The following is a 72,089-nucleotide window of genomic DNA, read 5'->3' as shown; positions in this document are numbered from 1 at the left end:
TTTCTAGAATGTACAGTCCATTTGCTGGGCTGGGTGAACAAATAATTTCGCGTCAATGCGGCCCATTTATATTTTCTAAGAAATCCCAGCCCATTTGCATTTCCTTCAAATACACAAATTAGCTGGGCTCGTTATATATATAATGTTATGTTAGAAGGATCAATTAATATCAAAAAATAAACCGGAGAGGCACATTTTTTATATACATAATTAAAAAATTAGCGAGTTATTGCTCAAAATAAAAATGAGCACGTTATTATTACATTGGTCCTTAAAATCTTTGCAAGCTTTTGTACGCAATCACCAGGATTTTCCTTGCCTGTGAGTCAAAAACAACCAGGATTTTCCTTGCCAACTTCTGTTAAACATTTACTTTTATAAGTTAATAACACGTGGGATGTTTTTATAATGTATATATAAGTCTCTATAAAATATACGATAATAGTAATAATATAAATATATAATGTGGTTAAAAAATACATTGGGCTGCCGATCTTTAAGAAAAAGCCCATAGGCCGGTATGGACCTCAAAAAATAAGTTGAAACCACTGTCACCGTATGTCGTGGGCTACGCATGTTAAAATACAAAACCTAGGCCTAGCTGATACTTGTTCGCCCTCTAGAAAAAAATGATATCAGATCCCCGAGCGAACTGGATTAAAGAGGGGGCCGGCGGCACGACTGAAGAAGCACATCAGGAGCGATTTTTTTTCTTCAGTGGATGGCTCTCGCTGGCGTTTTTTTACTTGCCTCTGCACCATACAACTTGTATTTTTAGCCTCCCAGTCCGTGGTGGACCAGCAGCCCATTTGCTGGGCGGGCCAACCTACAGAAACCAACACTCGATTTTTCATCAAGCCCCAAAATAACGCAGTACTATGTTTGTTTTGAGGCCGAAAACATTACGGCATGGGTTGAGCGGGGGAGGGGGCAAGACAGAGCAAAAAGATTAAAAAGAGCTGATGCGCCGTTGTTACCCTAACAAAGCAGGTGCAATTCTTCTCGGGAAGAAGGTGTGCCATTGACACCCGCAAGTCACATACCTCACAGTAGGCATACTAACAAGTTCACACACAAGTACAACAGAAAAGGTAAGCATTCGTATCAAACTCAGGTTCACAGGGCACGTTCATATTTATAGCCAACATTCACTATCAACAACTCAAAAGATTCATATATACACAAGTACAGTATGTCTATGGATCCAAATGATTGATAGATCACACAACAATATTCATAGAAAATTCACAAAAAGATTGAGATATACACATGTTCAGTATGTTTATGCATCCAAATGATTGAGATCACAGCCAATATGATCCATGGACGAACTTTAATTACCTAGGGTACAGACTGGTAAATGGTGTTCAGTCGGAGGTACTTCTTGCTAAAATTAATGCTTGTACGAGTAAACTTTCGAGTACTTAAGAGGCAGCACAAACAATCTGAACTTTGCTTGTAGGTTTATCCTCAAATAGTGGCCTCGTGCCGAGGGAGGTTTGAGCAACTTGGCCACTACTTTCATCCAACTAGTTTACTGGCTCATCTTGGTCCTATAGCTCGCCAAAATTCTACATTGCAGACGAGAAAGGAGGCGGTTGAGAAAATGAACCACCCAAATTTTTTGTGCAGTTCAACTAAAATGGAGCATCCCTGGCGTGCAGACTGATGAAGTGCCAGATGAATATACGCGTCAACCAACTTGTCTGGAAGCTTTAGACTCCATGCCATACAGATCGCTACCATATCTGCCAATAACCAAAAGGCACAAGTTGGGACCAAAGACTAGACTGCGTTTTTCTAGGCTATGTGCCAAGCAATATTTTTGGCATTCACTCTCCTAATACTTCAAGTTTGACAACTGGGTGACGCCCATTGATACTCGAATGAATATAGGCACTTCTTCTTGTCAACATCGATGCTTGTCTGAGTGAACTTTAGAGTACATAGCAGCAGCGTAAGTACCTGTCCATCTGATCTTTTTGTGCAGTTCTACTGAAATCACCCAATGTAATGATTTGCCTGTGAGTTCAGGCTCCAAGTTACTCCTTTATGAAATCGGCAAACAGTAGCACAATACCAAATTACCAATACATATGACAAGCACAATAATCAGGATAAAGACCAGTACCAACCTGTGTGAGGTAGCATATCAATTACTATTTCCTTTGACTGGAAGCCAAGATAAGCCAAGTGACTGACAGCAAAGGAAGAATGCAAGCCCAGATTAGCGACTGACAGGAAAGGAAGGAAGCTGTCGAGGCAATGAAACACCCAAAGTTTTTGTGCAGTTCCACCAAAATCGAGCATCCCTGTTGGCACATATATTGAGAGAGTGAGATTACTGTAATAGTGGGACTAGTTGATGAAACATACACTAACATATAGAAGCACCCTCATTATCTTAATGGGTAAAGTTAGCAACATAGTAGTCTTGCTTAAAGAGAGGTATTTCTTTATTTAATCAGTGTCAATTAGCTCAACACTCAAAGCATTGCCATGTATCATAGGTTGCAAAACTTTAACGTGCAAAGATAACGGAGTTTCTCATGACAGTAGCACGATACAAATAGAGATGACAGCAAACTAATATGGATGAAGGCCTTAGGCCGGTACAAACCTGAGGAAAAAAAGCTTATTCATGTAGTCCCATAAGAGATGATAAAGCACTCACTGGAATCACTCAATAGTGTATATTTTTGTGCACTTCAAATGTATGGTTGAAATCACTCTTGTTTACCATTGCTGAGATTATATCGAAAGATTATCAAGAACTTCCAGCAGAGTTAAAGCACTGGGTGGGATACAGTTCATTTTATTGTCTTGTGTAGTTCCACTAAAATCTATGATTGGCACAACATAATCCATGTTTGCACAAGTAGGAACAAGGTGAAACCTTCATTAGCTTGGTGAGAAAGGATAGAAAGACATTAGCATATTACTCTAACAGTAGCATCAAATTCATGATGGACAATACGCAAAACATTGCCTCATTAAACCAATGGCAATAAATTGACATGCAAAACAATAGCACTATTATGTCATGACACTAATAATATTCCCTCCCTACTCCACCACATGATTCACCTCCATAGACAAACATACACACGTACATGATTCAGCATAAGGTGCTACTAAAGATTTGTTTAACTCCGACAGGAAAATTAGGCAGCAATAAATTAGTGATACTTAAGTACTCCTAATTAATTAAGTGACCTTGCAGGAGAGACAGCGGAAGTGGAAGGGCTCCCTAGAGGATCGTCTCACATGTAAGGTAGACATTGCCGGAGCCCTTGAATGGCCTCGGCTGAGGCCTCTGGCTTCAGCAAGATCACCTTGGCACTGTTTATTCTTCTTCTTCTTCCTCTTCATCCTCTGTTTCTCTTTCTCCTCACCAGTTGGTGAAACCAAGTACATGATTGGCCTTCTATTTCTGAATTGGTTTTGTCAGTGAGGGAGTACAAGTGTACTAATAAACAATAGCATTATTTTCTCATGGGAGTCGCAAAATAGAGATGAACACATGCATTAAATATCATTCTTACCTAAAGGAAGGTTATGGCACCAATATGGATGATGAGGATTGGAACACATATCTCCCTTTGTGCAGTTCCACCGAAATGAATCAACTATTCCATTCTGACATTCTAGTTAAACAGCACAAAAGTCACTTCTTTTAACAAGTGTTTTGTGCAGTGCACCAAAAGGTCACAACAGCAACCTGGTGAAATGGATATCCTTGTTTGCACAAAAAGCTACAATGAAACAGTCAAAGTCTCAAACAATTTGAAGCAAAAACATTTGGCTAAACTTGTCATGGCTTATAACAGTGCATGGCTTCATTTTACCAGGGGCATTAGATTAAGAACAGCTAAATATTTGGTATAAGGGCATGGGACAGTGGGTGCACCAGTAGTCCAGCACCATGTATCTAAACAGGGGCATAAAGTGGTGATTCAAAGTTTGTTGCCCCGAGAAACAAACATCCAAGAAACATATCTGGGTTGGTCCCATTTTTGTTCACTCTAGCCACCTACTCCTATGTGTGGATAGCAAATCTAGTCCTGGTCATACCATTGTGTGCAGCGTTACCCCGATATTTCCCTTTTCAACCAAGAGACCAGTTGGATGACCAGTCTGTACTACTTTCACCCCCTTTCCTTCCTGTTTGTACCAAGTCCGGTGTACATACTAAATTCCCCCACCCCCACTTTATTTCTTGTTTGAACCAAGTACAAGATTCGACTCCATGAAGTAGCTTTACCTCTAACAATAGACAAAAATAGGTGACGTTGGACCATCCGATAGAGAGGGGCTGAGAGGTAGAAACTGATGCACATGCAGCGACGTAGTGAGCTAGGGAAGTAGAGCTAAGGCGGTTTCAAAGGAAGATATACCTGAAGGTCATCGGGATGTGGATAGGTGGGAGGCGGGAGGCCGGATCCGCCCACACTAGGGCAACGATGAAGGGATCGGAGGACCTCCCGCGCCAGCGCTCGGCCAGAGATAACGGTGCGGCCGGCAGTGGGTCTCCTCCCTCGCTGTCGACGATGGCCTAAACACTGCCCCTCCTCCCCTTCACCGGCGGAGGGGGATACGTCCGGATCTGTAACCAGCGGTGAGGATAGAAAGGCAATGTTTTTGAAGGGAGAAAGACAGTGTTACCACCCCTATCTTGTTTAGATTTGGAGAGGATGAGAGTGTGTGAATAGAGCAACCCTAGCCAACAAGCGTGGAGGCTCTGACCTATATATATACGTAGTGGGGTAGTTTTCCTTTTTCACTCCATCAAAACAATCGTTTAAAATTGTGTACTACGTGCCAGGTCTCCGTATTTTTTAGTTGTTGATTGTTTTTTGAGATAGCTACCCGCTTGTTCCAAGTGGTGTTACGGTGTGCCAGGTCGCACTTTGTATCGTTCAAGTCTGGTACAAGTCCCTCCATTAAATGAACAACCACCCCCTCGTAAAAATTGTGAACAAGCCCACGACTAAAATTATCGGAAACGTGGGTTGCCCCAACATGCATTATTATTTATATTTTCTACTCCCTCCGTTCCTAAATATAAGTCTTTTTTATTAGCCACACCTAAGACAAGAATTTTTTTATTAGCAGTGAACCCCACATGTCATAGACACAAAAAGTGTGGCAAGATTCCCTTAGGTAAGCCAAAGTGTGTCTAACAATTTGAGCAACTCAAGTGTGGCAAGTGTGGGAAAAATAATGTGGCAACATAAGACAAACATAGTCACAATCCAAACAGCCCCGTAATTTTTTGTGACATGCATGAAAATTTGGTTAGTTAAATTTATAGTCAAAATTTGGCAAGGTGCATCAAATCAACACATGCAAGTATCAAAAGGTAAGTCACGGCATGCATGCATGCATTGTACTCCCTCCGTTTCCAAATATAAGTCTTTTAGAGATTGCAACAAGTGACTACATACGAAGCAAAATATGTCTACATACATCTGTATGTTGTAGTCCATTTGAAATGTGTAAAAAGACTTATATCAAGTGCAGTGCTTTGATGTGTCGCGTCAACTCATACAAGACCGAGAAGTTTGATTACTACAACGCCCTCTCCCTCACGGACTGAGCTCCGGTGCCTTAACTGCACCTGCCTTTGGCTGCATGACAGGTGGGCCAACCACCTGTTGGTCCCACCTGTCATAGACGCAAAGGCAGGAGCAGTAAGTCAATGAATCTGCGTCCCTCCCTCGCGCATGAGCGTGGTGGCTGGCAGGACTAGTAGGAGCTTTCGCTACACGCTATCCCTCCTGCACGAGGTGGACGGACATGCAGTAGTGGATTCGATACTATAGAAGTAGGAGTAACGTCATTCTTCGTCTTCTCGAAGAGCCGAAGAGCCGAAGGGCCAAGCATAACCCAAACGTGGCAGTTGCGAACGCTCGCGTGGTGCGGTGCCTTGGAGCACGCATATAGCCAGGCTCTTGCATGAGACAAAGTTGCTATTTGAGCCCACTATTGTAGTACTAGTACTTGCTAGTATAGCCCTGTAAACCGGAAAGGAGTATTTGCCTTTCTAGAGATTTCAACAAGTGAATAGACTACACCGCATGCAGTACTCTCTCCCTTCCGGTTTATAGGGCTCAAATCTCATTAACCAAGGCATTTTGCGATTGGAGCAATGTATCTCGTACTTTACAAAACTACCCTAATTAAACTCATGCATTAATTACGTAGTTCTCTTGTTTTCCTCTCCGCCTTGGTCGCGGTGCACAATAATGAGCACTCCTATATGACTAGCCGCTCTATCTACATGCGGGACATCAAAGCATCCGGGCCCGCATGCCATCCACCAAATCACAGCGAGGTGCTACAGTCGAAACTCACCGGTCACCCCGGTGTGGCCCTCACAACCCGTCATATCACAAAACCCACACCTTTACCAGCAGTGGTAAAGTGGCCTCGAAGTTGGACTGGACGAAGCAACCATCATTTCACTGGAACGCTCGTTGAAGCCCTTTCTCCCCTTTCTTGAAGAAAACCTCACTCCAGGCTACTCACTTCTGCCATTTTTCTTCTGTACCGACGAAGGAAAGGTGGGCGAATCAGTGATGCTGCTATATTTTCATTCCAAGAATCTTCTTTTTGCGAAGCACCGACCGATTCTCACAGCCTATTCTTTTCCCGTTTTCATTGCGATTGTGGTTTCCTTTCGATTGCTTTTTGTTTGTCAGTTCATTGATGGATCCTGGAGCACTAGGCAAAGAGTTGCCGGCGGACAACCCACTGGAGACAGCGATCTCCAGGAAGCGAGCACCGACCAACGAGTTGACCATGTTGGCGGGCCAACCCATGGAGACGAAGAACTCCAAGAAACAAGCACTGGCCAAAGAGTTGACGACGTTGGCGGACGAACTCCTCAAAGAAAGTTGGAAGAACAGCAAGGGCCCCACCGTGCCTACCCCAGAAACTCTGATGGCCACCTATGCGAGGCTCAAGGCCGAGTTTGAGGAGATAGTCGCCGTTGAGAAGCAGTATTCCCCTGGCAAGGTGATGGCCCCCATCGAGGACGAGGAGATGGCCCCCGGAGGGATGGGATCCCCCGGTGAGCTGCACAAGGTAAAAAATAATGGCTTATTACCATAGTTGTGGTTTTTGATTATTTGCAATGTGCTTGCTAATATGTTAGGGTTGTGCAGGTGCCGGTGGACGTCCTTGATGATTCCGATGTCGCGGCCCGTCCTGTGGACAACGCCCCAGAGATCGTTTTCGATGTCGCGGTCCGTCCTGTTGGCATCGCCCCGGAGATCGATTCCGATGCCGCTGTCCATCCTGTGGACATCGCCCCAGAGATCGATTCCGATGTCGCGGTTAGTCCTGTGGACATCGCCCCAGAGATCGATTCCCATGCCGCTGTCCGTGTTGTGGTCATTGCCCGAGAGATCGATGACAAGAAATAGTTGGTCGCGCTAATCCTTCAGGGTAGTTTGCATTGCCCTGTGTTTAATTACCAGAATGATGCGTGTTATCAAACCATCTTAGGGCTAGTGCACTGTCTTGTGTGGGCGGTACTTGCTACTTTTGTTTGATAGTGAATTATGCGAACCATCTCCGAGTTATGGAAACAGATGTATCCTCACCAGCTTTTGATGTAATATATGGCATGCTTAGATGTAAGTTTGAACTGTTTATCATATCAGCAGGGCTTGTTTGAAGATTCTTGGTGTTAGTAGGCTAGCTACTGTGCGAGCTATAGTACTTGCAAAACACTCACCAAAGAGAAACGTTGGGGCCGATGAGCTCGTGGTACGCTTATACTTATCCGTCGTCGATCGGCCAATAGCCCAAGCTCCTAAAATTGTAGGCTTAGTCGACACGGATACATTCAGGCCTCATTTGGTTCATAGGGTAGGAAAATCGTAGCAAAAGTACAGAGACGTACAATAGAAAAATCATAGCAATACAGAGACGTACTCCCTCCATTCCAAAATAGATGACCTATAGGCGGGCTAGTTTGGCCTAGTGTGTTTTTTTAGGATGGCCTAGTGGGTTTCAGTGATATGACGTGGTACAGTGCCGCCCAAGAGTTCCCTTCTCGACCCACTTTTGGGTGTTTGGTAGAGTGTATGGAGGGTGCATGAGTCCACACTAGTTTAGCACAAATACACTAGAAGCATGCATGAACAGAGCATGCATGAAGAGGGGTGTTGAGTTGAGCATGCATGAAGAGGGAACAACTATGCTGAGACGAGAACGCAACCAAACACACCCTATATGCCACGCATGTTCATACCATTTGTGCCTTTCTACTTCACTTACTCCGGACTCCCCCATGGCCCACCTCACATTATCACCAGATATTTCTTGGAGTCCGTGCGCGGTGGGCGGGCGATCTCTTCTCCCTCCCCCATCTCTCTCTTCTCAGCTGACGCCCGCCGAGCGATTAGATTTCGGCTATCGACGGTTTATTCAATTGCAGTCCCACATGTTAGTGAAAATGCGAGACAACGCGTGTCCCCTCTGGTGAGCGGCGTGCGAGCTGGACTGTCGGGGGTGCGATGCGTACAAGTCGTAAGTGTGCCGCCTTTTCCTTTTGAACTTGCAAAGCGTAACATTTTCGTGCGATCAATCATAGAAATCCAGAACAAAATGACGAGGGCGGTGCTTTCTCGCGTGTTAGGCGGGCTAGTTTGAGTGATATGACGTGCTACAGTGCCGTCCACTTGCTCCATTTTTATGTAAGCAAGAGTCTACACTCTTACGTGGGAGGAGTGCGAAACACGGCGGATCTGATTTTGATCGAGGGAAATCTGTTCCCTGCGAAATAATGGAGCACTGTTAGCGATTACAGTATGATACTTAGGGCATCTCCAGCGCTGGCCCTCAAATTTACACCGGCATCTGTCCGAGGACACTGATGGATGCCATCCAATGCTGCTCGCATACCTTTCGACAACTATATGAACTAACCGGACGAAATTCGTGCAAACAAAGCAAATTTCAAATTAAACGGATGAAATTCATTAATTTTCGAAAACTTTTCCTATAAACTGGACGAAATTCATTACATATTTCGCATAAACCATACTAAAACCTACTGTAAACCTAATCTAAACGATCACCGGCGCCCGACCACCATGTCCGGCCATGAACCTGAGAAAGCCGGCTATTGCCTTTGCCTCCTCCTCATCTGCCTCGATAACCTCCTCCTCCGGAGCACAAGGTTCTGAAGATTTCCGCCTCCATGTCGCCATCAAGCGGCTAATCGGCCGCCGATGTTTATCCTACCAAGCTTGGTGTCGACTGAGTGGAGGAGCGGTGGCCTTCCTGGGAACACAGCGGCGGCGACCTACCATGTACTACTCTTCCTCGCTGCCAGCTGCGCCCGCACACGTGCGCCGGCTTCGTGGTCGTGGCAGCGGAGGGCGGCCGGGGGGAGCCGGCGATCTCCTTCGTCTTCTCCTGTGACAGTACGTCCAAGAGAGCTTTGGAGCGCGCCCGGAGCGGGGCCGCCGATGTCCTTCGTCTGCTCCTGTGAGAGTACGTCCAAGAGAGCTTTGGAGCGCCAGGAGGCCATGGTTGGAGTGGTGCCGACAGAAGGAACGGACCAGGGGAGAATGAGTGTAGGTCTTTGGCTATGGCTGGGAGCTGGGGCTCAAGTTAATATAGCGGGCGAATGGCAATGAGTCGCGGCAGACGGATGGACGGCTGGCGCCGGAGTAGGTTCGTCGGCAGCTGCGTGTCATTAATGTGGGCAGCGTACGGAAGGATACCCATGGTGTTGTTAATGCGGAACAGTCGCTTGCACCGGGATGCCGCGCGGGTGGCGCTCTCTCGGCCGTCGCGCTGCTACAATGCTGGCGCTAGTGAGAGGTCGCGTCGGGCGTGAATGCGGACGCTGCTTCAGTGACTTAACTGCAGGTGCGTTGTATCACTGACATGTGGGCCCAACGGGCATCTGGCCCGCATGTCAGTGACACACCACCTGCAGTTAAGGCCGGTGAATGCGGCATTGACGTTCTGGAGAGACGGTGACCGTTTCAGGTGGGAAGCGCACGCTAGCAATGGAAGGGGTTTCGGTAGGCCAGGGCGGTCAGACGCTGGCGTGGTGATAAAATGTGAACTCATGGATGGCGAGCCTTTGAAGTGTATGCGGCATGTATTGACAACCAGGCGTACATGCAGCCGCTCTTGTCGCCGGCTAGCCTTCGACGACCACCAGAGCTGTCACCAAGCGTCATTCATGCCACCGCGCCACACACTAACCGGTAAGGAAGCGATGGCATCCCGCCGCGCCGAGTTCCTCGCCGCCCACGACCGCACACAGAATGGTAGGGAAGCGGTGGCATCCCGGCGTGCCGAGTTCATCGCCGCTCGCGACCTCACACCTATGTGGGCGGAATTTGAAGCTGCCAAGGTCGAATGGGCGGTAGAGCAAGAGGCGGCCAAAGCGCACAGAGGGAGCAAAAAAGTCAGAAAGCACTCAAGAAAAGAGAGGCCCGCCGCCGCAAGAAAGAAGAGGACGCACGCGCTGCTGCGGAGAGGTCGGTGGAGATCCAAGCACGGTGGGGTGTCGCCGACAAAGCCGGGAAGGAGAACGACGGCGTCTGGCCAGCATGTGAGAAGTAGTAGTATACTAGTAGTAGTTAGTGTGTGTGTCTGTGTCGCCCGTACGTTTGTTTAATTAATTACGAGCATGTACCAGTACTACTAGTTACTACTGTAGTTTTAGAGCAAATTACCAGTACATTAGCCTAGACTCAATGGAAAATTCCTATCCTATGCATCAAATGGCATCTCTTTCTCTATAGGAATTGAGATGCATGTCATCTCACTTCCTATGATTTTCATATTCCTATAAAATTCCTATCCTATGAACCAAAGGAGGCCTCTGCTGGAGTAACTACTGTAGCTAGCAGTACTGCTGGTACAATAGTTTTCTTCAAGAAGAGGAATTCAACGAAGTCATGATGGTTCCTTCGTCCGAGCAACTTCATAGTGGGTAAGGTTGGGCCTGTGATTTGACGGCTCATTAGTAATTACTGCGGCGCGACGACCGGGGTGACTCTCCCTTGGAGTTCTGCGGGCATGGCAAGTGGACCAGGATGGTCGACGTCCCACATGTCGGCGAGCGGAAGTATTCTTTCCGATATCGAGGAGCAAGGAAACCGCGTGGTATAGTATCACTGGTGATTTATATTTATTTTTTATTTCTGATGAATGCTAGCGTTTCAACTCTTACGACGAAGGAGTGCCAAACACACGGCACGTGCTGGATGTCCCACACGTCAGCGAAAGGAGTGGGACATGAACAGCGTGGTAGAGCGTCTCCACTTCTGGGTCGGAGACCACACGTAGTAGTACTACTGTACTAGTGGTATGAACGATACAAAGTGCGACCCGGAGAGAAAGACACGTCTAGTTGGAAGGTCTCGGGGCATACACGTAAACAAATATAAAACCTAATATGTGCCTCCAATTAATATAGTAGTAGTAGAGTACTTAGTCACGTACTCCATAACATCACCGGGCATTGCACGTACAACATTTAGTGGTAGTAAGAGACAAATGCCTATATGCCACGCATGTTCATACTATTTGTGCCTTTCTACTTCACTTACTGCGCTACATTACACAGGTTCGCACGTCCACTCCTGGGTACATGTCCGTCTCGTAGTTCCAGTCCCACGTGTTCTTCATATAGATGGAACGATCCTTGCATGACACGTGCACCTTGATGCTAGATGTCTCGCGTGTTGGCAAAAGGATGAACAAAGCTCACGTAAAAAAATAGAGTGGAAGAACATAGATTCCCGACGACCGAGAAGGAGCAAGGAACCTCGTGGTGGAGCGTCTGCACTCATAATATTTTATATTATTCAGCGATATAAAATCAACCAATCATCTCCACAGTGGACTGGAAGAGTACGAAACACGGCAGCCCAGTGTAGTTACATCATACTAGTACATGGCTAACCCACGCTATCACCATATTTCTTGGCTTCCGTGCGACACCTATCTCTAGTAATCCAGCAGCCCGTATCGCTTCTCCCTCCTCGTCTCTCTCAAAGTGCGGCGGGCTGGCGTTTTTGCCGTCTATTGAGGTCGGTTAACTCATCACATGTTAGCGACATGCCAAGAGCATTCTAAAAAAATTCCTTTCACGTTCCGTTTTCAAAAAGAAAAAAATCCTTTCACGTACGAATTTGACTGTATGCTTTGAGCAACTTGCATGTCCTATACTGCTCCTGTTTGGATACTCTAACTTAGCTAGAGGTTAGACTAACTCATGACTAACCCTGAACTAACTGTAGCCAAAGAGGTGTTTGGGTGACAGGGTTAGATTGACAATAAATGCACTTGATGGAGAGAGAAAAGTGATTTTTCAGTGGTCCCAATGAGAACTATCTCCAGTTAGCACCTCTTGGGTGGGATAGTTTTTTTGGTGGGTTCGGTGCAACTTGCTCCAATTTAAACCCTCATGCTTGGATACTTTAGGGCTATTTGAGCCCCAACTAGCTCAAACTAACTCTAACCCATGGATCCAAACAGGGCCTATGGCCAGCCTCGACGCGGAGCAGTCGCGTGCACCGGGAAGCGGCGCTCTCTCGGCCGTCGCGCCGCTTCAAAGCCGGCGCCAGTGAGAGGTCGCCTCCGCTCTGGCCGGGCATTAATGCGGCACTGACGCTCCAGGGCGACGCTGACCGTTTCACGCGGGAAGCGCGCGCTGGCAAGGGAGTATAGGTTTTGAACCGTTTCAGGTGTAGTACTGGTAGTTTGCAAAACTACTCAATTATTGCACTCAGTTTCCTAAGAAATTGTGGTAAAAAACGTTACTCCACAGCCCGCTTCCCTTCTCCTTCCTCTTCCACCGCCCGCGCACGTCCGCGGGAAGCGACCGGTCAACCCTTATATAGGAGTGCTAGCACAAAAAGATGCATGCATGACCACTAAAATTTCCAGATTAAAGCGCCGCTCCGGCGGGAGTATGGCGTATGTTGTTACCTTCGGCCGGGCCATGGCTACCGGGCGACGGCGACCAGAGAAGAGGCGGCGGGAGGGGAATGAATGCAGCTACTGTTTGGGTTCGCCGTCCGGCTTAAATAAATGCGCAGCATCACGTGTACCCGCGGGTGCACAAATTGTAACATACGTGTCTGCTTAAGTGGGCGTCACGTAACTGGTGTGTGTGTGTGTGTGAGATTCTGAGAGACAGAGTGCGTGTGTGCGACTCTACTCTTCGGACATGTACTCAACCTTTTGCATCGGGATATAAGTATAATGGTATTTACTTTAGCTAGTGATTTACGTGGCCATGTTAACGTGGTTGTGTAAAAAAATGTCACTTCCTGCTCGTGATTTGCGTTATATAATTACAAGCAAGATGCTCGTGCATTGCACGGAACATCAATATGCATTTTTTTACAAAACACCTGTTGTGATTTACCCATGCAGGAGTAATCCCATGTGTAAAAACTAATGATATTTCGAGAATTTTATCGGAAAACTGGTATCTCGAGAATGTCATCGAAAAAATGAAAGATGAGAGATAAGGTGAGGAGGAGTGGAGCGTGGTGGTGACTGGTGGTCGGAATGGGCGGAGGCATGGGGATGGACGGCGCCGGCAGGCGGCAGCGGCCACCATGCTAGATTGTTCCAGAGACTTTCTTTTTTAATTGCTCAGCAATGAGGTTGTGGGAGATAAGGATGTGGAGAGAGGTGCGGGTATCTTTTGTAAAATTATCATAGTTTGCTTTCTATCCGTCAGATATAGATCAGACGGTCTATATTACAAGATGGCAGGCACACCATCATCGCCCAACTCGGTTTTTATAAGGGTACAGATGATAAGTTTGCTAAATACTAAATAAAGTGGAATTTGTCCATGTTATACAAGTAAATTAAGGTGATTGTTTATCATACGGGTAAGGTTGGATGAAGGGTGGTAGGAACAAATGCTCCGCCTACAGCATGTGTGTGTGCGATGGAGTGTTTGGTGTGTGTGTGTGTTTGTGTGTGTGTGTGTGTGGGTGTGTGTGTGTGAGAGAGAGAGATGGAGTCTTTGTGTGTGTGGTGTGTGATGGGTTTAGTGTGTGTGTGTGTGTTTGGTGTGTGTGGGTGGTGAGGGGTGCGTGCGTGCGTGTGTGTGGTGTTTGTGTGGTGTGGGTGGTGTGTGTGTCGCGGGGTCCTCGATGGCAGATGTAATTTAAGTGTGCATGGCTTCGTCATAGAGAGGTGATGTGTATGGCAGAGGCCACCAACGATGGGGTGCGAGAGAGAAAATGCCCGTAGAGAGGGAAGAGAAGGTGTGTGCGCGTGAGAGGAGTCGACATCGAGAGAACGTGTTTGTTCGAGAGACACCGAGGAAGACTACTATATATCGATGGTGCATGTAGGCGGGAATTAAACGAAGGGATGGTCTTATTGGTTTCGGGGATATAGGGGAAGAGTGAGAGGGGGGTAGCTAGAAGGAGATTGTTAAGTGTGAGTGTGTGTTTTACCCATCCAGGCGGAAGTTATGTGCACACAAGAAGAGAACGATTCGATGTGGCGTTAGGGTTGAGGGTAATTAACTACGTATGGAGACATAGAGACCTTGAACGTGCATGTGTGAGAGGTATACATGTATACGTGGGATGTGTGTGTGTGCGCGCGCATGATCGAGATAAAAGAAAGAAGACATAAGTCATAAGATCAACGACATGGGAGAGACGGATCGGTATGACAATATGCATGCATGTGAGAATGCAGGGAAGAAGGCCCGACAATTGAGCATGTGTTTTTGTCTTTAAGAGATAGTGGCGTGGGCTGGAGCATGCATCTATGGCGAGCAGAGGGAGTGAGGCACAACGATTGTGCAAAAGAGATCAACCTATAAATGAAAGAAGGTTGATGGAGAAACAGATAAATAGAAAGATAAAGATGCTAGCTAGTGTGCGTTAGAGATAGGAGTCGAGTGGATCAGAAGGCTGAGTTATGTGTGTGGGTGTGAGAGAGATGAAGACAGGGTGCATGTGACTCACATACAAACAAATATCGGAGAGAAATGAGATCCCGAGAGACGGAGTTTTGTGTCTGCGAGAGAGAAAGATATTTCACAACGAGAGTGATAGCTAGAGAGACATATGAGGGAACGCAAGATATCTCTAGGGAGAGAGAGTGTGTGTGAGCGACATACAAGAGAACAGTGGAGAAATATGAGACCCTGGGAGACAGAGTTTGTGTTTGTGTGTGAGAAAGAGATATTTAAGAGGAAGAGTCGTAGGTTCTCATACCTAAGGAGCGAAAGACATCTCTGTATGAGGGGTGTGCGAGTGGCACACAGGGGAATAGTAGAGAGAAATGAGACCCCGGGAGACAAAGTTTTGTGTTTGTGTGAGAGAAAGAGATTCCACATGGAGAATCATAGTTAGAGACACATAGCAGGGAGCGAGATATACTTAGAGAGAGATAGAGTGATGAAGGTCGAGGGAGAGAGTACCGTCAGTGTGTTACGAAGATAAAAGATCATTGTCGACATACAGGTAGCACGAGAGATACCCGAGAGACGATGAACGCGTATAGGTCTAGAGAGATAGTCCTATATAAGCATGAGTGATAGTTATATGAGACGAATATCTGGATTAAATGGGATTCAAATATTTAAACTGGAGATCACGACATCGATAATATCATAACGCAAATTGGTGTATCAAACATGCATATTCATTTGAATTTGGGGACACGTGTAATGTTATATAGTTTATCAATATTGGTGATCCATAGATTCTTTAATTAGAAACAATGCATGGTTTATATGCAATTAATGTCTAAACGGGATTACACTATATGTTGCGTGTGTGAAACACATTATACATGTTTGAGAAGTAAAAAAACCCGCATGAAACACACATTAATTGGAGACAGTTAGCGAGGAATGCATACATTGGATTTCAACATAAAGTGGTTTCAAATATTTGAAAATCCAAATTGATGGATACAACCTTATGAATCTGAGATCATGCCATTTGTAAACCATATTTATGTATAAAGGGTGTTGTGCTTTTGAAAGTATATATAAAAATGATGTATATAGAATTTTATTCCAATCGAAAATGGATCCCGCCCGAAAAAAATAGAATACAAACGGGATTCGAATTGAGTTGGCACGGTAAACGTGCACTCTGCAAAATTTGAACGAAGCGGGGAAAGTCGCAGTAACCGCCCGAAACCAAAATCTGCGAGATGGAAATTACTACTGCCTATCCCTGCCACGCAAAGCCTATCTGCTCGATTTCTATAGGTTTCGATAGGGGTAGGTTTGTAATTTCACTCAAACGTGACATAACCGCCTCTCACCCGGATTCATACACGGTGGGCGCCAAAACACAGTGTGTCCTCGGCCGAAATCGACTCCCTCCCCGATTCATACACGGTGGGCGCCAAAAACAAACTCTCGTCGGCAAATATTCGGTGTATGCGAGATTACCGTCCTATCCCCAACCGACTAATATTGCTGTGATGTAGGAAATTTGAAACGGGGGCTAAGTTTGTAAATTTCCTCGCATTTGAGACAAGCGCGCCCTGAAGACATGGTTCCCCCCTTCCTCTCTACCTCCATTTCCCCATTCGTACTCCGTGGGCGCCAAAACACCCTCTCCACCCCAGCCTCCTCCGTCCGCCACCCCATCCACCGCCGTCCTCCTCCACCATGCCGGAGCTGATACCCCGACGCCGCCGTCCATTACAAGAGATCGACCTCTCTCATCCACGGCTTCGGACCGGGATCCTTGCATCCCGTCCTCTCGCTTCATCCCCGCCGTCGTCCACCTTGCCGGCGCCGCTCCTACGACCGTCTCGTCCACCGCGCCCCGCCGCCACCGTCTACCCTCCTAGATCTGCTTCCACGCCGCCGACAGCCATCGCTACCGCAGCACCGTCAAATTCTCAGCAGATGCATACACGGCGCCGCACCAGAGGCGGTACTCTTTCGTATCTGCTCAACTTATTTATCGCAGCAAGAAAATAGATCGCCACTGCTTTACTCTGATTTCTTGTCCATCACTTACTTGCTAGTTGAAAGCAAACATTGGTTGCGAAGTTGCCTTTGTCCGGTTTGCACCTTCAGATCCGCCATGGCACGCTCAACACTATACTCCCAATGCTTATGGTTTTCCCCTTTTATATTCCACACTAGTTAAATCACAGTAGACTAAATTTCAAAATTGGGTCAGTCGATTTTTCAGAGCTCGCCGGAGTTCGCCGGTGCGAACGAAGGGGCTCGGGTGGGGACGGTGGTTGTGGGGGGCGGTGGTGGGGCCTCGCCGAACGAAGAAAACTCGACGCGGGTGGGGGCGGGGTGGGGGTGGGGTGGCGGAGGAACACAGGCGGTGGGGGCCGGTGGTCCGGCCGGCGGCCCGTGCGGTGTTCTGTATGGGAAGAATCAGAGACGAGGAAGAAGAAGGGTTAGGAGACGTAGGATCTTCATCCAACCGCCTGAAATGGTCGACTGACCCAAATGACAAAAGTCACGCGACTTGCATGCAGACATGCCTTTATATTCAGTACCATCATCGTACCTGCTTAGCACTGCTCCTGAATCCATCAAGCTAAACAACGTGCCACTCATAATTCCAAACTTGTTGCTCAAGTACGAATCTGATATGATGCTGATATTACTAAAACAGATAACATTTAATTGGTCAGCTAATGTTCCTACTTTACTTTCGAAAAAGCACGTGCACCACATATAGAGAGACAGCAGGGAGTTGCTTTCTTAATGCGCTCTGGTTCATCATGTGTGGGCACTGCGCAACGAACATTTTATTATCCAAAATCTGCTTGCTCTTCTTTAGCATGTTCCTCTTCCGTTCTTCTTTAATAAGTACTCTCTCCGTTCCTAAATACAAGTCTTTGTATAGATTCCACCATGGACTACATATGGAGCAAAATGAGTGAATCTACACTCTAAAATGTATCTGGATACATCTGTATGTGATCCATAGTGGAAATCTCTACCAAGACTTATATTTTGGAACGGAGGGAGTATGATAGTAGTACAGTATGTTCCTTGTAGTGAAGATGAGCAGGGACATTTGCAGTGTAGAGGTCTATACGGTCGGTTGTGATGGACACTTTGAACTCTTCGGGCCTCTTTGATTCGTAGGATTTTGTAAACATGGGAATAGGATTTGTAGTGGCCTGCCCACTTGAATCCTATAAGAATAGCAAGGAAATGCGGGGAGCTGTGTCGCCTTTGAGAGTTACACTGATATTAACAGTACCGCACCTTCAGTTGAAGAGAGCTGGTATCCGAAGCCTTTCTAGCCGTACCGGCAATACTAGCACATATATTCCAGCAAGTTCCACTTTGCTGATTTTACTCTGATGCTTACGGTTTTCCCGTTATATCTACACTATGATCTGTGTAGCTGCTTTGTGTCGCACTAGCAGTAGTCCACTCTTGAAGCTAAACACTGCAATGACTTACAAAATTGGCACCAAGGCATTGAGTGCCATTCTGGATGCAATGAAACTCATACGCTCCCCACCTGTTGATTCTTGTTCAGAATATGATCCTAATGACTATTCTAACCTCGAGGAGTCAAAGGCAGATGGCCTGTCCTGTTCACCCATCAAGGTGCCTGTTCTAATTTGGCAAGGTTTTATTGATTGCGCGTATCTTGCATATGTTGTCTTGCATTTCTTCTACTTTGTTGCACCGCCATCTGCTTAGTTTACTCATCATATATGTCGAGATGCCATGCCCATCCATTATCAATACATATTCCATCTGTCATCATACCATGTTTTTCCACTCAAATGTTGTTCTTGTGCATCAGACATCAAAAAGGAAGAGGGTGATTGCCGAACCTGAAGGAGCACCAGCAAAGTCCTTGAAAAACGTGGTTGTGCCGGAGAAATCAGACAGCACCCCACTTATATTGGTTGTACAACCAGTGACACAAAACGTAGGACCGACTCCAGCAGACTGTACCCATACTTCACTGGCCACACCACTAGCCCCACCACACAGGACCTGCACTCCAGCAAAAGGTATGCCGATTTCAGTTGCCATAGCACCAGCCGTACCACAGAAAAATCCCACTCCAGCAAAAAGTACAGCAAGTCCACCGGCCGAAGACCTATCCCAACTGCAGAGACGGCCAAATCCTGCAGATTGGAACCCCATTCCAGTTATTCCCAGTTTAAAAGACAATGCTTTCAATGTTGTTAGGGACTACGTGCATATATTCCCATCATGGGAAGATTATAGTGAAGACAAACACCATTTTCACATCTTCCTGTCCCACTTACGTGTAAGTGCTATTATTCATGGTGATTATTTTCCTGTTTTCTGCTGATTGAACACATCAATGATTTACATTACATTGTTGTAAGTAGGCGAGGGTCAATCTGGATAGTCATGACGAGCAAAGCTTGCTTGCGCTTTTCAAGGAAGCATTGCAGCAGTATCGGTGTTACCTGAGGAAATCACACTTTGATGGCAAGTCTATAAACGAATTTCTGGTGAAGTCTCCTGTGCTAAATTTAGAAGACATTGAATGGAAAAACCTTGTTATGCACTGGTCTCGTTCCGAGGATGAGGTGCTGTCTATGATATCGCATGACAATTTGAACTTCTACTTTTCCGCATGTGCCTTACGGATCTTTTTTGCAGGAAATCTGCTTGAAAAGGAATTCCGGTTTGAAAAGAATGATAGGATATCGCAAATATGCTGCCCGCTGCTTCGCTCTTGTTAGTACCTGTTGTCCTGTATCACTGTACTTGCCTACATACCTGGTTCATTATGTGACAGCAGTATGCATGATAGCTTGCTTATCAATTGTTCGCTTCAAATTATCTGATCTGTATGAATGGTTACATTAGTGTAGAATATATCCAATGCTAATGAAATTTTTAGCTCTGCATTGTTCTTGTAAGTACCTGCTGTCCTTTATCAGTGTACTTATATTGACAGGTAGTTGTTCATGTACCATCACTCTGCAGCTTATTTTCCTTTGCCCTCCATTTTCTACACATAAGATCTATATTTACTCTTACCATAAGGTTGGATAACACCGATGGTACTGAAGAAGTTTAGCTCTGCATTGCTCTTGGCTGTACCTTTTGCCTGTATCGCTGTACTTACATTTATAGCTACTTGGTTATGTAGCATCACTCTTCATCTTATCTTAAATATTCTCCATTTTTCTTATATTGTCACATCTATATTTACTCTTAACAAAATGTAGAATAAAGGCAATGCTTATGAAGAAGATTCTGTGGTAAACTTCTTGAATTGCCCCCCCCCATCAGCATGGACAAGGGCTTTATAGAGCCTGCCTTCACCAATAATGTAAGTTTGTCCTTCTCAAGCCTTCAAACTTTGTTGTGTATATTTGGTTAGGCATGACTGCAACAGCTGTTTATTTTTGGTGTTTGCATCAAATTGCATGTTTAAAGTTTATTATGTACTTCATAAACAAAAGTTTGTCCTTCTCAATTTAAGTTTTCAGTTGTACAACCAAGTTCCTTCTTCATACCATGTAAATTAAACTATACAGAGCAAGTGATCTTATTTTGCCAATCTGAAATGGGATAAATTGACAGCACACTAACCATTGATACTTATGAGTTCTTGATCTGTAATCCAGTGGTGTCGTGAAGCTGCCAACTCCTTCACAATGTCATTTCCTGCCATGTCTTGACCTGAACAATACCATATTGTGTTAATGCTATTTTAAACTGTGTCACTTTATTCGTCAGTAAGAAATGTGATGAATTGTCAGCACTGATACTTATATGTGCAAAACCTGTCATCTGTCTGCTTGTTTATCTTTCAGGGTGAGGAGGATATAAGTGTCAAACAAGTGCAGTCTCATCAGCTTGCTCATCTGCTTGCGCTGCAGCTACCGAGCAAGGCTAACCTTTCTTGAACTCTATTGAAGTGATGTTGGTTTTGTATATTATTTTGTCGGCGTGTTTAATTGCACTGGTGGCGATATTTGATGCCCAGTGTATGTAATCTGCTGTCTGCTTGTGCTTTATTATCATAGTGGCGAACTTTGATGCCCAGTGGATGTAATATGCCGTAATTTCTTTATTGTATAGTCTAGGTTTTTTTCTTATTCACGATGCTGCAGTTATTTTACTGTATATATATCATGTCTTCGCAGTAAACCGGCCAAACCGTAAAATTACGGTACATAATCGGGTCGTCATGCAAATCACTATGTATGATCCGCATCATGGGCCCCGTCATCTTGGTCCGTTAACAGGCCTAAATGTAAACTGGCCCACTAGTAGATTCGGGCCTTTAATAGGCCGAGTAAACCGCCGGCCCTATTTTCCCAAGAAAACTCAATGGGCTTTTAGGAGGCTGAAAAGTAGGTTGGGCCTGAAACGTGCCGAACAGCTCACGGGCCGGCAGCAGGCCGAAATAGACCCCGGCCCATGATCGTGCCAATCAAATCATGGGCTTATAAGAGGCCAAAATTGTCTCAGTCCTTGTTTGGCCCAATCAGATTATCGTCTGTGAGCAGGCCGGATGCAAACGGGGCCGTAGTTAGGCCCAACTATTTGACGGGCTTTTAACAGGCCGAAATATATATCGGGCCGAAATGTTAAACGGGCCTTTAACAGGCCAAAACTAATATCAGGACGAATTACTAAATGGGCCTTTATCAAGTGGGCCCAAAAGCATAGCGTCCAGTTGACGGGTCGAATCTGATATGGGCCATAATTTAGCCCAAAGCCTCTCAAAGGGTCGGACCTGATCTGGGCCGTAATTTGGCCCAGAACGTGGTAGGCTTTTAAAGGGACGGATCTCATATGGGCCTTTATTAGGCCCGGAACGTGGCAGACTGTTAATGGACCGGATCAAATATCGGCCGGCATTTGGCTCAAAACATGGCAGCCTGTTAATGGGCCGGCCTACTAGTGTCATCAAAATCTTTTGGGCCTTCAGCTGGGCCGGCCCATTATGGTCGGCGAATCTCTTGGGCCTTTAGCTGGGCCGGCCCATTATGGTCCGCAAAATCTTGGGGGCCTTTAGCTGGGCCGGCCCATTATGGTCCGCAAAATCTCGCGGGCCTTTAGCTGGGCCGGCCCATTATGGCCCGCAAAATCTTGTGGGCCTTTAGCTGGGCCGGCCCATTATGGTCCGCAAAATCTCGTGGGCCTTTTGCTGGGCCGGCCCATTATGGACCGCAAAATCTGTGGGCCTTTAGTTGGGCCGGCCCATTTAAACTTTATGGGCCACTTTTGGGCCGGTCCACGTGTCAACATTTCATAAGCGCATCTCGCCCATTGGATGAGTGACACGTCCCAACGGGACGACAGTGTTTCCTCCAGCCAATGATGATTTTACACATGGAAAATCCCCATTGGTCCGGGCTGTTAACGGGTTATCGGATCCAAAACCGGACCCGATAGCTTCACGGCGACCCGTTACGGTCGATGCCACGTGTCGGTCACCCTTGACGAAAGCACTTCTGTGACGTGCGATTTTTCGTCATGGAAGTGGACACTTCCGTGATGATAATTTTGGTAATGTCATGGAACACTTCTACGACAGCACAGGTATGACTATCTTGATTCTGTCATAAAATCGTCATGGATGTACATGCATGACAGAAAACGTGACCTACTGTGACAAACACGTATCATCACGGAAGTGTATTTTTTTTGTAGTGTGAGCACACTTAACTTGAGAGTTCTCTTACATGAGCTACTGGTGGAACAGCTAGTCCTTGCTGATATATTATGCCTCTTCGCATCCTCATGGCATTTCCGGATGACCGCTCGTCCCCCAATGGCCAATAGATGTTGTGTAGACAGAGCATATCACATACGTCTTATTAGAAGCAATCGTCTGTGTTATTATCAGTCTTCGCACACATTTCTGATTACAGACCTGTTTGCCGCGTATCACACATATCTTGTTAAGTTGAACCGTTTCTGTTACCATGTCTCAATGCAAACAGTTCATCCGAGTGAGCCGTATGCTGTACATCGCACACAACTTGATCTGGCTGACCGTTTCTTTTGTGTTGCCTAATCACAAACAGTTCATCCGAGTGAACCGTATGCTGTACATCGCACACACCTTCATTTGTCTGCTCGTTTATTTTGCTCCTCCTCATCGCAAATGGTTGATTGAATTGAACCATATGCCCTGCATCACACACACAACTAAAATCTGAACCGTGTTTGATGCATCCTCCATCGCAAAAGTTTTGCACCTTTTTTGACGGGTTTTTTACACCACCATTTGTGATTATGGCATCGCACACAGTTTCGTCGAAGGGTCTCTGATTGTAGTGTCGCGTTAGCAGCATCCTGCAGTAGTGGATGGACAAGACCCATCCTTTAGCTTTGCATATTGATCGTTCAGTTTATTGTTGTTGCTTTCTTAATGTCAAATACATATTCCTTCGACTATGAGATTATGCAACTGATGACCCACAAGTATAGGGGATCTATCGTAGTCCTTTCGATAAGTAAGAGTGTCGAACCCAACGAGGAGCAGAAGGAAATGATAAGCGGTTTTCAGTAAGGTGTTCTCTGCAAGCACTGAAATTATCCGTAACAGATAGTTTTGTGATAAGGTAATTTGTAACGGGTAACAAGTAATGAAAGTAAATAAGGTGCAGCAAGATGGCCCAATCCTTTTTGTAGCAAAGGACAAGCCTGAACAAACTCTTATATAGACAAAAGCGCTCCCGATGACACATGGGAATTATCGTCAAGCTAGTTTTCATCACGCTCATATGATTCGCGTTCGTTACTTTGATAATTTGGTATGTGGGTGGGCCGGTGCTTGGGTGTTGTCCTTCCTTGGACAAGCATCCCATTTATGATTAAACCCTATTGCAAGCATCCGCAACTACAAAAGAAGTATTAAGGTAAACCTAACCATAGCATGAAACATATGGATCCAAATCAGCCCCTTACGAAGCAACTCATAAACTAGGGTTTAAGCTTCTGTCACTCTAGCAACCCATCATCTACTTATTACTTTCCAATGCCTTCCTCTAGGCCCAAACAATGGTGAAGTGTCATGTAGTCGACGTTCACATAACACCACTAGAGGAAAGACAACATACATCTCATCAAAATATCGAACGAATACCAAATTCACATGACTACTTATAGCAAGACTTCTCCCATGTCCTCAGGAACAAACGTAACTACTCACAAATCATATTCATGTTCCTAATCAGAGGGGTATTAATATGCATAATGGATCTGAACATATGATCTTCCACTAAATAAACCAACTAGCATCAACTACAAGGAGTAATCAACACTACTAGCAACCCACAGGTACCAATCTGAGGCTTTGGGACAAAGATTGGATACAATAGATGAACTAGGGTTTTAGAGGAGATGGTGCTCGTGAAGATGTTGATGGAGATTGGCCCCCTCCCGATGAGAGGATCGTTGGTGATGACGATGGCGATGATTTCCCCCTCTCGAAGGGAAGTTTCCCCGGCAGAACAGCTCCGTCGGAGCCCTAGATTGGTTCCGCCAAGGTTCCACCTCGTGGCGGCGGAGTTTCTTCCCGAAAGCTTGCTTCCGATTTTTTTGACGGTAAAACTTCATATAGCAGAAGATGGGCACCGGAGGCCTGCCAGGGGGTCCACGATGCAGGGGCGCGCCCCCCACCCTCGTGGATGGTGGGTGGCCCCCCTTTTGTACTTTCTTCGCTCAGTGTTTTTTATTAATTCCAAAAATAACTTCCGTGGAGTTTCAGGACTTTTGGAGTTGTGCAGAATAGGTCTCTAATATTTGCTCCTTTTCCAGCCCAGAATTCCAGCTGCCGGCATTCTCCCTCTTCATGTAAACCTTGTAAAATAAGAGAGAATAGGCATAAGTATTGTGACATAACATGTAATAACAGCCCATAATGCAATAAATATCGATATAAAAGCATGATTCAAAATGGACGTATCAACTCCCCCAACCTTAGACCTCGCTTGTCCTCAAGCGGAAGCCGATATCGAAAAATATGTCTACATGTTTAGAGATAGAGGTGTCGATAAAATAAGATATGGACATGAGGCATCATGATTATTCTTATAACAGCAACATATATATATATATATATTGTCATATGATTTCTTATGCTAAAGTAACAATCTATTCAGAATCAGAAACTTCATTGAAAACTAACAAACTATGATCTCGGTCATTGAAGCAATTGCAATTTATCATAACATTGGAAAGAGTCAAATAAGAGCTTTTCATCAAGTCCACATACTCAACTATCATTTAGTCTTTCACAATTGCTAACACGCACGCAATACTTATGGGTATGGAGTTTTAGTCGGACACAGAGAAAGATAGGGGCTTGTAGTGTTGCCTCCCTATCAGGATCTTTCCAACGCAAGTTGCTTGCCAAAGGATAAAATGTAAAAAAGGGAAAGGTGAAGATCACCATGACTCTTGCATAAGGTATAAGACAAGAATAAAAGATAGTCCCTTCGCAGAGGGAAGCAGAGGTTGTCATGTGCTTTTATGGTTGGATGCACGAAATCTTAATGCAAAAGAACGTCACTTTATATTGCCACTTGTGGTATGGACCTTTATTATGCAGTCTGTCGCTTTTATTGCTTCCATATCACAAGATCGTATAAAGCTTATTTTCTCCACACTAATAAATCATACATATTAGAGAGCAATTTTTATTGCATGCAACATGACAACTTACTTGAAGGATCTTACTCAATCCATAGGTAGATATGGTGGACACTCATGGCAAAACTGGGTTTAAGGATATTCAGAAGCACAAGTAGTATCTCTACTTGGTGCAAAGAATTTGGCTAGCATGAGGGGGAAAGGCAAGCTCAACATGTTGGATGATCCATGACAATATACTTTATTTCGGATATAAGAAAGCATAACCCATTACGTTGTCTTCCTTGTCCAACATCAACTCTTTAGCATGTCATACTTTAATGAGTGCTCACAATCATAAAAGATGTCCAAGATAGTATATTTATATGTGAAAACCTCTCTTTCTTTATTACTTCCTATTAATTGCAACGATGACCAAAACTATGTTTGTCAACTCTCAACAACTTTTATTCATCATACTCTTTATATGTGAAGTCATTACTCTCCATAAGATCAATATGATCTCTTTATTTCTTTTTATTCTTTCTCTTTTCTTTTATTCCCTCACGATCATAGCAAGATAATCAAGCCCTTGACTCAACACTAATCTTTATTATATATAGCTCACGGGCTCGATTACATAGAAGGATCATAAAGAAAAACTCAAAAATAAATCATACTAAAACTTTATTCTACTAGATCAAGATATTACCAAAAGGATCGAACTAAAAAAACGGTAAGGATAGGAGTGTGATGGTGATACGATACCGGGGCACCTCCCCCCAAGCTTGGAGATTGCCAAGGGGAGTGCCCATACCCATGTGATTATATCTCTTTCTTCGGAGGTGGTGATGTGATATTCTTGGCGATGATGCCCCTCAGGATACGATTCTCCTCCTGGAGCTTATTGACTTGCTGCTTGAGATCCATTATTTCCTTACGGAGCTTACCCGTCACGGTTAAAGCTCCTTTCACCCATGGATGTTTCATAGCTGCGGGAGAACAAGTAACACTCTTTTCATATTTTCATAAGAGAGAAATTTAACATTGGAAGGGATGACCGAGGTTGGAATGGCTGAGCTCTAAGTTCCCCCATCGTGAATCCGGCTCGGAAACGGGAAGTAACTTCTTGATCCTCCTCCATGGCATCTATCCTTTTCAAGTCGGCCTCCATCTCTTCCCCCGTTAATGGCCCAAAGTGGTCAGCATCACTGTTTGCTCTTGGTCCCAGTGTCGGATTAGACACCCGGCTCTCCCCGACTGATTCTTGAGAAGACATCTTGCTCTAATCTGCTACAGAAATAGCTCGAAACAAAAACAGAGGGTATTTGTGTGGTACAGTGGTCAAAACCTTCGGGATATTATATAATGAATTTTTACCGGCCAAAAGAAGTATCGTGCAAGAAAACGGAGTCTGGAGAGCACACGAGGTGCCCACGAGGCAAGGGGGGGCGCCCAGGGGGGTAGGGCGTGCCCTCCACCCTCGTGGACGCCTCGTGTCCTTCCCGGACTACTTCTTATTTTCCTATCTTCTTAAATATTCCAAAACGGAGAAAAATTACCATTAGAACTATTTTGGAGTCGGTTTACTTACCGTACCACGTACCTATTCGTTTTCGGAGTCTGAAATGTTCTGGAAAGTGTCCTTTATGTATTCCTCCGGGGTTACGGTTTCAATAACATTAGTTTCAACATTTATAGGATTACCTGAGATATAATGTTTGATTCTTTGGCCGTTCACCACCTTCGTATTTGTGCCTTCGAAGTTGTTGATTTTTATGGCACCGGAACGATATACCTCCTCGATAACGTAAGGACCTTCCCATTTAGAGAGAAGTTTTCCTGCAAAAAATCTTAAACGAGAGTTGAACAGCAACACATAGTCACCTACATTAAACTCACGCTTTTGTATCCTTTTTTCATGCCATCTTTTAACTTTTTCTTTAAATAGTTTGGCATTCTCATAGGCTTGGGTTCTCCATTCATCAAGTGAGCTAATGTCAAATAGCCTCTTCTCACCGGCAAGTTTGAAATCATAGTTGAGCTCTTTAATGGCCCAATATGCCTTATGTTCTAGTTCAAGAGGTAAGTGACATGCTTTTCCATAAACCATTTTATATGGAGACATACCCATAGGATTTTTATATGCAGTTCTATAGGCCCATAATGCATCATCAAGTTTCTTAGACCAATTCTTTCTAGATCTATTAACAGTCTTTTGCAAAATTAATTTGAGCTCTCTATTACTCAATTCTACTTGACCACTAGACTGTGGGTGATATGGGGATGCAATTCTATGATTAACATCATACTTAGCAAGCATTTTACGAAAAGCACCATGAATAAAATGTGAACCACCACCAGTCATTAAATATCTAGGGACTCCAAACCTCAGAAAAATAACTTCTTTAAGCATCTTAATAGAGGTGTTATGATCAGCACTACTAGTTGGAATAGCTTCTACCCACTTAGTAACGTAATCAACAGCAACTAAAATATGTGTATACCCATTAGAGGAAGGAAACGGTCCCATATAATCAAAGCCCCAAACATCAAATGGTTCAATAACAAGTGAATAATTCATAGGCATTTCTTGACGTCTACTAATATTACCAATTCTTTGACATTCATCACAAGATAAGACAAACTAACGGGCATCTTTGAAGAGAGTAGGCCAATAAAAACCGGATTGCAATACCTTATGTGCAGTTCTATCTCCAGCGTGGTGTCCTCCATAAGCTTCGGAGTGACACTTGCGTAGGATCTGTTCCTGTTCATGCTCAGGTATACAACGTCTAATAACACCATCTACTCCTTTTATAAAGGTGTGGGTCATCCCAGAAGTAATGTCTTAAATCATAGAAAAACTTTTTCTTTTGCTGGTATGTGAAACTAGGTGGTATAAATTTAGCAACAATGTAATTAGCATAATCAGCATACCATGGAGCAGTACGAGAAGCATTTATGACAGCTAATTGTTCATCAGGAAAGCTATCATCAATAGGTAGTGGGTCATCAAGAACATTCTCTAACCTAGACAAGTTGTCTGCAACGGGGTTCTCAGCTCCCTTTCTATCAATAATATGCAAATCAAATTCTTGTAGCAGGAGAACCCATCTAATAAGTCTAGGTTTAGCATCTTTCTTTTCCATAAGATATTTAATAGCAGCATGATCAGTGTGAACAGTTACTTTAGAATCAACAATATAAGGTCTGAACTTATCACAAGCAAATACAACTGCTAAAAATTCTTTTTCAGTAGTAGCATAATTTCTCTGGGCACTGTCTAGAGTTTTACTAGCATATTGGATAACATTTAATTTCTTATCAACTCTTTGTCCTAGAACAGCACCTACAGCATAATCACTAGCATCACACATAATTTCAAAGGGTAAATTCCAATCAGGTGGCTGAACAATAGGTGCAGAAATCAAAGCTTTCTTAAGTATTTCAAATGCTTCTACACAATCATCATCAAAGACAAAAGGAATATCTTTTTGTAAGAGATTAGTCAGAGGCCTGGAGATTTTAGAGAAGTCCTTAATGAACCTCCTATAAAAACCGGCATGACCAAGGAAACTTCTTATACCTTTAATGTCCTTGGGACACGGCATCTTTTCAATAGCATCAACTTTAGCTTTATCAACTTCAATACCTCTTTCAGAAATTTTATGCCCCAAGACAATACCTTCATTAACCATAAAGTGGCACTTCTCCCAATTCAAGACAAGGTTAGTTTCTTCACATCTCTGCAAAACTCGATCAAGGTTGCTCAAGCAATCATCAAAAGAAGTTCCATATACGGAGAAATCATCCATGAAAACCTCAACAATCTTTTCACAAAAATCAGAGAATATAGCCATCATGCATCTTTGAAAGGTAGCAGGTGCATTACATAAACCAAAAGGCATACGTCTATAAGCAAAGGTACCGAAAGGGCAAGTAAAAGTGGTCTTTTCTTGATCCTCTTTTGACACAGGTATTTGAGAGAAACCGGAATAACCATCTAGAAAGCAAAAATGTGTATGTTTGGATAATCTTTCTAGCATTTGATCAATAAAAGGTAAAGGGTAATGATCCTTTTTAGTAGCTTTATTTAATTTGCGGAAATCAATTACCATTCTATAACCTGTAATAATTATTTGTGGGATCAATTCATCTTTATCATTAGGAACAACAGTAATACCTCCCTTCTTAGGGACACAATGGACAGGACTCACCCACTGACTATCAGCAACGGGATAAATTATACCTGCCTCCAGAAGCTTTAGTATTTCTTTCCTTACCACTTCTTTCATCTTAGGATTTAACCGTCGTTGGTGATCAACAACTGGTTTAGCGTCTTTCTCCGATTTTATTTTGTGTTGGCATAGAGTGGGACTAATGCCCTTAAGATCATCAAGAGTATATCCAATAGCAGCACGGTGCTTCTTCAGAGTTTTCAATAATTTATTTTCTTCATGCTCTAAAAGGTTAGCACTAATAATAACAGGATATATCTTCTTCTCATCAAGATAAGCATATTTAAGAGTATCAGATAATGGTTTAAGCTCAAACACGGGATCACCCTTGGGTGGAGGAGGATCCCCTAGGATTTCAACAGGCAAGTTGTGTTTCAAAATAGGTCCCTGCTTAAAGAATACTTCATCTATTTCCCTTCTTTCATTCATAAACATATCATTTTCATGGTCTAGCAATATTGTTCTAAAGGGTCATTAGGAGGCACAGCAATAGAAGCAAGACCAATAATTTCATCTTTACTAGGCAATTCCTCGTCATGGGGTTGTCTACGAAATTTAGCAAAGTTAAACTCATGAGACATATCCCCCAAACCAATAGTAACAACATCCTTTTCGCAGTCTATCCTAGCATTAACAGTATTCAAGAAGGGTCTACCAAATATAATGGGACAAAAGTTATCTTGTGGGGAACCAAGAACAAGAAAATCAGCAGGATATTTAACTTTCCCACACAAGACTTCAACATCCCTAACAATCCCAACTGGTGAAATAGTATCTCTATTGGCAAGCTTAATTGTAACATCAATTTCTTCTATCTCAGCAGGTGCGATATCATGCATAATTTCTTTGTATAAGGAATGAGGTATTGCACTTGCACTAGCACCCATATCACATAAGCCATGATAACAATGATCTCCTATTTTAACAGAAATAACAGGCATGCCTACAACAGGTCTATGTTTATTTTTAGCATCAGGTCTAGCAATTCTAGCAGCTTCATTGCAGAAGTAAATAACATGCCCATCAATATTATCAGCCAAGAGATCTTTAATCATAGCAACACTAGGTTCAATTTTAATTTGCTCACGGGGTTTGGGTGTCCTAATATTACTTTTGTTGACCACAGTTGAAGCTTTAGCATGATCCTTTATTCTAACAGGGAAAGGTGGTTTCTCAATATAAGCAGTAGGAACGACAGGATCATTATAAGTGATAGTCTTTTCTTCAACTTTAATAGGTGCAACTACTTTTACTTCAATGGGAGGATTATATTTAAACCACTTCTCCTTAGGGAGATCAACATGAGTAGCAAAGGATTCACAGAAAGAAGCTACTATCTCATAGTCAAGTCCATATTTAGTGCTAAATTCACGGAAAACATCGGTATCCATAAAAGATTTAACACAATCAAACTTAGGTGTTATACCTGACTCCTTACCTTCGTCGAGATCCCAATCTTCAGAGTTGCGTTTAATTCTTTCCAATAAATCCCATTTGAATTCAATAGTCTTCATCATAAAAGAGCCAGTACAAGAAGTATCGAGCATGGAGCGATTATTGAGAGAAAGCCGAGCATAAAATTTTTGAATAATCATTTCTCTTGAGAGCTCATGATTGGGGCATGAATATAACATTGACTTAAGCCTCCCCCAAGCTTGAGCGATGCTTTCTCCTTCGCGAGGCCAAAAATTATATATATAATTACGATCACGATGAACAAGATGCATAGGATAAAACTTCTGATGAAATTCCAATTTCAATCGGTTGTAGTTCCATGATCCCATATCATCACATAGCCTAAACCATGTCAATGCCTCTCCCTTCAAAGATAAAGGGAAGACCTTCTTCTTGATAACATCCTCGGGCATACCTGCAAGCTTAAATAATCCACAAACTTCATCCACATAGATTAGGTGCAAATCGGGATGTAATGTTCCATCTCCTGTAAAAGGATTAGCTAGCAGTTTCTCTATCATACCCGAAGGAATTTCAAAGTAAACATTTTCAGTAGGTTCAGTAGGTTGAGGAGCAACTCTTTGCTCTACTGGTCGGGGTGAAGATACCCCGAACAAGCCCCTCAGAGGATTACTTTCCATAGTAACAAGTGACAGTAAATTTCAGCACACTATATAAATTTTCTTACCAATTCCACCTACCAAAGGCGCTTCACTCCCCGGCAACGGCGCCAGAAAAGAGTCTTGATGACCCACAAGTATAGGGGATCTATCATAGTCCTTTCGATAAGTAAGCGTGTCGAACACAACGAGGAGCAGAAGGAAATGATAAGCGGTTTTCAGTAAGGTATTCTCTGCAAGCACTGAAATTATCGGTAACAGATAGTTTTGTGATAAGGTAATTTGTAACGGGTAACAAGTAATGAAAGTAAATAAGGTGCAGCAAGATGGCCCAATCCTTTTTGTAGCAAAGGACAAGCCTGGACAAACTCTTATATAGAGAAAAGCGCTCCCGAGGACATATGGGAATTATCGTCAAGCTAGATTTCATCACGCTCATATGATTCGCGTTCGTTACTTTGATAATTTGGTATGTGGGTGGACCGGTGCTCGGGTGCTGCCCTTCCTTGGACAAGCATCCCACTTATGATTAACCCCTATTGCAAGCATCCGCAACTACAAAAGAAGTATTAAGGTAAACCTAACCATAGCATGAAACATATGGATCCAAATCAGCCCCTTACGAAGCAACTCATAAACTAGGGTTTAAGCTTCTGTCACTCTAGCAACCCATCATCTACTTATTACTTCCCAATGCCTTCCTCTAGGCCCAAACAATGGTGAAGTGTCATGTAGTCGACGTTCACATAACACCACTAGAGGAAAGACAACATACATCTCATCAAAATATCGAACGAATACCAAATTCACATGACTACTTATAGCAAGACTTCTCCCATGTCCTCAGGAACAAACGTAACTACTCACAAATCATATTCATGTTCATAATCAGAGGGGTATTAGTATGCATAAAGGATCTGAACATATGATCTTCACCAAATAAACCAACTAGCATCAACTACAAGGAATAATCAACACTACTAGCAACCCACAGGTACCAATCTGAGGCTTTGGGACAATTGGATACAAGAGATGAACTAGGGTTTTAGAGGAGATGGTGCTCGTGAAGATGTTGATGGAGATTGACCCCCTCCCGATGAGAGGATCATTGGTGATGACGATGGCGATGATTTCCCCCTCCCAGAGGGAAGTTTCCCCGGCAGAACAGCTCCGCCGGAACCCTAGATTGGTTTCGCCAAGGTTCCGCCTCGTGGCGGCGGAGTTTCTTCCCGAAAGCGTGCTTTCGATTTTTTCCAGGGTAAAGACTTCATATAGCATAATATGGGCATCGGAGGCCTGCCAGGGGGCCCACGAGGCAGGGGGCACGCCCAGGGGGGAAGGGCGCGCCCCCACCCTCGTGGATGGTGGGTGGCCCCCCTCTGGTACTTTCCTCGCTCAGTATTTTTTATTAATTCCAAAAATAACTTTCGTGGAGTTTCAGGACTTTTGGAGTTGTGCAGAATAGGTCTCTAATATTTGCTCCTTTTCCAGCCCAGAATTCCAGCTGCCGGCATTCTCCCTCTTCATGTAAACCTTGTAAAATAAGAGAGAATAGGCATAAGTATTGTGACATAACGTGTAATAACAGCCCATAATGCAATAAATATCGATATAAAAGCATGATGCAAAATGGACGTATCAGCAACTCCCGGATACCGGAGGAATACCTTGTGTGCTATCAAATGTCCCAACGTAACTAGGTGATTATAAAGATGCTCTACAGGTATCTCCGAAGGTGTTTGTTGAGTTGGCATAGATCGAGAGTAGGATTTGTCACCCTGAGTATCGGAGAGGTATCTCTGGGCCCTCTCGGTAATACACATCATAAGAAGCCTTGCAAGCAAAGTGACTAAGGAGTTAGTTGCAAGGTGATGTATTACGGAACGAGTAAAGAGACTTGTCGGTAACGAGATTGAACTAGGTATGAAAATACCGACGATCGAATCTCGGGCAAGTAACATACAGATGGACAAAAGGAATTACGTATGTTGTCCCGGTTCCGCTATTGGTTATTGACCAGAGAGGTGTCTCGGTCATGTCTACATAGTTCTCGAACCCGTAGGATCCGCACGCTTCACGTTCGTCGATGATATAGTGTTATATGAGTTATTTGATTTGGTGACCGAATGTTGTTCGGAGTCCCAGATGAGATCACGGACATGACGGTGAGTCTCGAAATGGTTGAGAGGTAAAGATTGATATATAGGACGATGGTATTCGGACACCGGAAGTGTTTCAGAGTGCACCAGGTAGTCATCGGGTCACCGGATGGGGTTCCGGACACCCCCGGTAAGTGTATGGGCTTAATGGGCCATAGGAGGGGACAGACCAGCCCACTTGGGGGCTGGTGCGCCCCTCTACATGGCTGGCTGGCCCTAGGGGAAGGAAAGGGGAGGGGTGGGCCCTCCTGCCTTTCCCTCCTCAGGAGAGAAAGGAAAGGGGGGCGCTACCTCCTCCTTCCTTCCTCCCACACTCCAATAAGGAAAGGGAGGGCGCCACTTGGGGAGGAAGCCAAGTGGGATTCGGCCTACTTGGGGGCACCTCCTGGCTTCTCCCTCCTCGCCCCCCCCCCCACTTATATATATGTGGGAGGGGGCGCCTAGCACAACCAGAACAATTGCTTAGCCGTGTGTGGCGCCCCCCTCCACCGTTTACACCCCCGGTCATGTTTTCATAGTGCCTAAGCGAAGCCCTATGGAGATAGCTTCACCATCACCGTCACCATGCCGTCGTGCTGTCAGAACTCATCCACTACCTCGCCATGTATAACCCACAAGTATAGGGGATCATTTGTAGCCTTCTTCGATAAATAAGAGTGTCGAACCCAACGAGGAGCTAAAGGTAGAACAAATATTCCCTCAGGTTCTATCGACCACCAATACAACTCTACGCACACTTGATGTTTGCTTTACCTAGAACAAGTATGAAACTATTTTGTAGGAATAAAACTAAGAGTACTTTGCAAGAATAAAACTACAAATAAATTGCAAGATAATAAAAGTGGATAGCTTTTGTCAACAAGAAAGTCATTTGTCCCTAGGCAATCGATAACAGGTACCGGTAATCATTCTTGCAAATTTACATGAGGGATAAGCATGAGCTAACATACTTTCTCTACTTGGATCATATGCACTTATGATTGGACCCATAGCAAGCATCAGCAACTACTAAAGATCATTAAGGTCGTGAAACGCAACCATAGCATTAAGTATCAAGTCCTCTTTATCCCATACGCAACAACCCACTTACTCGGGTTTAACCTTCTGTCACTCTCGCAACACATCATAAGCGAATCATGAACGTATTGCAACACCCTACAGCGGGGATGTAACGCTCCGAGACCGATGCTTCAGAAGACTTCCTTATTTTCGTGATCGCCGTGTGTTTCTTTTGTGCTTGCTCTTTTATTTTTCATTGCATCATGTCATCATGCCATCATGTCATTAATTTTATCAAAACTCAACTAAGTAAATTGCATGGATCTTCGATCCATTTAAATCGAGGGAAATGCACATGGTGATTTCTCTTTATAACATATATCCTCCCAATATTATTAGGGAGCTATATTAAAATATTCCATTAGTTGGAGTTCACCATAACACACTTGCAAATATCCCAATGCCTTTGTTATCTTAATTCTTGGTCTCCAACCTCGCCATATATTTTTCCATCATATTCCGGAGCTCCACCAAAAATCCGAACATTTTTGGACCTTCCCAACCCTCACTTCCTATTCAAATCATTTGAATTTAAATCAAATGAGTTTGAATTTAAATCTTTCAATCATGGCCTTTTCTATTTTCTTGGACCGTGCACATTTTGGTGAGTTCGGGAAAATTATCCGCGTGTCCAACTTCCTCCCCTAACCTCCCTTTCTTTTCTTTCTTATCTCTATTTTTTTAGAGTGAGAGAGAGAAGAGAGCCCAGCAGCCAGGCCGGCCTGCTTCCCTGCAGTCCAATTGGCCCAAGGCCCAGCAGCACCCCTCAATCCCTTAACCCTAGCCCGCACTCCCTGCGCTCGATCCTGATCCCCTCTTCTCTCCCTCGTTCCCTCTGTCCGCCGCCGCCACACACAGCCAGCGCCAGGAGGACGCGCTTGATCCCATCGCCTCTCTCCCTTGACGACCACCGCTGCCCCTGCAGCCACCCACCTCCTCCTCTCGATCCATCGTCGTGCCCAGCTTCAGATCGAGCAGGAGCCTTGATCTCGAGCTCCTCTGCCCTCTCCTCGAGCTGGCCGCAGCAGCAGCCCCAGGCCTCCCGCGCTCGACCTCGTTCCCAACCACCTGCCTCCAGGATGCTTCCAGCAGGCCGCGCCCTCCGGCGACCCCGCGCGCCATCGCAGAACTTCGCCGCCATCAGTCGCCGCCGCAGCGCCACCCCAAGACCTCCCTGACCCTCCTTCTCCTGCCCGAGCTCGTGGATGCCCGGCCTCCCTCCGTCTCGTCCCCGACGCCAAGTCCTTCGCTACCCTTCTGCACATCACCGCTTGCCCGCCATGGACTAGAGGAGTCACGCCGCGCACCTCCGGCTGCCGCAACCTCTGCCTCCTCCCTCCATTCGGCCTCAACCGCCGGAGGCACGCCGCCTCCCCGCCACGGCGCCGCGCCCCTGTTCGTCGTCGTTGTCACCATGAGCCCCGTGCCCACTTCTTGTCGCTGCTCGCGCACCGCCCAGCCTTGCTGCTGCCACCAGAGGCCTTTTGTCTCGCATTGTTTTGGATCAGCAAGGATGAGACGCCAAGACCCGTACCCGAACCGTCAAGCATCGCCCCGTGGAATTTGCCAAGTACCCCATCGGCAAGACCGACGCCCGAACAAGCACACCAGCTCTGTGGATTTCGGCAAGTTCCCCGATGACCGATGCATAGTACCACTACGTTTTCCATGTACATCTACACCAAGACCGGACGGACAAGTACCCCAACAGCGTGTGTACCACTACCGTCGACCTTCGAAGACTCCGTGGACGTCAAGTTCCTCGACGTGACCCCGAACATCTACGGAATGTGTACGACTACGAAACATGTACCACTACTTCCACTACCATCGCGACAACGACTACTACCCCTACGACACGTGAACAACTACTTCCACTTCGAACGCGTTCCGCCCCGAATGCACGCTTCGAAGGTATAACCCCGAGACGACGTCCGTGGACCAAATGCATGTGTTGTATGAGTTGCTCGTGTGTGCACCGTGTCTGAGAGAGGTCTTTGCACATTCCTCGATTGCCATGCCGCCGTACCGTGGGAACCAGGTAACCGGGAGCACCCCACCATCTCTTGCGTGTTTCACACATCCGCACAATTCTCTTTTGCGCCGGTATCTCCATGAGCTACCGGAACCGATATGTTGTCGTGGCATCATTTTCGTTATCCTTGCCGTGGCACCCTTTTTCGTTCCACCACGGTAACCAATGCTTCATAACATGCTCTTGTCCACGTTGTATAAAATTGCTTAAAAACTTGCATATGTCATTCGCATCATGATAACAACATTTAAATGTTTACAATTGATGTTTGCATTAAAATTGCTAAATGACATATGGGGATTTTCCGGAATTGTTGTTTGTTGTTCCGGCCTCATTTAAATTGACTAGATAGGTTGTTTAATTATGATTCACCCCTTGCCATGTTAATCAACATTTAATATTGTTGGGTTTATAACCGAGAGAACTAAACAATTGTTGTGGTGTTTCGTCAATATGCAACTCGTTGCATATTGAGCTCCACTTAACTGGTAGTTCCGTTTGTGCACTTTGCCATGCCATGCCTCTTTAAACCGGACATGCATCATACTTGTTTGTGCATCATGCCATGTGTATGTGGTGGTTGTTTACTTTGTTGTTTGTTTCTTTCCGGGTTGCTTCTCTCGTTAGCTTCGGTTTCTTTCCGGAGTTGTGAGGATTCGTTCGACTCCGTCTGTTTGTCTTCTTCATGGACTCGTTCTTCTTCCTAGCGGGATCTCAGGCAAGATGACCATACCCTCGAAATCACTTCTATCTTTGCTTGCTAGTTGTTCGCTCTATTGCTATGCAGCGCTACCTACCACTTGCTATTTCATGCCTCCCATATTGCCATGAACCTCTAACCTTTGTCACCCTTCCTAGCAAACCGTTGTTTGGCTATGTTACCGCTTTTGCTCAGCCCCTCTTATAGTGTTGCTAGTTGCAGATGAAGATGAAGATTGCTCCATGTTGGATTATGTTTATGTTGGGATATCACAATATCTCTTATATTATTAATGCATCTATATACTTGGTAAAGGGTGGAAGGCTCGGCCTTATGCCTGGTGTTTTGTTCCACTCTTGCCGCCCTAGTTCCGTCATACCAGTGTTACGTTCCTTGATTTTGCGTTCCTAACGCGGTTGGGTGATTTATGGGACCCCCTTGACAGTTCGCTTTGAATAAAACTCTTCCAGCAAGGCCCAACCTTGGTTTTACATTTGCCTCACCTAGCCTTTTTCCCTTGGGAGTCGCGCATCCCGAGGGTCATCTTTATTTTACCCCCGGGCCAGTGCTTGTCTAAGTGTTGGTCCAAACTAGAGCACCGTGTGGGACCATCCCTTGGTAACTTGGGTTACGTCGGTACATGTACGCTTCGCTTATCCGGTGTGTCCTGAGAACGAGATACGTGCGACTCCTATCGGGATTGTCGACACATCGGGCGGCTTTGCTGGTTTTGTTTTACCATTGTCGAAATGTCTTGTAACCGGGATTCCGAGACTGATTGGGTCTTCCTGGGAGAAGGAATATCCTTCGTTGACCGTGAGAGCTTATAATGGGCTAAGTTGGGACACCCCTGCAGGGTATTATCTTTCGAAAGCCATGCCCGCGGTTATGTGGCAGATGGGAATTTGTTAATATCCGGTTGTAGAGAACTTGACACTTGAGTTATTTAAAATACATCAACCGCGTGTGTAGCCGTGATGGTCTCTTCTCGGCGGAGTCCGGGAAGTGAACACGGTTTCTGGGTTATGTTTGACGTAAGTAGGAGTTCAGGATCACTTCTTGATCAATACTAGTTGACGACCATTCCGTTGCTCCTCTTCTCGCTCTTAGTTGCGTATGTTAGCCACCATATATGCTTAGTGCTTGCTGCAGCTCCACCTCATTACCCCATCCTTTCCTATAAGCTTAAATAGTCTTGATCTCGCGGGTGTGAGATTACTGAGTCCTCGTGACTCACAGATACTTCCAAACAGTTGCAGGTGTCGATGAGACCAGTGCAGGTGACGCAACTGAGCTCAAGTGGGAGCTCGATGATCTTGTTCGTTGTGTTGTTACTTTTCATATTGATCAGTAGTGGTGCCCAGTTGGGACGATCGGGGATTTGGCAGTTGGGTTGTCTTCTTTTCTTTTGGTTCCGTAGTCGGACCTATGTGTGTATCTTGAATGATGTATGATTTAATTATGTATTGTGTGAAGTGGCGATTGTAAGCCAACTCTTTATCCCTTTCTTGTTCATTACATGGGATTGTGTGAAGATGACCCTTCTTGCGACAAAACCACAATGCGGTTATGCCTCTAAGTCGTGCCTCGACACGTGGGAGATATAGCCGCATGGTGGGCGTTACAAGTTGGTAATCAGAGCCATCCCCGACTTAGGAGCCCCCTGCTTGATCGAATCGCTAGCGTTGTTGAGTCTACAAAAAAAATGTTTTGAGTCTTAGGATTATATATATCGGAGAGTAGGATTCTTTTTACTCCTCAGTCCCTTCGTCGCTCTGGTGAGGCCTCCTGACGTAGAAGTTTTGACTCTTCTCTCCTCAAATTTCACTAAAAAAATTTAGGATCACGCGGGTATCTTAGAATCGTTCCGATGGTTTTGTGATGAGAACATTGTTCTTGGTGCCTCCTGACATTTAGGGGTTGTGGCAGTGTCCCGGGGAGTTGAGCTCCGAGGTGTTGTCGTCACAATTTTATCGTTGCAGTTCTCGAATACCTGAGTTGCGCCGACATCGAAATCTCTTTTATGTAGTTGTTGGTGAGATCACCTCGACGCCACCCAGTACTGGGCGGGAGTTCGGGAGTATTGCCATAACTCGTATAACGGATGCTTTTCGAAGGTTGAGGTACACGATTTCCGAAGGTTTCTTGGTTATGTGTTGAAGGATGGATACAGCTGGATCTACGTATTGTTAGTTTGGGTGATATATATTGTGTCCCCTGTATCCCCAACACCTGATTGCATAAACAGAAAGTTTCGGGAGTTTATAAGTGGGAATTCAAGTAGCTCTTAGGATATCTTTCCGACAGATGCATGATATGAGATTGGGGTTCGACGTCTAGTGGTCCGCCTTTCCACGGTTGGTTTTACAGTGGTCTCGTAGTGTCTTAAAGAGTCCTTGGCTATGCCGACTCGGGGACGCTTCGTATGTCATGTGCACTGCCTTGTACATGATGGTGCTGTACGATCGAGCCCGTGTGGGCCCCACCATGAAAACTTCGGACGAAATCTCTATCATATGTTTGTTCCGGCTTATTCCGCAAGCCAAATCCTTTGTTTTGTTTTAAGTTGTGGTATTCGAGTTGCTTCGAAGTCAAATGTTAAATCCATACCTTTCCTAAACGGTGTTCTCATATTTCTATATGGATACTAATCCTTCTTGATCTCGAGGTCGTCATGTTAATTCTTTTCCAACCGGCGTGCTTCTCTTCAAGTGGATCCGATCTTTTTAACATCCGCAAGATCAACTCTAAGTTTTCTCAACGGTGTTTGTTTCATCCGTCCCAAGGTGCCTTTGTTTTTCCCGCCCTCCCACCCTTTTTCCTTCAAGGAATCAGGTGTCTTAACCTAGTATCCATTTTATTCACGTGAACTCCCTTCATTCTTCAATCAATGTCCTTACCCGGTGGTTCTCATGAAGATGTTCTTCAAGTTTTTCATTCTTCATTCTTTTTCTTCTCCGGTGGACTAAATTCAAGCCTTCAATGTTGGTCACATTCCTTTCCCTGTTTCAAATGTTTTCTCATGCCGGTGTATCTCTTAATCATCCACCTCTTGCTATTCATGTTTATCTGGAGTGCTGAAGGTATTCCAGAGGATTCATGTTTCTATTCTTAATCCTTTCTAGCTATTTCGAGGTCTTACCTTATTTCAAGCCATCTAATTGAACCGGCGCAATCTCTCTTTTAAATCGTTCAACAGTGTATCTTTTGAGTGGGCCCTAACCCACAGGTTTTTTTCCCAGGATCTTACCTAACTCTTCTAATTTTTCTGGAGTTATTCTCAAATTCATTGCAAAGTTTGACGTAAGAATGAATTATCATCAGTCAAATGTCTTTCTCTAAGATCTTTCAAATTCTTTTCATCGTTGGTTCAACCTTTCTAATTTTCATTCCGGAGTGCCTCAACAATTCATGGTGGTGTTTCTCGTCGTTCATTCTCAACATTTGAAGAACGAAGAAGAATTTCTCTTGAATCTTGGTCCGTTCTCTTGAAGATTCATGGTTCTAACTTGTTGCCATCCTCTCAAATTGTTTCCAATCGCGCAATTCTTTTCTTACCCATCCGGAGCATTTCAGAGTTGTTTTCATTTATTGATCGTCCAAAGGCCATCATTTCAGAAGATTTCTTCGTTCTAAGTTTTCAGCTTCGTTCTCCAATTATTCTAAATTGATATCTCTTCGTTCATCTCCATATTCTCCCGGTGCATCACTCAAATATCCTCTAGTCAGCTCGTGATCTATTCGTTCTCATGTATCTAATTTCCCTCGAGTATTTTCGCGCGTTCTTTAATTCTTATGGTGTTTCGTCCTCTTTTCTTCAATTGTTTTCAATTCTCGCGGTGGTTCGTTCAAGATTTTCTCTTCCTTCGTTATCATATCAATTTATTCGTTGTTTCAATCCTACCGGTGTTTCGATGAAGACCTTCACAAGTTTGTGTTATATCTCTCTTAATCCTTTCTACGAGAATAAGTAGTATGACAAATCCATTGCTTGTCATCAATTAATTGGTGAAGGATGAGCATAATGTAATTCTTATTCTTGTTTCATCGAGTAAATTCAATTCCTTATTCCGGAGGTTCATCAAAATTCTTGATTTTATTTGTTTATCTTTCTTTCCGGAGTTCCAAGTTTTCTCGGTTATATCATTTCAAAGCTTCATCTTATCACTGCAAGGTTTCACCTTGTGTTTTCAACTCCTCTTTCTTTTATCATCCTTTTATTACCGGAGTTCTTCATGGAGGATCTACATGGTGCTTCGTCAAGGATTCTTTTCATTCTTCAATTGTTCGTCAAGAATTCTCTCGGAGTTAAGATCCGCCAAGCTATACTCTAAAATAAACATGGTGTTCAACACATGTTTTGTTTTGTGGAGTCCAAGCATTCTTCATCTTGCATTCTAAAGTGCAATTCGTCCTACCTTATCATTTGAGGTGGTGTTATGTCATTCTTGACAATTTGAGTTCGCGTTTCATGATTTACATGTTGTCAAGAATGAGATATTTTAAATCCACCAATCTCTTCGTTGGATTTATCTTGTGTCATGTTTCACCTAAAGCCTTCCCTAAGGAATGTTGCTATTATGGTGCTTATCAATGATCCAAGTTTTTCTCCTATCCTCTTGGTGAAAGAAGTTTTTCATTGCCTTGCTGCTCTCACTCAAACCAATGGCTTCCTTTAGTGGCCGTTTGTCACCTCATAATGTTGAGATGTTTCCATAAGCCCACTACAAGCTTATTCTTTTCGTTGTTGGTTTTCCAACAACTCCGTTCAATCCTACTTCGTAAGGATGCTCCTTAAAATTCATTTATGGTAGGAGATGTTGGTTTCAGTCTTCGTTCTATTCACTCCAACTATCTATCTATCATGCTTTGTTTCCGGAGGCGTTGTGATGTTGCTCTTTTCGACCAATCATTTTGTTTTGTCAAGATCATGTAATTTTTCCTTTCTTATCCGTTTAGCCGGAGTGTCATGTTTTCATTCGAGTTCTCTCATCTTATCATGTTTTGTCTCCTTCCTCAACCGGAGTGCGGTCTGAAATCTTTCTTACCCCTTCTACCATTCTTTCATCAGTTCCGGAGGCAGTGTGTTGTTAAATTCATCGAGTATCCTCTCATCTTGTCAAGATCATGTTCAATTCCTTCCATTTACAGTCGGAGTGCTGCCCAAATTATATCATTCTTATTCCTTCCTATCTTGTTTTAACCGGAGTGGTTTAAATATCTATCGTGTCACTTAACCTCAAGGTTCTCATGGTGTTCCTTGCTTCCGTTTACTACGGAGTTCTCTCAATTCGCTTATCTCCGTTGTGTCATTTCCTCAAGCTTTGCGACCTCTCAAGGTTCTTTGGTTTCACTCGTTTGTCAAAGAAGCAACTTTGTTTTACCTCTTCCCCTTCCGTTTATCTCCGGTGCCATCCTAGATCTCGGGGCGAGATCCTCTTGTAGTGGTGGAGTGTTGTAACGCCCCGAGACCGACGCTTCAGAAGACTTCCTTATTTTCGTGATCGCCGTGTGTTTCTTTTGTGCTTGCTCTTTTATTTTTCTTTGCATCATGTCATCATGCCATCATGTCATTAATCTTTGCATCAAGACTCAACTAAGTAAATTGCATGGATCTTCGATCCATTTAAATCGAGGGAAATGCACATGGTGATTTCTCTTTATAACATATATCCTCCCAATATTATTAGGGAACTATATTAAAATATTCCATTAGTTGGAGTTCACCATAACACACTCGCAAATATCCCAATGCCTTTGTTATCTTAATTCTTGGTCTCTAGCCTCGCATTATATTTTTCCATCTTATTCCGGAGCTCCACCAAAAATCCAAACATTTTTGGACCTTCCCAACCCTCACTTCCTATTCAAATCATTTGAATTTAAATCAAATGAGTTTGAATTTAAATCTTTCAATCATGGCCTTTTCTATTTTCTTGGACCGTGCACATTTTGGTGAGTTCGGGAAAATTATCCGCGTGTCCAACTTCCTCCCCTAACCTCTCTTTCTTTTCTTTCTTATCTCTTTTTTTTAGAGTGAGAGAGAGAAGAGAGCCCAGCAGCCAGGCCAGCCTGCTTCCCCGCAGTCCAATTGGCCCAAGGCCCAGTAGCACCCCTCAATCCCTTAACCCTAGCCCGCACTCCCTGCGCTCGATCCCGATCCCCTCTTCTCTCCCTCGTTCCCTCTGTCCGCCGCCGCCACACACAGCCAGCGCCAGGAGGACGCGCTTGATCCCATCGCCTCTCTCCCTTGACGACCACCGTTGCCCCTGCAGCCACCCACCTCCTCCTCTCGATCCATCATCGTGCCCAGCTTCAGATCGAGCAGGAGCCTTGATCTCGAGCTCCTCTGCCCTCTCCTCGAGCTGGCCGCAGCAGCAGCCCCAGGCCTCCCACGCTCGACCTCGTTCCCAACCACCTGCCTCCAAGACGCGTCCAGCAGGCCGCGCCCTCTGGCGACCCCGCGCGCCATCGCAGAACTTCGCCTCCATCAGTCGCCGCCGCAGCGCCACCCCAAGACCTCCCCGGCCCTCCTTCTCCTGCCCGAGCTCGTGGATGCCCGGCCTCCCTCCGTCTCGTCCCCGACGCCAAGTCCTTCGCTACCCTTCTGCACATCACCGCTTGCCCGCCATGGCCTCCTGCCATGGACTAGAGGAGTCACGCCGCGCACCTCCGGCTACCGCAACCTCTGCCTCCTCCCTCCATTCGGCCTCAACCGCCGGAGGCACGCCGCCTCCCCGCCACGGCGCCGCGCCCCTGTTCATCGTCGTTGTCACCATGAGCCCCGTGCCCACTTCTTGTCGCTGCTCGCGCACCGCCCAGCCTTGCTGCTGCCACCAGAGGCCTTTTGTCTCGCGTTGTTTTGGATCAGCAAGGATGAGATGCCAAGACCCGTACCCGAACCGTCAAGCATCGCCCCGTGGAATTTGCCAAGTACCACTTCGACCCGTGTACGACTACGTGGATTCGCCAAGTACCCCATCGGCAAGACCGACGCCCGAACAAGCACACCAGCTCTGTGGATTTCGGCAAGTTCCCCGATGACCGATGCATAGTACCACTACGTTTTCCATGTACATCTACACCAAGACCGGACGGACAAGTACCTCGACAGCGTATGTACCACTACCGTCGACCTTCGAAGACTCCGTGGACGTCAAGTTCCTCGACGTGACCCCGAACATCTACGGAATGTGTACGACTACGAAACATGTACCACTACTTCCACTACCATCGCGACAATGACTACTACCCCTACGACACGTGAACAACTACTTCCACTTCGAACGCATTCCGCCCCGAATGCACGCTTCGAAGGTATAACCCCGAGACGACGTCCGTGGACCGAATGCATGTGTTGTATGAGTTGCTCGTGTATGCACCGTGTCTGAGAGAGGTCTTTGCATGTTCCTCGATTGCCATGCCACCGTACCGTGGGAACCCGGCAACCGGGAGCACCCCACCATCTCTTGCGTGTTTCACACATCCGCACAATTCTCTTTTGCGCCGGTATCTCCATGAGCTACCGGAACCGATATGTTGCCGTGTCATCATTTTCGTTATCGTTGCCGTGGCACCCTTTTTCGTTCCACCACGGTAACCAATGCTTCATAACATGCTCTTGTCCACGTTGTATAAAATTGCTTAAAAACTTGCATATGTCATTCGCATCATGATAACAACATTTAAATGTTTACAATTGATGTTTGCATTAAAATTGCTAAATGACATATGGGATTTTCCGGAATTGTTGTTTGTTGTTCCGGCCTCATTTAAATTGCCTAGATAGGTTGTTTAATTATGATTCACCCCTTGCCATGTTAATCAACATTTAATATTGTTGGGTACATAATCGAGAGAACTAAACAATTGTTGTGGTGTTTCGTCAATATGCAACTCGTTGCATATTGAGCTCCACTTAACTGGTAGTTCCGTTTGTGCACTTTGCCATGCCATGCCTCTTTAAACCGGACATGCATCATACTTGTTTGTGCATCATGCCATGTGTATGTGGTGGTTTACTTTGTTGTTTGTTTCTTTCCGGGTTGCTTCTCTCGTTAGCTTCGGTTTCTTTCCGGAGTTGTGAGGATTCGTTCGACTCCGTCTGTTTGTCTTCTTCATGGACTCGTTCTTCTTCCTAGCGGGATCTCAGGCAAGATGACCATACCCTCGAAATCACTTCTATCTTTGCTTGCTAGTTGTTCGCTCTATTGCTATGCAGCGCTACCTACCACTTGCTATTCATGCCTCCCAATTGCCATGAACCTCTAACCTTTGTCACCCTTCCTAGCAAACCGTTGTTTGGCTATGTTACCGCTTTTGCTCAGCCCCTCTTATAGCGTTGCTAGTTGCAGGTGAAGATGAAGATTGCTCCATGTTGGATTATGTTTATGTTGGGATATCACAATATCTCTTATTTAATTAATGCATCTATATACTTGGTAAAGGGTGGAAGGCTCGGCCTTATGCCTGGTGTTTTGTTCCACTCTTGCCGCCCTAGTTCCGTCATACCGGTGTTATGTTCCTTGATTTTGCGTTCCTAACGCGGTTGGGTGATTTATGGGACCCCCTTGACAGTTCGCTTTGAATAAAACTCTTCCAGCAAGGCCCAACCTTGGTTTTACATTTGCCTCACCTAGCCTTTTTCCCTTGGGAGTCGCGCATCCCGAGGGTCATCTTTATTTTACCCCTGGGCCAGTGCTTGTCTAAGTGTTGGTCCAAACTAGAGCACCGTGCGGGACCATCCCTTGGTAACTTGGGTTACATCGGTACCTGTACGCTTCGCTTATTCGGTGTGTCCTGAGAACGAGATACGTGCGACTCCTATCGGGATTGTCGACACATCGGGTGGCTTTGCTGGTTTTGTTTTACCATTGTCGGTAACCGGGATTCCGAGACTGATCGGGTCTTCCTGGGAGAAGGAATATCCTTCGTTGACCGTGAGAGCTTATAATGGGCTAAGTTGGGACACCCCTGCTGGGTATTATCTTTCGAAAGCCGTGCCCGCGGTTATGTGGCAGATGGGAATTTGTTAATATCCGGTTGTAGAGAACTTGACACTTGACTTATTTAAAATACATCAACCGCGTGTGTAGCCGTGATGGTCTCTTCTTGGCGGAGTCCGGGAAGTGAACACGGTTTCTGGGTTATGTTTGACGTAAGTAGGAGTTCAGGATCACTTCTTGATCAATACTAGTTGACGACCGTTCCGTTGCTCCTCTTCTCGCTCTTAGTTGCGTATGTTAGCCACCATATATGCTTAGTGCTTGCTGCAGCTCCACCTCATTACCCCATCCTTTCCTATAAGCTTAAATAGTCTTGATCTCGCGGGTGTGAGATTGCTGAGTCCTCGTGACTCACAGATACTTCCAAACAGTTGCAGGTGCCGATGAGACCAGTGCAGGTGACGCAACTGAGCTCAAGTGGGAGCTCGATGAAGATCTTGTTCGTTGTGTTGTTACTTTTCATATTGATCAGTAGTGGTGCCCAGTTGGGACGATCGGGGATTTGGCAGTTGGGTTGTCTTCTTTTCTTTTGGTTCCGTAGTCGGACCTATGTGTGTATCTTGAATGATGTATGATTTAATTATGTATTGTGTGAAGTGGCGATTGTAAGCCAACTCTTTATCCCTTTCTTGTTCATTACATGGGATTGTGTGAAGATGACCCTTCTTGTGACAAAACCACAATGCGGTTATGCCTCTAAGTCGTGCCTCGACACGTGGGAGATATAGCTGCATCATGGGCGTTACAGGGGACCCCTCCGTTTGCGCGACACGGAGGGCACCGTAGGACAACACCATAAATAAAATATATAATCATACCAACCAAGATCACGATTAGCCCACAGGACAAAACGGATCTACTCAAACATCACAGGGTAGCGAAATATCACTGGGAAATAATATATGGAGTTGAGCACCATGTTTAATTAGAGATTACAGCAGGGAGAAGGGAGGTTACACCGCTGCATAGAGGGGGAGAGAGTTGGTGTTGACGGTAGCAAGATTGTTGATGTAGGTCGCCGTCACGATCCTTGCCCCGGCGGCACTCCGGCGCCACCGGGAGAGAGAGGGGGAGAGAGACCCCTCCTTCTTCTTCTTCTTCCTTGGCCTCCTCCCTAGATGGGAGGAGAGTTCCCCCTCTGGTCCATGGCCTCCATGGTGGTGGAGGGGTGGGAGCCCCTCCGAGATTGGATCTCCCTCTCTGTTCTCTTCTATTTCGCGTTCCTGTTTTCTGGCCCTTCACCGTTTCGTAAATTCCCGGAGATTCGTAACTCCGATTACGCTGAAATTTTTACACGATTTTTCTCTCCATAAATTATCTTTCTTGCGCCAGAAGAAGGGCCCCAAGCGACTTTCAAGGAGGGCATAAGAAACCTGGGCGCGCCAGGGGGTGCCCGACGCGCCCTGGTGGGTTGTGGTCATTGTGGGCCCCCATTTGCGTTGATTCCAAGTCCCAAAAATCACATCTATTCCAAAATAATTCTCCGTAAATTTTTATCGGGTTTGGACTTCGTTTGATATGTATTTTCCGTGAAACAAAAAACATGCAACAAACAGGAACTGGCACTCGGCACTGGATCAATATGTTAGTCCAAATAAATCATATAAAATGTTGCTAAAAGTGTATAAAAGTTGTATAATATTGGCACGAAACAATCAAAAATTATAGATACGATGGAGACGTATCAGCTGTCTTGCTGGATCAAGAAGGCGGAGGACGTCACCGAGCTGAACGTGTGCCGTACGTTCGGTACTCGATCGGTTGGATCACGTAGAAGTTTGACTACATCAACCGCATTACTAAACGCTTCCGCTTACGGTCTATGAGGGTACGTAGACACACTCTCCTCTCTGTGCTATGCATATCCATAGATAGATCTTGCGTGTGTGGAGAATTTTTTTTATTTTCCATGTAATGTTCCCCAATAGTGGCATCTGAGCCAGGTCTATGCGTAGATGATATGCACGAGTAGAACACAAAGAGTTGTGGGCGGTGATAGTCATACTGCTTACCACCAACGTCTTATTTTGATTCGGCGGTATTGTGGGATGAAGCGGCTTATTATAAGAGAATGTTTCGGGTTGTCCTTTGCTATAAAAAGGTTTGGCCATGTTGCGGCACTCTTGTTACTATTGCTACTTGTTACGAATTACCTTGTTGTCAAACTATCTGTTACCACTAAATTCAGTACTTGTAGAGAATACCTTGCTGGAAACCGCTTATCATTTTCTTCTGCTCCTCGTTGGGTTCGACACTCTTACTTATCAAAAGGACTATGATTGATACCCTATACTTGTGGGTCATCAGATTCATGAGAATATATTTGTGGAATTGTTTCATGAATATTCAAAATAGTTCTGAGGGGATCCGGAAGCATTTTGGGGTCACCGAAAGGGTTCCAGAGAGTGTCGAGTCATAACGGGTATTACCGATAAATTATATATAGGTGGAAAATGTTTTTGAAGATGTTAAAATATATATTAAATGGTATAGAGGTATTAGACTATTTTATATTTAATTTAAATATCAACGGGTCTAAAAAGGCCAATAGGTGGAAGGCAACTTGGGCCACAAAGGCCCAAGTAGGAAGGCGCCCCCTTTCCTTGTGGGTGGGCGGGGGGGCGAATTGGACAAGGGGAGGGAGTCCTACTCTCTCTCCCTTGGCCGGCACCCCAAGGGGGACTTTCCCCCTTGGTGGCTGCCCTCTCCTCCTCCTCCAACATATATATACTAGGGATTTTTGCTCTATTGAACATACAAATTTTGGAGTCTCCTATAGTTCTTCTAGTGCATGCTCTAGTTGGTCCTAGTTGATTAATTAGAGCTTGGCTAATCCTCTTGTCCTCATAATTAGAAGCCATGTGTGGTTCTAATCTCCTCCCTCCAATTCTCCGAAGACGATTACCTCTGGACAGCGAAGCGCTGCCGGATTGTGAAGGCTGAACGCTTGAGGTTGTGCTTTCGGTCTTCAGTTCGAGGGACTATTCATGGGCGGTACGAGGTATCGTTCATCGACGGTTCGAGGGACTCCAAGTACGATCTACACCGACATATTCTTCTTCCACTTCAACTCTGTGATGGTAACGATCGTGATCCCAACCCATTATGCATCTTCATATTAATCTTGGGTGATCGTAGGTGCGATTTTTTTGTTTTCTACTACGTTTCCCAACAGAGTTTGGGCGACACCTCCACGGTCGGAGCCGGTCATGCCTACGTCGTCCCTAGCTAGTCACGATGGACCAGGGGGTGGGGGCACAACCGTGAAAGTCGATGGTCGCCACTGATCAAGCCCCGATTGTGCCCAAATGAAAAGAGTCGCCCCGTACCGGGCCTGCGCGAACGAGGATGCCCTGCCGCCGCCGGCTCCGGTCGAGCTTTGCCTAACAGAGCCTTGTGGCGGTGGCGAGGGAGGCGGAGGGGGAGGAGTGGGGGCTTGCTGGCGGTGATCTAGGGTACCCTCCCCATCACCGCGCGGGGGCGACCTGGGAGGGCTTGGTTCTTTTTTTGTCTTCGGAGGGAATGCGTCTTGGACCTTTTAGAATGTTTTTAAATTTCAGTAACTAGAGGTGTGGGGGCTTAGCGATGGCGAATTAGGTTTCTGGTTTTCTGGTTTTAGGAACCTTCTGTAACGTTTCTGCTCGATTTTTTCCTATTATTTTTCTTTGTTCGTTTTCCCCTTTTTAGGTATCTTTTTTTACAAAAACGTTTGCAATTTTGTAAAAATGTTCGTGTTTGAAATTGTTCACGTTTTAAAATGAGTTGAAAAAAGTAAAAATATTCATGGTTAAATGTTCCAGACATTTAAAAAATTATTAGCATTTTTAATATACTTTTACTTGATTTTACAAAAATTGCTCGCCTTTAAAAATGATCATGTTTTCTAAAAAATAATCAACTTTTAAAAATCATTTATTTAGGAAATACTGGTCGTTATAATACCAGGAGCCGATACAGTGAGATCCTAATTTGCAATGGGCTGGCCGCCCCTATTGGACGCAATGAGCACTTAATAGAAGCTCCCATGCATTCATCTGGATCTTATTGGGCGCGGGGACAATTCTAGCTTAGTGCGACTCTTCCTTCAGCATCGCTGAAGGGATTTCTCCCACCTGTAGCTACTGGGTCGGACCCATAATCGCTCTCTTTTTTGTCGTTAGCTGGAATGGTTTCCCTTTGGGTTTTTTTTAATCTTTCGTTTTCTTTTTCTCCGTTTTTCTCCGGTATTTTTGTTTTTTCTTCATCTTTTCATCCGCTTTCTTCTTTTTATTGACGGTTTTCTTGGTTTTTTTCTGTATTCTTTGCTTTTTCATTGGTTTTCTTGGTTTCATTCTCAGTTATCATCGAATTTAATTTTATCTTTTTCTTTCTTGGTTTTCACTGGTTTTTTTTCTTCTTTGTTTGTTTTTATTTTTCATCAGTTTTCTTGGCTTCTTTCTCGGTTTCACTATTTTGCAATGGTTTTTTTTCTTTTTCATTCCTTTTGTGTTTTTTGTTCTCCATTTATGTTTTCAATGGTTTACTTTGTTTTCTTTTTTTTGTCGATTTTCATCGGTTTCTTTTTTGTTCAACACGTGTTAAATTTTTTCCACTACAGATTCAACATTTTTCTTATACATTAGAGACATTTTTTATATACTCCCTCCATCTCATATTAATTGTCGCTGAAATGGATGTATCTACATATATTTCAGTGCTAGATACACCTGTTTGAGCGACATTTAATATGGGACGGCGGAAGTACATGTTTACATTTTTAATATTGGATTACAATATTCTGAAAATTTATTTACTTTTGGATGTCTATTTTTTGTCCACATAAATTGTACATTTTGGTATAGATCTGATACATTTTTACATGTTTAACATCTTTCAAATAAAAACGTAACATTTTTTTAATACATGTCAACATTTTTCTATAGATATTTAACGTTTTTTCAAATGTGTGATTCACATTTTTTTTCAAATACAACATTTAGATTTTTTCTAATACATGAACATTTTTTCTATACCGATCTAACATTTTTCAAATGCTTAACTAATATTTCCCAAATACAAGATTAATATTTGTTGGACATACGGTTGACATTTTTCTATATACATTTAAATTTTAAAAATGCTTGATTAGCATTCTTCCAATACCAGATTAACAATTTTTTAATACATAGTCAACATTCTTTATATACACATTAAACATTTTTCAAATGCTTGGCTAACATTTTTCAAATACTTATTTAACATTTTTTAAATGCTTGATTAACATTAAATACATGATCAACTTTTTTCACACACATTGTATATTTTGTGTATAAATTTTTAGTATACGTTAAAAACATTTTCTCTATACATATTTAACATGTTTCAAATGGTTGTTGAACATTTCATTTCAAATATTTTATGAAAGTGTTTTTGTAATATATTTAATATGAATATTTGGATGTATAAAAAATTAAAAAGTAAAAGCAGAAAAATGAAAATAAAAAAGATAATAATAAAGCAAATAAACAAGAGTGTGGCTCCTGCATGCCTTGGGCTGGCACGCCTCGCGCCTCCCTTTAGGTGTTGGTTCCCACTTTCTCGCGTTAAGCGAGACATAGGTGGGGCGAGCTATTTCCGGCGTAGGTGAATGGATAGGGAGGTATCCTGTACCCTTGTTACTACCGACTGAACTTGTAAGACACTCTTCTGGCTTCGCCAAGGTTCCTTTAATATCCTTTTTCTTTCAGGTTTTCCGCTTTCTTCCATTACCTTCTTTCCTTTTTCCATTTTCAGTTTTTCCCAATTGATGAATCTTTACAATATTTCACAATTTTTTTAAGAAAGTGTGAACAAATTTAAAATTCGAGAACATTTTGATTCCTACAAAAAAAATCAAGTACACTAACATTTTCTATAATCTGTATTTATGTTTTATTTTATTAATATTCATTATATTCGTGGATTTTTTGAATTTCCTGAATATAGTTTTTTCAAATTCATGAAATTTTTCCCAAATTTGCGACACATTTTTTTAATTGATGGGGAAAAATTGCTTCCACAATTATATTTTCAAAACATGAAGGGATGTCAATTTGATAAAATAAATATTTAAATCATGAGCATTTCCATAATGGTGAATATTTTTCAATTTCATGAACATTGTTTTCCAAGTTTGCGAACAATATGTGAAATCGCAAACTTTTGTATTGACAGAACATTTTGAAATAGCGCATTTGTTTTCGAATATTTTGACATTTTTTAGTAAGATTTTTTGAAATCATGTATATTTTGTCAAAACTTTAAACATTGTTTTAATCATGAATATATTTTAAAATTGGAAAATTGTCTTGTATTCACAAACATTATTTGAATTTTTTTTTCATGAACATTTTTTATTCACGGGCATTTTAAAAATATATTCTCAAGTTTTAAACCAATGTTTTATTCAGGAACACTTTCAAATTTAATGGTATTTTTCTTGTATTCATGAACTTTGTTTTAAACCGGGATGGTTATTTGACATGGGGAACTTTTTCTGAACTCATGAACATTCTTTTATTTTTGTTAATGTTTTTGAATTCGTGAACATTTTTTGAATCCAGATGACTAAATATTATTTACAAAACCCTATTATGGAATTGCATGACTTATCTAGAAGTTTCAGTTAGCTAATTGTGTCATCTTTTAGGGAGAAGAAAGGTTTGTTAGCTGATTGTACTACTCTGAAACTCAATGTCATGTTTATTGTTTCTGCTTGCGAAGGCTGTGCCAGAAGTTGCAGAAGCAAAACCATCCTCCAGACCTCTAGGGCTCTGCCAAGAGTTGCTAGCATGACAGCACCGACTAACACAGCTGCCACCGCTGGGACTTCAGACAAAAGAAGCAGCATTGTGCATGAATCAACATACTTAAATTTGTTCTGCCATGATGTTAATACATAGCAAACCTCTTGCAGGAGGTGCAATCGACAGGCAAGCAGTTGGCAAATCTGCTAACGGTTCAGACAGCGTGCCATGTCGAGTTCTCGACCGTGTGGTGGTGACAAGGTCATCTTCACTGTCCTGTTCCATCAGAATTCAGAAAGAGCATTGACCACCCTCTACTCTACTCCCTTCGTTCCTAAATATAAGTCTTTTTAGAGATTCCACTATGGACTACATACGTTTGTAGTGGAATCTCTAAAAAGACTTATATTTAGGAACGGAGGGAGTAATATGCATCTTCTCAATCTTCGTACCACTGACAGAGGATGGTGGACTACCTAGCTGGGCAAATGGCTGCAGCTATCTTGATCAGTATGCGTCACCACATTTTGATTTGAACAAGCTTTTCACCAGTTTCTACTTTGAAATACATACGACGAGTAGTACTACTTATTAAGGTTGGTTTTGTTTTAGACACTGCTAACACCTTGAACTCAGATGGAGACTTAATTCGTCAGATACTATATTTGACTTACAAATCGATAAGCTAGCTGCTGATATATCAAATATTCAGAAGCTTCCGAGGTCAGAGTATCAGCTGGCAACACAAGGGAGAACTGAATTGTTCTTGCAGAATTAATTGGAAGCAGAGCTTCTTGTGCCAGCCCGCATCACTGACCATCTTGAAAAACAAGGGAAGAGAAAACAGATTACTCTGCTTCGATCGCTGGCCAGGGCAGGGCGTCAGAAAGTTTTGATCCTTGGATGATTTTTCTCATGTAAAGTATTTCTTTTCAGATCAATTAATCTGTCATAGAACTAGCTAATTGCCTGTTGCATCTGATTAGTTAGTATTTGAGAGCTTTTGTTTGTCGTCTTTGATGAGCTCCCTGAGCTTTCCTATGTGTAATTGCATGAACGATGTAAACAAAGCTATCCATGATGGGCTTCCGGCCACACGTGTGCGTTTTTCTTCTTTCAAAATGAATTGCAGAGACCTACCCTTATCTAAATAATTCAATTTTTTAAAGTTACGCGTTATATCCATCTGATGTGGAAATAAAAGTCAATAGTTGATACTAGTCTGAAATTCAACGAAGTTCTCCTTTCTGAAATTATCTTAAAAATCAAGAAGATGAGAGTAGAATACATCATCTTATCTTTACTAATCATCATTTCCCCTTACTGATTACTATCTACAATTGTTAGTAGTTAACTGTTCATGTGTCATTACTTGATTTCTCATCAGAATCACTATTTTTTTTAAGCTCATGACTTCAATGATTTGATTGAATCAAATTTAAAAAAAATGTTGGGTACAGATATTGTTTGCTCCCCTATAAAGATACAAGTGCTCAGCTGGGGCAGCTACAAACAAGATTCTTTCCTGTCTCACAAAGACTTGGTGAATGGCAAGAAGTGCCAACTTGTCCACAGGAAAGAAGATTTCCGCGCAATCATGGCGAACTCCACGGTCACAAGCATGATGCCATGGCAGTGGCCTCTAAAATTTGGGTCTGGTGTTCTGCTTTTGAATCGGCCTGTTCGGACCAGTTGGTTTGGTGATGGTTATCGTTGAATTAGGTCGATGAATTGTCGTCGTCCTCGATGTCTGTTCACTAGGAAAGGTCAGCCTTGCTGGCTGTGATGACCTGTAAATTCAGAGCCAAGGTTTACAATGTGAAAGGTAAAAACTGCAAGGGATTTAAGGAACACAATATAGGTGAAATTTGCGGCAAAATTGTGTAATATGAGAGCGCATTGCTGTGTGACAAACCTCGCAAAAGTGTTCCTTTGGATAGCAGCTTGCATTTTCGCCCGGCTGTTACAGAAATAGTGTGTTAAACAATAATTTGAGAAGCGTTCATTTAGGGTCATCATTCCAAGAGTGATAGTTACCTGTCAACCTCCATCCTTGCCTTTTTCAATATAGGGCTCTTGTAGCTGGAGTTGGATAGGCTGCTGGATCCACTTCCTGTCAAGGTTTGCATCTTATCAGAAACTGGAAAAGTGGAAAGTGTAGCATACTACGGGCGAGAATACAGCAGAGGGACAGGAAATCACCTCCCCAAAAACTTCTTTTGCTGTTGGGTGGGATCTTCGTACAAACTTTAATTTGTTTGCTTTGTTTCGCTGGATAAAAAAGGGACAGAAAGTAATATTGCACATGAGTCATACTGATCGTGAATCATAAACCAGGCTGTCAGAAAAAGAACTAGATGTTACATTTCTTTCTAAACCATTGTTTTTTAGTTGCTATAAGTTGAAGTTATAGAAAATAAAAGTTGGTACGTTATAGGTGTCATGCCATACCCAACCGATCTACTTACCAGCGTTTGCTGCTTGATATTTGTTTTTCAGCCCTGCCGACATTCTTGCTTCAACTTGCTTTTGCTTTTCTGTTCTTGCCTGAAAACGTATTATATAGGGTCAAATTATTTCAAGAATGAAGGCAACATAAATTTTAACGAAACAGACAGCAAGAAGAGCAAACAACTAGAGAATCTTTTACTGTACCTCAAAGAGTTTCTTCCATTTGTAACGCACTCCGTTCTCCTTCATCCTCTTGATGGCAAGGTTCATATTATCCTCACCAAACTCCCGCTGGAAGAATCTCTTCCACAGCACATCGGTAACGTCGGTAAGGTCCGCCTGTCGGGGTAGAAGAGTAGAAATCAGAAACACATCCTGATAGATCTGCAAATAAGTGAAGATGAATTGCTCCGCGAGAAGCAAGCATACATGTGTGCAGCTCTCTATGTGGGTCAGCTGCTCCAAGGTGCAGTGGGGCAGGATTCTCTTGAGCAGCTCCTCAGCCACGATGTCCACGCTGTTGAGGGTCCTGAGGTTGTCGACGGCGCTCCGGATGCATAGGTCCAGAAGACGAGGTTTCCTTCCAGGCTCCATCTTTTCCTCCTACCAGAAAGAACAACTCAATGCTTATCACAGAAATCACGTGTACAGAATCCTGTGGTAATAAAAACTAAACAGAGCATTCCACTAACAACGCGCTGCTATTTCCTGACAATAGGCCGACATGATAGGTTGCAAATCAAAAATCCTCTCTTGTTTGACAGAACAGCAAATCATCTCTCCAGAGAAACCCGTCAGGCCAATCCTGAAATTCGATGAACAGACACCCTAATCGCTCCGTTAAACTACATACTTTTTTCGGAAACGTCCGTTAAACTATAATTGCTCAAGCGAAGGGGCAATCTTTACAGCAAGATTCGGCCTACAACTGGAAAGGAAGGAGAAGGAAGAAATCTAAACAGAAAATTCGCCAGATCAAGGAGCGGCTAGAGCTACCTTCCTTGGAAGAATCAAGGAGGTTATCTGAACAGAAACTCGCCAAATCGAGGGGCGACAAGAACTACTTTCCTCGGAAGACTACCTAACTGTGTACGGGGGCTCACCAGGCGAGAAGGGCCCCGGACGGCGGCAACTCGGGCGGCGAGGCGGCCTGCGACGGGCGTCCCCGTCCCTGCTCCGGCGCCTGCTGAGCTCGGCTTCGATCGAGGGAAGGAATAATCTGGGATCCAGGCTATATCGGGGAGCAATAAAAAGAGAAAAGAACGCGTCACCGTTCTGCAGTGGGAGTCGGGGAAAGGGGACCGCGGCCCGGTCGGATCCGGAGCCGTTAATCGGCTGCCACGTGTCCGGGGTCGCGGCCGTCCGATCTGTTAACGTCATTAATGTTGAAGACGGCTTCCAGTGCTTTCCATTTCCGTTATCATTTGTATCTTTCCTTTTTCTCCTAGCTCGAGGACTCGAGGTGATCCGTGAGAGCTTCACGGCCATGTTTTTCTTCGAGGAAATTTTTGATCTACTCCCTCCGTTCCTAAATGTAAGTCTTTGTAGAGATTTCACTAAATGGACTACATACGGAGCAAAATGAATGAATCTAAACTTAAAATGCATCTATATACATCCGTATGTGGTTTATAATGGAATCTCTACAAAGACTTACATTTAGGAACGGAGGGAGTAAAAGCCTTTTTGACACTAGTGTAGTGTAAAAGACGCTCTTATATTATAGGACGGAGAGAATACTTATCATGGTATGGCAGTATGAAAACACACAAATAATAAAAAAGAAGTATTCATGTCCGTAGACCATTTAGCGACGACTACAAGCGTGATTTTGTCATCACCCTCCCTCATCGGAGCCGGGCCTGTTGTAGTAGACAGTCGAAAAGTCGTCGTGCTAAGGCCCAGCGCATCAGAACAAGAACTGTTGCCGACGAAGAGAAGTATAGATCGAGGGTCCAACCTGCAGACACACGAAGGAAGACTGGATCGAAACATATCCACCGAAGACCGGCTTCGACTGAATCCCACGAGATCTGCCGAAGACATACCTCCACACGCCATCCGACGATGCTACACCCATCACCGGAACAGTGGCTAGGCGGGGAGAACCTTATTCCATCTTTAGGGGGTCACCACCGCCTCATCTTCCTGAGCAAGACACAGACCCTAAACGAACTCAAAAAAACACCTAAAAACAAAGCAAGATCCCTCCCGCTGGCAAGGGTCGGGGGCCACCACGTCTCCATAGCTTTGGGGCCACTGAAGGGCCTAGCTTCACGGTCATGTTAACTCCTTACTAAATGCTATTGTAAGATTGTGGTGGTTATTTCCCTTACAAAAAGATTGACATGGTTATTATTAATTATTATAAATCACAGTAGCACAAGTAGTAAATAATTTATCAGTTTATAGCTTAGATAACTCGTGTACCTTCCGATGAACTCCTATGTTATCTCCTACTCCAAGGTTTCAGACAAATGATTTCAGTTCAACACTCTCCCAAAATTAGAGACTATGTATCTCATTTTCACCCTACATCTAGGGAGAGAATATATTGTCTCCTCCCTCCCGCCCAACCTAATAGCCACCAACCATAATGAAATTTTCCTCCTGCCATCGCCTCGGAGTTTGTCAGAGCTCGCCAACTAATGTATGCTATTTTTCATCCCCTTTTAGTGTGAAAAGGAAGAAGAAAAGAGTACAAGTGAGGATTTGGGGAAAAGGGGGTGGGTGAGCCCATAAAAATGGGTCCCCAAAGTAGTGAGCACCCAAAAAGGTGTTTTGAAGGGAATTTTTTTTGGGGGGTGGGGTGATTGGAGCTTCTCTAAGTTGTTTTCGTATACATACATCGTTGTATTAAAAGACCATGGTGGCTATTGTAACTAGGTACATTGTTATTTAGGAATGGTTTGTCATACATACCCTACACGCTACAACAGCCATACAAAAGTATTTATTCTATGAAAACACAAAGACTCATATACATGTGTAACTACGTAATAAGCAATTGGATATTGTAATCCTTGTTATCAGATGTATGTTGTCTTATTTGAAATGTGCAACACATTCATCAACAATGTACATTGGTGATATCTTAGAGTTAAGGCATGACAGACTAGACTGAATGACATGAATATTAAGATATTAGTAAATCATGTCACATTCTACGTTTTACTCTATTTAAAAAACATGAAGATATTCGAGTATGTTAGTTTTACCACATGGCATTCTAGTGTTGGAATATAAACAAAACATACAGACTTGCACAACATGGATTGTTCTTTAGTTCTTGAAATATATCAGTTCAAACATGACAAAAAAACAAGACATATATGGCTACATAAAACCATTCGATTAGATAACCGAAGTCCATGTTGTATCAATCATAGGACTATGATGATCTAGCATACTAGATAATCAAAAGGTTCGGTGTATCAATCATTTAAAATTACGAAAACTCTCAAATTTAGTGCTAGATTTGCACTCTTTCTCTTGAAGCTATCATAATAATGGCTTCCCATCACCTTACCAATTCATTATTGGAGATGTCATAAATTTGAGGCATGGTACTTTGAGATTATTACACTTAATGCTGATCAGTTATGGTCTATGTACTTTCACTACATCTACATCAAGACACCCCGCAATAACTAGTCTCACATATGAGCTTCAACATTTCTATTGTGTAGCGACCAACAACATCTGAGTAAGTGGCTAACAATATGTTTTCTACCATGATCGTCAAAATCATTGAAATGAAGCAACATGTTGATTGTGTAGACAAACTATAAGAGCGCCCTAAAAACGACAAGCAACATATCTTCCACAATTATGCATGATCTATCTTTCACCATCTTTGGGCAAGAGTTGTGCCCTAAATATAGGGGACTTGTTGTGAGAACTACCCTATGTGAGGTAAAAGCTTCACATTGGGTGCAGAGGGTGACATAATGCCCCTTCTTATGATACTAGTAGAATTGCAAAATCATTTAATAGCTTTGAACCTGGGAGCTTCACTATAGGTGGAAGTAATTCACATTGAAACACCAATGAATATTGTGCAAAAGTGACGAAACATTCGATTGTGATGGGATCCAACTTCATAGATTCTACTCCAGTAAACTTTTCTCCATGGTTGTAGAAGCTTGCCATAACTAGCAATGGACAAAAGTTACTTGAAATAGAATATAGGAATGTTGATCACATCCCGATTGAATGTTCTATCGCTATTGTGAAATATCCATTGTTATTTCACAACGAGTTGCTTTCCAGCCAAAAGGCTACCACACCTTCACAACTATCAAATGATTTCACAAATCTACTGGCTTCAAACACGGGGCACATGCCACCTTCTGCGTCCAAGGTGAAGCATTTCTTGACACAAGGCAGTGCTCGCTGGAAGGTCCCATGCATTTAGGGATAAACTCTATAGCAACGATGGGGAAAGATGGATCATGCATAATATTTAAAGATATGTTACTTAATGTTCTTATGCCTCTCTTACATTTTTTCAACACAGGTTACTTGTTTGCTTCCTTTCAATGACTTTGATGATGATGACAGAAAAGAGATTGTTCATCACTTACTCAGGGATTTTGACCACAAAATACTAAAGTTCATATGCGCGAATAATCTTTGTAGGTTTCTTGATGTAGAGACAATATAAACTACATGTACATTAGTTTATCTTCATCAGTGTGAGAATCTCAAACATGCATACCTAAAATTTATGGCATCTCCAACAAGATTTGGTAATTTGATGGGAAGCCAATGTTACTATAGCATAAAGAAAATATATAGTCTACCATTTTATTTAGTCATATGTTATGGTGTTAACTCTTTTATTTAGTCATACTTTATGTTCATCTTTTGTGTCATGTTTGACTTACTGTATTTTAAGAAGCTAGTATCAATCCATTTTGTGCAAGTGCATATGTTGTCTTTATAACCCACTGCAAAAATGTTTGCCATGGGGTTAAATTAATATGATTCCACCATTTTTATTCCTTTTTTGAAAAAAATATTAAGGCTCAAAAAGAACGTGACATGATTTACCCAATACCAGTATCTTAATATTCATGATCCATTCGATCTAGTATGTTGGCATGCATGGAACATGAGATATCACCAATATATGTTGATGAAAGCATTGCATGTTTTGAATAACACAAGTACATCCGACAACAAGGATGGCATGCAAAAATATTACCTATCGTCATTCACACAAATATGTATTGTAAAATAGGGAGTATAAGGTAGGATGCTAAGTCACCAAGCAGGGTTGTCTCAAGACATTTGCGGCCCCAAGACGAAACGGAAAATGAGGCCCAAAAATAAAAAAGACATAAAGCTAATACAACTAAAGTATGCATCGATTCAATCATATATTTTCAGCATAAAGTGTATATTGTTTTGTACAATATTTAGAAATACATTGATTATTAATATTACAATAGTGAAGGTAGCACTAAAGCAACAAACTAACCTCATGTTCTATGGAAAAGCATCATCCCTCTAGTATTTCTTGAAAGGAAATTTCCAATCCTATCTTCATAATTGATTTCACCAAAAATCATGTTTCAGTGTTATTGTAGACAATCCATCGAGTCTTGAGTGAAAGTAGAATGCACATAGGATCTAACATTATATTTACATGAATTCTAGGCTTATCAAGATAAGAGAAGAAAAGGATGCCGAACCTTGTAATTTGGATGAACAACTATCTTCCAAATCTTGAACGAGCAACTATCCGCAAAATCAATATATCTGAAACAATCAAAGAAATATAGGACCGATTGACGATTGGGAACAAATAAGGACTAGATCAGCGGATGTCATCAACGCAAATACACATGGAGAAGAAAAATGAAAATTACGCATTACCGACAACAACTAGATGAGGTATAGTACATTTCCAGTTGATGAATAATAAATTGATTGATGATTGATGTGGTTTTGACATACAAAGTCGGGATTGTCCTTCTGATCTTCCAAGATGGAATGATAGCCTAACTAGTATTACTACTAGTATGTTCTCAATGGGAAACCAAAAGTCAAGACCACGTCACCGTTTAAGTTTATCGTGACATAAACTCGCCAATAATTTCACTATTGATAGTAGTATCGATAGGAGCATAGAAGGAATGAGGAACTTACCAACGGTGGTGCGTGTATCAACAACAAGAAGACTATAGACTTGGGGCGATGAACAAAGGCATTGATTCAAGAAAAGTGTTCCATGGAGATGTCTTCATGCAGCGGCACGAGGCGAATTGCTGGACTGGGGTCTCGTAACACTTTGGCTTTTGCTTCGGCTTGAGTACTCATGGCAGAACATGGCGCAACATGGTGTTCAATATCTCAATTTGGTAGAGACTAACGATCCAGCAGATGAACGAAAATGCAGGTAGCTTATTCAGTTTGGGAGATTTGGCGGATCACCCATTCCCCCCCTCTTGTTGATGACCCTTTCACCAAGCCATAAATATTACTTTGTATGAAATAATAACAATATTCACATTGTGCTTCAGCTATTGAGCAACTAAAAGTGACTGAGTAAAGGGAATCAGATTAATATTTCTGCTATCCTGTTTAGCTTATTGATTTCTCAATGCTACTGGATTTTATCCCACTAATATATAACATGATGTCATGATGGCATGAGCTCTGTAACTAATCTGTTGGATGTTATCTTGAATGGAGCTTTAATTTATTTATTTTGCTACGTCACACTATTAATAAGCATCTTATGCACACTAATTCGGAAAATACACAATGTGGAATGAATAGAGAGGATGCAACCATACATAGGAAGAATAAAAAATATGGTATTAGAGATGAGCAGGATGGCCATCGGTCACACAAGAAGATTAGTGGACAAAATAAATGCATATTGATCGGATTAGTGAAGGTAGTTGATTCTTGACATATGCATTATGAATCAATATGGTATGAGCTCACCTTGGGCCTTTAATGAGATATTGAGATGATGAAAGCAAAGGGGCATTGAGCTGGCAAGGCCTAGACTGTTGCTAGGTCATAGGGACAACCAATAGCTCTAGCCCCATTTGTACTAGGTCATATTTAGAGGGATCCTTCTTCCTTCACTTTTCCTAGATATGAGCCAAGAGCCTCCTTGTTTTCGCCGCTCTTCTTTCCTGAAGGCTCACGCGACTACGCTCGCTTTCCCTAGATATGAGTTTAGAACCTCCTTGTTTTCGCTGCTCTTCTCTTCTTAGGGTAGCCACCACTATCGTGGTAATGCCCGCGGAGGCCCCTCGGGTCCTCGTTGCCGTTTTGACTTCTCCGTTGGAGGTGCCATGTCCCCCCTTATTGCGCCATTGCACTACAACCAGGAGCAGGGCCCCCGTGAGAAGCAGAAAATGGGGCCCTAAAACTGAGAAATGCTTATGGATATTTTTGTTTCCTTATATAACTTCAAAAGGCATGTTATTTTTATAATGCTTAGGAATATAAACATTAATTACAAATGAGTATAGGTAATATTCAAGCATATGTTCTACTATAAAGCATGATATTTATAGTATTTTCTAAAAGAAAATGTTCAATTACTTGTTCATAATTAATCTTCTACAAGATGGAAGATCTAATCTTTGGTTCAAAATTGAGGAAATAAGAAATCACCCTTTCACTTATTGCAATTTGTTCGGTAACCTGTATAGAAAATAAGTGCACTTAATTTTCAATTAATTCAAGCACACAAATGCTCAATTGTATGAAGGCAAGAAATTGCAATACCTTTGATTATGTTTGTGTTTTTATTTGACTGCTTACTGCTAGCCTTGGCCCACTGCTTTGCTTGTGGTCTCACCGCTCCTTCAGGGAATGAGGGACGGGAGACAAGGAAGAAGCCAACAGCTTGTAGTCTTGTCGCCCCCATCCATATGCCCCCTGCAATCTGGATCTTACCATGCCAGCGCCGAGTATTTTTCCTCTTGACTCATGATTTCCCAAGCGATTGAATTGAATCAATTCGGTCATGTTTGATTGATGATCATTGTTGACTCGGTTGCTACTACCTATTCAGTCTAACCCAATAAGTACATAGCCTTCAGGAAATGTTTTCAGCCCACACCCCCACAAGCCCAATACCGCTTCATGGCTCTACCTTATTCCTAGTTTCTTTCTTCCACCATGACCGACAACTTAGACTTCGGAGTAAGGTTTCCATGGCAGCGCTATAAACCTGAACTTTTTTCACGAATGCACTATATATCTTGGGTAATGAAAGAAAAAAATATCAAGGCATAAGGGTCGCCCTACCGAGTTCTCCCCCACTTCGAGGGAAAGATTGGGGGTGGTTGTGCGGTTGCAGAACCCACGTGCCCTTAAGGACGACCCGGACCAGGAGCCAGCGTCAATGCCACTGCCTTCCCTGGGAAGGAGGCCCAGGCCTCACATGACACCTTCACCAATTTCCTAGGGTTGAACCCGGGGGATCCTCCGCTCGCTTGACGGTGATGCGACGGTTGCACCACCATCTGGCCACACTCGTGTGCACTCTGAAGAGGCAAGGAGCCTAGTATGGAATGGGGTAGGCACGGGGATGGCGGCAGCAAGAGACATCGGTGGGGAGGGACATGGGAGCGACGACGCGAGAGATGCGAGAGAAGAAACGTGTGTGGCGGCGGCAGGAGGTGGAATGGAGAGATACAAGGGCTAGGGTTTCTACCGTGCTGCCTTTTATTTACCCCCTGTATGAGAATCGAACGGCTATCTACTGTCAAAGAAAGATCGAACGGTCAAGATAATAGGTGAGTTCGCCTGCCTCACTTTCCTCACATTCCCCTAGTTATTACTGGTGGGTAATTATGGAAAATCTCAAGCTAATGAATAACTGTTGTCTATGCATGCTCACTGAATTGCCATTCTACAAGATAAGCATGACTAAGATACTGGTGCTTCTTGACGTCTGTTGCTAATGGGCATGTAATGTGTTTTAAGGTCTATATTGGTCGAGACACACACATTGCACACACATGTTTGCTGGTTAGGAAAAAAAGAAAATGTATCCTAATTAAATTCGGAACAAAAAATCACAAACAAAAGGAGGAACCCCATGAATGCATCAACCTACATGACCATGGGCATGTGTGCCTTGCCAACGATGGTCATGCTCTGGAGGCCTCCTATGCATGCCAGCACTACAATCACCTCATCATGGACATGAGACATAGATAAGAGAAGAGACAAAGGGAGCTACTCAGTATGGTTAGATCACACTATGATGATCAAGGCCGAGCACATGATGGTGGAACCCAACTCACCACTATTTGCGACGGCTTTGTGGTCGGGCTCCAGCTTGCACTAGTGTAGAAATGCTTACAAGCCATCTTAGTTAGTGGCACGCCACTTTTAATCCACACCACAGGTATTTTCCAAGATACTATATAACTACCACTCCTCCCTCTAAATCCTCTATCTAGATAACTCGCCTTCGATCCCCATGCACCCAGAACCTATATACACACTGTTGACTTCTTCGCCTCGATCTGTCGAGGACTAGCTCGGTCATCTTCATCTCTCTAGGTCATGCCGAAATTTCTGTTTCATCAAATTTCTAGCACCCAATTTATCCAATTTTTAGCAAAGGTAATGCCGAGATTTTCTATGACCTCGTTGATTATATATTTTCCTTATATCCTTGGAGGTAGCTTGATCGATTGAACAATATGGATCGTGTTGGTGTAAAGGTTTGCCCCCTTGTGTGTTTGGAGATTGTTGTCAGAAACAGGCATGGACTGATTTGTTTGCTAGTGCACACAGCGATAAATGGTCCAAGCAAGCCCGAGGAGAATGTTGCATTCAGTGTAAAGTTCGATTGCAGAGAAGGATGAGCTACATTTCAAGAAGACATGAAAGCGAGAAGAGTGTATCGAAGGAATTGACCCCTTAAAATTATTGCTGGCGTGAAGCAATATTTGTTAGGTTCATCCGAGGAAAAATGACTATAGTCGAGAAGATTGAAGGTGAAATGAAGACGTAGCATTCCTTACATTTCTCTTCTTTCTCTTATTTGAGTCATAGGACATCCGTACTATTAAGAGGGGTATAGGTTCTCGATGCTTAGGTCCGCTATTATGCTTAGCCCAAACCTTTGAAAGACTGAGATAATTCTCTTTGATTACGGATGATTACCTTGAAGGAAACGTGCCCTAGAGGCAATAATAAGTTTTTATTTACATTTTCTAATATCATGATAATTTTTTATTATTCATGCTAGAATTGTATTAATCAGAAACTTAGTACATGTGTGAATACATAGACAAACAGAGTGTCCCCAGTATGCCTCTACTTGACTAGCTTGTTTATCAAAGATGGTTATGTTTCCTAGCCATAGACATGTGTTGTCATTTGATGAACGAGATCACATCATTAGAGAATGATGTGATGGACAAGACCCATCCGTTAGCTTAGCACTATGATAGTTTAGTTTGTTGCTATTGCTTTCATCATAACTTATACATGTTCCTCTGACTATGAGATTATGCAACTCCCGAATACCGGAGGAACACTTAGTGTGCTATCAAACGTCACAACGTAATTGGGTGATTATAAAGATGCTCTACAGGTGTCTCCGATGGTGTTTCTTGAGTTGGCATAGATCGAGACTAGGATTTGTCACTCCGATTGTCGGAGAGGTATCTCTGGGCCCTCTCGGTAATGCACATCACTATAAGCCTTGCAAGCAATGTGACTAATGAGCTAGTTGCGGGATGATGTATTACGGAACGAGTAAAGAGACTTGCCGGTAACAAGATTGAACTAGGTATGGCGATAACGACGATCGAATCTTGTGCAAGTAACATACCGATGACAAAGGGAACAACGCATGTTGTTGTGCGGTTTGACCGATAAAGATCTTCGTAGAATATGTAGGAGCCAATATGAGCATCCAGGTTCCGCTATTGGTTATTGACCGGAGAGGTGTCTCGGTCATGTCTACATAGTTCTCGAACCCGTAGGGTTCGCACGCTTAACGTTCGATGACGATTGGTATTATGAGTTTATGTGATTTGATGTACCGAAGGTTGTTCGGAGTCTCGGATGTGATCACGGACATGACGAGGAGTCTTGAAATGGTCGAGACATAAAGATTGATATATTGGACCATGTTGTTCGGACACCGGAAGTGTTCCGGAGAGTTTCGGATAAAACCGGAGTGCCGGAGGGTTACCGGAACCCCCCCCCCCGGAAGTTATGGGCCTTAGTGGGCCTTAGGGGAGAGAGAGGGCCACAACCAAGAGGTGGCGCCCCCCCAAGGGGAGTCCAAATAGGACTAGGGGAGGGGGCGCGGCCCCTCTTTCCCTCTCCCTCTCCCTCTCCTTCCCTCTTCACCTAGTTGGACTAGGAAAGGGGGAAACCTACTCCTACTAGGAGTAGGATTCCTCCCCCCTTGGCGCGCCCCTTGTGGCCGGCCGGCCTCCTCCTCCCCTCCTTTATATACGGGGGAAGGGGCACCCCATAGACAGACAAGTTGATCTTTAGCCGTGTGCGGTGCCCCCTCCACAGTTTTACACCTCGGTCATATCGTCGTAGTGCTTAGGCGAAGCCCTGCGCCGGTAACTTCATCATCACTGTCACCACGCCGTCGTGCTGACGGAACTCTCCCTCGGCCTCAGCTGGATCTAGAGTTCGAGGGACATCACCGAGCTGAACGTGTGCAGATCGCGGAGGTGTCGTGTGTTCGGTACTAGATCGGTTGGATCGCAAAGACGTTCGACTACATCAACCGCGTTACTTAACGCTTCTCCTTTCGGTTTACGAGGGTACGTGGACACACTCTCCCCGCTCGTTGCTATGCTTCTCCTAGATAGATCTTGCGTGATCGTAGGAATTTTTTTGAAATACTACGTTCCCCAACAGTGGCATCCGAGCCAGGTCTATGCATAGATGTTATATGCACGTGTAGAACACAAAGAGTTGTGGGCAATAATAGTCATACTGCTTACCAGCATGTCATACTTTGATTCGGCGGTGTTGTTGGATGAAGCGGCCCAGACCGACATTACATGACCGCGTTCATGAGACTGGTTCTACCGCCGTGCTTTGCACACAGGTGGCTAGTGGGTGTCTGTTTCTCCAACTTTAGTTGAATCGAGTGTGACTACGCCCGGTCCTTGTTGAAGGTTAAAACAACACACTTGAAGAAAAATCATTGTGGTTTTGATGCGTAGGTAAGAACGGTTCTTGCTAAGCCCGTAGCAGCCACGTAAAACTTGCAACAACAAAGTAGAGGACATTTAACTTGTTTTTGCAGGGCTTGCTGTGATGTGATGTGGTCAAGACGTAATGATATATAAATTGTTGTATGAGATGATCATGCTTTGTAATAGTTATCGGCAACTAGCAGGAGCCATATGGTTGTCGCTTTATTGTATGGAATGCAATTGCCATGTAATTGCTTTACTTTATCACTAAGCGGTAGTGATAGTCATAGAAGCAATAGTTGGCGAAACGACAACGATGCTTCGATGGAGATCAAGGTGTCAAGCCGGTGACGATGGTGATCATGACGGTGCTTTGGAGATGGAGATCAAAGGCACAAGATGATGATGACCATATCATATCACTTATATTGATTGCATGTGATATTTATCCTTTATGCATCTTATTTTGCTTAGTACGGCGGTAGCATTATAAGATGATCTCTCACTAAATTTCAAGGTACAAGTGTTCTCCCTGAGTATGCACCGTTGCGACAGTTCATCGTGCCGAGACACCACGTGATGATCGGGTGTGATAAGCTCTACGTTCACATACAACAGGTGCAAGCCAGTTTTGCACACGCAGAATACTCGGGTTAAACTTGACGAGCCTAGCATATGCAGATGTGGCCTCAGAACACTGAGACCGAAATGTCGAGCGTGAATCATATAGTAGATATGATCAACATAGTGATGTTCACCATTGAAAACTACTCCATCTCACGTGATGATCGGACATGGTTTAGTTGATTTGGATCACGTGATCACTTAGATGATTAGAGGGATGTCTATCTAAGTGGGAGTTCTTAAGTAATATGATTAATTGAACTTTAATTTATCATGAACTTAGTACCTGATAGTATTTTGCATGTCTATGTTTGTTGTAGATAAATGGCCCGTGCTACTGTTCCGTTGAATTTTAATGCGTTCCTAGAGAAAGCTAAGTTGAAAGATGATGGTAGCAACTACACGGACTGGGTCCGTAACTTGAGGATTATCCTCATTGTTGCACAGAAGAATTACGTCCTGGAAGCACTGCTATGTGCAAGACCCGCTGCAGGAGCAACACCAGACGTTGTGAACGCCTGGCAGAGCAAAGCTGATGACTACTCGATAGTTCAGTGTGCCATGCTTTACGGCTTAGAACCGGGACTTCAACGACATTTTGAACGTCATGGAGCATATGAGATGTTCCAGGAGTTGAAGTTAATATTTCAAGCAAATGCCCGGATTGAGAGATATGAAGTCTCCAATAAGTTCTACAGCTGCAAAATGGAGGAGAATAGTTCTGTCAGTGAACATATACTCAAAATGTCTGGGTATCATAATCACTTGACTCAACTGGGAGTTAATCTTCCGGTTGATAGTGTCATTGACAGAGTTCTTCAATCACTGCCACCAAGCTACAAAAGCTTCGTGATGAACTATAATATGCAAGGGATGGATAAGACAATTCTCGAGCTCTTCGCAATGCTAAAGGCTATGGAGGTAGAAATCAAGAAGGAGCATCAAGTGTTGATGGACAACAAGACCACTAGTTTCAAGAAAAAGGGTAAAGGGAAGAAGGGGAACTTCAAGAAGAACGGCAAGCAAGTTGCTGCTCAAGTGAAGAAACCAAAGTCTGGACCTAAGCCTGAGACTGAGTGCTTCTACTGCAAAGGGACTGGTCACTGGAGGTGGAACTGCCCCAAGTATTTGGTGGATAAGAAGGATGGCAAAGTGAAAGGTATATTTGATATACATGTTATTGATGTGTACCTTACTAATGCTCGCAGTAGTGCTTGGGTATTTGATACTGGTTCTGTTGCTCATATTTGCAACTCGAAACAGGGGCTACGGATTAAGCGGAGATTGGCTAAGGACGAGGTGACGATGCGCGTGGGAAATGGTTCCAAAGTCGATGTGATCGCCGTCGGCACGCTACCCCTACATCTACCTTCGGGATTAGTTTTAGACCTGAATAATTGTTATTTGGTGCCAGCGTTAAGCATGAACATTATATCTGGATCTTGTTTGATGCGAGACGGTTATTCATTTAAATCAGAGAATAATGGTTGTTCTATTTATATGAGTAATATCTTTTATGGTCATGCACCCTTGATGAGTGGTCTATTTTTATTGAATCTCGATAGTAGTGATACACATATTCATAGTGTTGTAGCCAAAAGATATAAGTTTAATAATGATAGTGCAACTTATTTGTGGCACTGCCGTTTAGGTCATATTGGTGTAAAGCGCATGAAGAAACTCCATGCTGATGGGCTTTTGGAATCACTTGATTATGAATCACTTGATGCTTGCGAACCATGCCTCATGGGCAAGATGACTAAGACTCCGTTCTCCGGAACAATGGAGCGAGCTACAGACTTATTGGAAATAATACATACTGATGTATGCGGTCCTATAAGTGTTGAGGCTCGCGGCGAGTATCGTTATTTTCTGACCTTCATAGATGATTTGAGCAGATATGGGTATATCTACTTGATGAAACATAAGTCTGAAACATTTGAAAAGTTCAAAGAATTTTAGAGTGAAGTGGAAAATCATCGTAACAAGAAAATAAAGTTTCTACTATCTGATCGTGGAGGTGAATATTTGAGTTACGAGTTTGGTCTTCATTTGAAACAATGCGGAATAGTTTCACAACCCACGCCACCCGGAACACCACAGCGTAATGGTGTGTCCGAACATCGTAACCGCACGTTATTAGATATGGTGCGATCTATGATGTCTCTTACTGATTAACCGCTATCGTTTTGGGGTTATGCTTTAGAGACGACTGCATTCACGTTAAATAGGGCACCATCTAAATCCATTGAGACGACACCATATGAACTCTGGTTTGGCAAGAAACCCAAGTTGTCGTTCCTTAAAGTTTGGGGCTGCGATGCTTATGTGAAAAAGCTTCAACCTGATAAAATCGAACCCAAATCAGAGAAATGTGTATTCATAAGATACCCAAAGGAAATTGTTGGGTACACCTTCTATCACAGATCCGAAGGCAAGATTTTGTTGCTAAGAATGGATCCTTTCTAGAGAAGGAGTTTCTCTCAAAAGAAGTGAGTGGGAGGAAAGTAGAACTTGATGAGATAATTGTACCTACTCCCTCATTGGAAAGTAGTTCATCATAGAAATCAGTTCCAGTGATTCCTACACCAATTAGTGAGGAAGCTAATGATGATGATCATGAAGCTTCTGATCAAGTTATCACCGAACCTCGTAGGTCTACCAGAGTAAGATCCGCACCAGAGTGGTACGGTAATCCGGTTCTGGACGTCATGTTACTTGACCATGACGAACCTACGAACTATGAGGAAGCGATGATGAGCCCAGATTCCGCGAAATGGCTTGAGGCCATGAAATCTGAGATGGGATCCATGTATGAGAACAAAGTGTGGACTTTGGTTGACTTGCCCGATGATCGGCAAGCCATAGAAAATAAATGGATTTTCAAGAAAAAGACTGACGCTGACGGTAATGTTACTGTCTACAAAGCTCGACTTGTTGCGAAAGGTTTTCGACAAGTTCAAGGAGTTGACTACGATGAGACTTTCTCACCCGTAGCGATGCTTAAGTCTGTCTGAATCATGTTAGCAATTGTCGCATTTTATGATTATGAAATTTGGCAAATGGATGTCAAAACTGCATTCCTGAATGGATTTCTGGAAGAAGAGTTGTATATGATGCAACCAGAAGGTTTTATCGATCCAAAGGGTGCTAACAAAGTGTGCAAGCTCCAACGATCCATTTATGGACTGGTGCAAGCCTCTCGGAGTTGGAATAAACGTTTTGATAGTGTG

The 72,089-nt window shown here is 43.6% G+C and overlaps 1 protein-coding gene across 1 annotated transcript; it reads right to left on the bottom strand.

The window, feature by feature from the left end:
- Nucleotides 1-54,987: 54,987 nt before the first annotated feature.
- Nucleotides 54,988-57,344, bottom strand: LOC123180052 (uncharacterized). The gene is made up of 8 exons (XM_044592010.1): nucleotides 57,166-57,344; nucleotides 56,492-56,665; nucleotides 56,267-56,401; nucleotides 56,080-56,158; nucleotides 55,814-55,882; nucleotides 55,649-55,724; nucleotides 55,527-55,571; nucleotides 54,988-55,401 (listed from the first exon to the last, which is right to left on the bottom strand). Exons 2-8 carry the CDS (start codon nucleotides 56,654-56,656, stop codon nucleotides 55,254-55,256), a joined length of 717 nt encoding a protein of 238 aa, XP_044447945.1. The 5' UTR covers nucleotides 56,657-56,665; nucleotides 57,166-57,344; the 3' UTR covers nucleotides 54,988-55,253.
- Between the last annotated feature and the right edge of the window lie 14,745 nt (nucleotides 57,345-72,089).

The sequence above is a fragment of the Triticum aestivum genome, chromosome 1D (assembly GCF_018294505.1).
Source record: "Triticum aestivum cultivar Chinese Spring chromosome 1D, IWGSC CS RefSeq v2.1, whole genome shotgun sequence".
NCBI lineage: Eukaryota > Viridiplantae > Streptophyta > Magnoliopsida > Poales > Poaceae > Triticum > Triticum aestivum.
This window is presented reverse-complemented; position numbering and strand designations above follow the sequence as displayed.

Coding starts and splice junctions, on each gene's coding strand:
- LOC123180052 (XM_044592010.1), bottom strand. CDS start 56,656: ATGGAGCCTGGAAGGAAACCTCGTCTTCTGGACCTATGCATCCGGAGC. Junction 56,402..56,491: donor ACATAGAGAGCTGCACACAT/GTATGCTTGCTT, acceptor CTACCCCGACAG/GCGGACCTTACCGACGTTAC. Junction 56,159..56,266: donor AATGGAAGAAACTCTTTGAG/GTACAGTAAAAG, acceptor ATACGTTTTCAG/GCAAGAACAGAAAAGCAAAA.